Source organism: Agelaius tricolor, unplaced genomic scaffold (genome assembly GCF_023055355.1).
Source record: "Agelaius tricolor isolate 1412-34295 unplaced genomic scaffold, bAgeTri1.0.p SCAF_81, whole genome shotgun sequence".
Taxonomy (NCBI): domain Eukaryota; kingdom Metazoa; phylum Chordata; class Aves; order Passeriformes; family Icteridae; genus Agelaius; species Agelaius tricolor.
The window spans coordinates 652,830-724,365 of NW_027269341.1; the positions used below are offsets into that span (position 1 = coordinate 652,830).

Consider the following 71,536-nt stretch of genomic DNA (forward strand, 5'->3'; position numbering starts at 1 on the left):
TTGTTTTCTCTCCTTCCCTGACCTTCTCTCTGTTTCCTGGAGACTTTCCTCCTGCAGGTGTTTCCCTGTGCCCGATCTCTCCACACCAGCACTCACAGACCCCAAATCTCTGTGCACTCCCTGTGCCCCTACAGCCTGTTTGCAGGGCATGGGCTGGGGCCAGGTTCTGTTTGCAGCTTGGAGAAAGGACAGCTCAGACTGAATCTCATGGGTCCAGCAAAGGTGATGCTGGTCCGGCCATGGGCAGAGGAGTGGCTGAAAGCACATTAGGGATCTCCTGTGAACCTATTGATCACTAAAAGTAACAGTTCAGATGTCTCAGGCACTTGTCAAAATCCATAATCATCCTTTAATAGTTATCCCTCCTCCCTGCCATTCTCCAATAGTAGGAAACTGAATACAAACTCTTGGGAAATTTCCTCATTTTTATCAAAATCCTTGTCTTGGGAATATTCTGTGATTGATCAGAACCCCTCTGTACATCAGAGCTTCATGAGCATTTCACCTCCCCTGCACCAGAAATACTCAGAGTGGTACTCACAGGGTCTGCAGGCATTGGGATGTTGCAGCTTTAGGAGATCACTGCAGGAGCTGCAGCTGCATTGTCCTGCAGCCAGAGGTTCCTGTGACAAGGGCTGGCAGTGATTGTGCCCCAGGCACTTCTCAGCCCCTTCCCAGCCCTGAGTGCTTGAAGCTCTCTGTGCCTCTGTGCTGTGCCCGGGCTGGCTGCAGGCAGTGCCCCAGCCCTGCTGGGCTGTGCACAGGAGCTGCTCCTGGCCAGAGCTGTCTCTCTGCAGCTCTGCTGCCCTTGCCAGGAGCTGCCTCTGGGCCAGGAGCCCGGCCCAGCTCAGCAGCACAGACACAGCACCAGGACTTGAATGAGCCCCTGGGGCTTTGTGCTGAGGCCCTGAACATCAGTCCCTGAGGGGGAGCTGAAGAAATCTCTCCAGAACTCTGAGTCAGAATCCAACTCCAAAGTTTCTTTGACTTTTAATGGGTCCCACTGAGGGACAGGACTGAGAAAGTGTCCCCAGGCCCCAGGCAGATCAGAGAACTGGAGGCAGTGATGGCAGGTGGGGACAAAGAGAAGCCAAGTCTTGGTGCCCTGGGGCACAGCAGGGTCTGTGCCACCAAGGGCTGGGAGGAGACACCTTGTCCTGAGGCCCTGGGGCCTCCTGGCACAGCCCCAGCCAGGCTGGGCACTGCCAGCCCCTTGTCCTGCCCTCAGCATCCCCCCCTAGCCCACATCCCAGTGGCCTCAAGGATCTGCTGGAAGGAGTCCCAGGGGAGCCTTGCTCAGGAATGGCCCTGGGGACTCCTGAATGCTCCCTGCAGGGACTGCAGGTTTTTCAAAGGACTTTGGGTTTTGCTTTTGCCTTGGAGTGTCTGAGAGGTCTGTGCAATCATGGCCCCAATTATCTGCTTTAAGGAGTCCCTTGAGGGCTTTGTACTGATACTCAGTGGGGCTCATTAATACTTTGAGATACTCAAGATTTTTAAGGTACTTTGTGTGGAGGCTGGAGAACTGGCCAAGGAAAAGCCTGCTGTACTCCCCTGGAGGACCAACCCCTAAGCCATAACCTCTGGTTAGGGAGAGCAAAAAGATCTCCCCCAAAATCCTTTGTTGCTCTATGTTGATCCCTTACAACCCATTGGTCCTTCCCCTTTGCTCTGCCCCCGTGCCCTGATCCCATTCACTCTAGTGTTCTGTCCTGCCCTTCGAGATCCCAATATAAAGCCCTGCTTTCCCTGCCTGAGTGGCTTTTTGTCCCTGGACCCTTTTGAGGATGAAGCTCAGGAAAGGTTCTCCTTGGAACCCCACATGAAGACCCCGTCTCTCCTCCTGCGTCGCCGGGATCACAGAAGAGCTGAAATCCCTCGGCATGAGCACAGACATTGCCTGTGCCCTGAGGTGTCTTCTTCAAGAAGTTTCTTCGGGAAGGTTGCAGCACTCTGAGCACCACCTGCCACAACCTGTGGCGCCCAGCGTGCGGCCTCTGCAAAGAGATCCCTGAAGAAGTGTCTCCTGCAGCCTCCCACTGCAGGACAAAAGTCGCTGTTGGCGCAGCCGCTTTCCCCAGGAGAAGCCCTCACGTTTTAGTGGGGGCTGCCCGAAGGGCGACCGGGACCCTCCGAAGACTGAAGAGGCCAAAGAGCTCCCGGAGTAGCGGAGGCCAATTGAGGGGCTGAGCACCTGCCCAGCAGATTTTCATTGACCCGATGGGCAATGGCCCAAAGAGCAACTGTAAGTTATAGATATATATGTATATATATATATATGAGGGTCTTCTGTTTTTTCATTTTCCTTTTTCTGCTGGGTGTGGGAACAAAGTCTAAGGATGGGCAACAACCTTAATCACCCTAAGCTGAGTCCTCCTCAAAGACACGTCTGTTCCAAGGTTGTGGGTGCCCTTGTTGATTGGAGAATTTGTTTTTCTAAGGGAAATTGGAAAGCTTTTGTTCATTTTCTTTCCAAATACTTTGTGAATGTTACAAGGGAATCGGTTTTATTGCTTGAGTTTTGGATGTGGTTGGGATCAAGTTATTTGTTTTACAAATGGAGGGAAATTTTAAAGTGGGGAAGTTTTATCCTCTTTTCCATTTATCCTTATTTTCATTCTATTTATGATTCAGTTAAAAATTTGGGGGAAAATTCAGGAAAAGTTTTTGGTCCCCAGTTCAAAACCACTTCCCCTTCTTCCTGTCCCCATGTACCCAAAACCCTTCCTCACCTGAGGGGCAATGGGCTGGCAGTCATTGTCACTTGGCCCAGGGTTGCTATCGATCCCCTGACGCCTCCCGATCCCCTCTCTCCCTTTGCCTGGACAGCAAAGCGTCTGCTGCCCTGGACCTTCCCCTCATCCTCCCTCCTGTGCCCCTTTACCCACTTCCCCCTCCTGTTGATTCCCCACTAAACAGTGCCAGCAACGTATCCAGCCCCACCATTTTGTTGCCTCCATTTCCAAGATTTCCTGCCCTTACACCCCAAAGTGGCCACCTCCCCACCTCTCCTCCTCCCTTTTCTGTGCCCTCCATTGCTCTCGTCTCCCCCCTTCCCCCCATGTTGATGGGTGTACCCACACCAGGGCCCCCCCATTGGTCAGGAATCCCCTCCCCATCACGGACCCCATTGCAGTTGTGTATAAACAGGGGAGAAGGACAACATCACCCAGCTCCTGGGACCCCATCCCCTGCAGGGACGCCTCCTCAGCAGAATGTCCCCGGGTTGTCCAGAGCCGTGCCCCTGCCCCAGGTGGGGATGGCGAGCTGGGGGGTGCCCTGCTGCTGCACAGACCTGCAGGGACAGCCCCTGCCAGTGCCCGTCACCAGCGGAGCACACTGCCCCTGGAGCAGGCAGATTGGAGCTGGGAGACATCCTGCCCCGTTTGGGATTTCAGGAGGCAGCACCCACTCGGGGTCACAGGCCCATGGACATGAGCACTGGGTGAAGGAAAGATCTAATGTTAAAAACATCATCCAGGCAATGCTCTTTTGACAAGTTCCGCCCTGAGTTTTCCTTAAGAAGATCTGAAACGTTCAATGTCACCAGCAAAAGCTCCTGCAATGGCTGCAGGCCAGCAGAGCAGGGCTGTCAGCTGTGAAACAAGTGCTGCCACAAACAGCAGCTCCCCCAGGGCAGCAAATCAAGAGCTGGGAAGGAGCTGATCTGAAGGCCAAACCTCCTTAGCTCCTTCTGAAAGAGCAGGAACAGTTCCTCATTCCAGTGAGGTGGAATGCTGGGCACCACAGCTCCAGGTGAGGACTGGACACAAGTTTGCTCCCACTGAGTGCTGTGATGGGTTCTGCAGGAGCTCTGGGCTCCTGTGCTTGCCAGGCACAATGAGGAGAGAAGGAGCCAAGTGCACTGATGTGGGAAATGGGTTTGTAGAAAGTTTTCAGGGCCTAATAGAAGGCCCACACAGTATGAATCTGTTTATAAACCTTGAGACAAGAAATGCTAACTTAAAAATGCCATGGAATAGGACAGATATTGTTGAGAGAGGAATGGAGCTGGAAAAAAGTTTCAAAAGATGGTCTTGCAAATAAGACTTTGGAAAAATAGAGCTATGAAAGATGCATTGTAGAGGGACCCACAAGGGGTAGTTTTAAATAATTGGCTTTAAGGCATCTACAACATGGCATGGCAAAAGACTGATAGACCAAGAAACACTTATAATGTACTGTAATTAGGAAATAGTCAGCTTCTGATTGAATTATAACATCTGTATTGTCTCACCCTTCTCATGAGACTGAAAATGGAATACAAGTTTTTAAAACACCTCTCAGTGTCCCCATCTCTAGGTCAAGAAAAGAGTATTATCCAACACACTGACACACCTTTGCCTCGAGCACAACCCAGCCTGGACCAAACACACTGAAAGGTTTCCCCTTTGGGCCATGACTCGAAACGTCAGGTCTGCTGTTTGACAACTCAGGTTGGTTTGGTGTCAAGGAGTTTCCCTCAGAAATACTGGGTTTGTCTTCCTCTGTGCCTTCCCCTCAGCAGCCTTGGGGATGCTCCTATGTGAAGCCATCTGTCTCACACAGTTTGAGACAACTTAAAACAGGATATTGTGCAATAAGTCATCTCCTCTAAAGTGTTCCCGCAATCCCTTTCCAGCAATAGGAAATTGGTACTAATAGATGAAAGTGGAAAAACCCCAGCAGTTTATTAACAAACAGAATCCCCCCATGACACGCGTTCCAAGAAGGCGCCGGGTTCTCTCTCGGGAAGAACAGGAGCTGTCACGGAGCAGTTCCAGCAGCTGATGGAAGCTCGGTGGCTCGTGCGGCGTCGACTTTCTCCCATGGCAGAGCTCCATGGAACGGTCAGGGCAGGGGAAGCAGCTGGGCTGGAGCCCCTCGCTGTCTTTTCTCCCCGGCGTGGCTCAGCTCACAGACTCTCGGGCTGGGAGCGGGGCCGCTCCGCTTCTGCCGGCACCATGTCCCTGGGCTTGGACAAACAGTTTTCTGCCAGGAGAGCCCTGCACACTGCTCCACAGATCTCCCAGAAAGGCCCAAACCAACTCCAAACACTCTGTCTGCAGCAGCTTTTCACAAAGGGCTGCAGAAATCCAGGACAGCTGCAAGTGAGTGTCGCAAGGCTCTTGTCTTGTTCCTGACAGCAGAATTCTTGATGATCTGATGCAATTTTATTCAAATGTAACAAGAGAGCTGAGATATTTTGTTAAAATATTTCATGAGGAGTAACAAACCTTGGGAGCATGAGGTACAGGACTGACATGCAAAAGCATGCACATATCCTCCAAAGTAGCCAGTTTAATTGTCCATTTTATTACTCTTGTATTTACTCCACACTAATAAGGAAAACCAAGCTTTTCTTGGAGGCAAAACAGGCATGGGATACACTACAGTCCCTCGCAGGCTCACCAGGGCTGGCAGTGACAAAGCAGGCAGTCTGCTTCATTGTGAACCACTACAGAGCTACATCCCAATCTGGTTTAAGTAGTGTGGTATTATTAAGAGCTCCTTTTCTGCATGAGATACAAAAAGGAGATCCCAAATGATCTTCATGCAAGCATGCAGTCCAGAACTGGTCCTGCTATGCTAATGAAGCGTTTGCTTTGGCAATTACACTCTTCCCATTCATCTTTGGATGCAGACACTTCAGGTTCTCCCCTACACCCCTGCAAGGCTGGCAGTTGCTGGTTCCCATTTCCTGTTCTTCCCTAGAGATGGTGCAGTGGCTGCTTTGAAACAAAAAGCCCTGAGATCTGGACAGCTCGAAGAAGCATGAAATGCTAATTAAGTGCTCATATTGGTAATACCCAGGTCTGCACTGCCCAGTGCTCTGAAGCAGCAGCAGCAGCAGGACCATGCATCATTCCTGCTGGTGGATGTTCATGTTTCTGGTGTGCAAGAGCAATGGCTTTGAGGAGGGACAAAAATGCCCCTCTTCAAACAGTGGGTGTGCAAGGAGATGTGAAGTTTCACAGCCTTTTCTAGGATATTTCAGAAAGATCTAAGAGAATATTGGGGCATGGAGTAGGTCCCTAATTTTGTCTCCAGAGAAATCCCCAAAGGGCACATTCACTCTGCTGCTGATGGCAACCCCATAAGCTCATGGACCCGTTTTCCCTGCAACATTCCACCCTGCCTGGGCTTTACTAGGCCAGGACTAGACCCAGAGCAAAGCAAACACATGCAGCCAGGTGACACTGTGTGACATCAGAAGCTGGCCACCATGAGGACTTTGCTGTCAAAAGGTTACAGTTTGCACTGGGCCCAGAAGTGTTTTTCCCTAAGGCAAAGCACATTGAAATGTGAAGTTTAAAAGCTTCAAATGATTATGAAAGGAAACTGCAGAATCATTTCTGGGAGGGCAGCATTGTCAATGACCATGCAGCCCACCAAGAGCTGGAGCTGAATCCAGAATTGCTTCCTCCAGCTGTGCAGGAATTCATTACACTGGCAAGCACTGGTCCATGGGAACAAATGATCCCCAGGCTCTGGGCTGAATGGCACCCAGGCTGCAGTACAGATTGGAGGAACCCTTGGCACTTGTTATTGGCCTCCCAGGGCACTCATCCTTCTGCAAACAAGGTGCAAACAACACAGCTGGACTGCTCTCCTGGGTAAATATACATACAGGTGACTCTGCCAAAGCCATGCATCATTTCCCAGGGAAAGACATGACCTCTTCTTACCTATGGAATTGTGATTGAAGACACCTGTGAGCCAGATCTGTGGGAGATTGCAAAGGAGCAAAGCTTTGGCATTTGGGCACACTTCTCTTGGTTTCTTTGCTCAGGCCTTTGGTGAGCCCAGAACACACCTAGGTAGAAAACCTTTGACTAGACAGGATCTTTTGGATCCATTGTCCCCCAAACAGGTCAACAGGAGACCCTGTTGTAATGCCAAGTAACAAAGAGCAGCACAAATGACACAAAGAAAACATGGCCAAAGAGGAAGAGGAGAGGCCCAAAGAGGAAAGGATGTGGTGAGACACTGGCACATTGAGTGAGCTGCACTCCCATAATCTCTAGGCTAGCAGATCCTGGTCTCACATACGCCTTTTGGTTTATTTAAATTTAATATATTTATTTATTTCCTCTTTTTTCATCATCAAAATAAAATATATACAATTAAAAATATGTCATCAAATTTTAAAGACAGAATCAAAACACATTAATTCAAAACTACATCTAAAGATCAGAACATATGTACAGCTTTAACTATGAAGCCTAAGGCATCCATCCTGTTCTTCAAACACTCTTCATACAGGTGGCAGCTTCTTCCTGAGCTTGGAGGAAAGAGAGCTCTTCTGGACGGGAGGCGAGGACTTTGTGGGTGAGGGAACATCGGAAGTGTCCTGAGAAAACTTCTCGGTAAGACTGTAACCAGTCAGATCTGCAAAATGGAGACACAAAGTTTAACAGAGGCCACCATGCAAACCTAAAGCATCTGAAGCTCCATATTTCATGGGACACATTTCCTGGAAACTTCTAAACAGCTGCACAGGGAAACATGCTCCTGCTGGCAGACACTTGAGGCAGGCCAGGGCAAAACCCTGAGCCACTTGCCCAGAGCTAGCACAGGCACAGCCTGGCCTCTGGGCTGCCCTGGGACAGCAGGGAGCCCAGAGCCCTGTGCTCTCCAGGAATGGCTCAGCTGCACATGCACCCTCCTGCTCCTCTGCCTGCCCCACAGCTCAGCAGCCCTGCAGCTCCAGGGGCACTGGCAGCAGCACAGCTCCTTGCAGGGGCACATGCAGGGCACAGCTGTTCCCTGGCAATGTGCACAGCCTCTCTGCGCTGCCACAAGACCCTTCCTCCCAACAGAGACTGGCCCAGCTCCCCCCTCACCTCTGTGTGAGGCTGAGCCATGGTTCCCTTCACCTTGTCCTCCATCTGGAGCTGCTCCAGGCCCCCCATGCCATGACCAGGAAGGCCAATGGAGAGAGCAGGGGCAGATGCAAACCCTTCCTTTGGATTTGGTCATTTTTGGCACAGCTAAAAAGGCAAATCCAGAGGTGTCCAACTCAGCGCTTCCTCAGCTTTCTGGAGAACATCTCGCCCTCACCAGCCCAGCATTTTGGAGAGGTTTTCCCGCACGTGTGCAGGCTTGCTGGCAGCACATTTCTTCAGCTGGGTGCCCATCACCTTGTAGAGGGCAGAGGCGAGCTTGGTGGCCACGGTGCGGACATTGGCGCTCCGCACGGGCAGCGCCTTGTTCTCCAGGAAGGACCAGAGCACGGGCAGGGCGTCGCGCTGGACGACTGCAGGGCTCCTGGCATGGACCCACTGCACAAGCACTGCCGGGACAGAGACACAGCTCCTTAGCCACAACCTCAATGCAAACAAGCATCTACCTCTGCTTTTGCTTCTGGCAAGCCTCTCTGGCCAAGATCAGCAAAACGGCACACAGAGCCCCTTGATCCAGAAACGGGCAAAGCAGCTGATCATCCTGGAAACAGAACCACCAACCCCTCAGGACTAATTGCTCCAACCAGAGCCTTGTCCCTGTGGCAGACTTTGCACCTTTACTAAATTATTTCACAATCTCTTTCTGCATGAACAATGAATGAAATGTCCAACTGCCTTTTATTTCCATTAAGAAGTTGTCTAACCCCACCCTGAAGATTTGGAACTGCACCACAGAAAGGAAATTGAGAGATTTCTAATAAAAGGGATGATTCCATTTTTGTACCTTTGATGTCAAGTGCCAAATGCCTAATCTGGCTCTTCCCTTGGCTCAGTGGCACACAGCAAAGGGCAGGATTAGAACCCACCTCAAAACTCCAGCCCACCAGAGATGGCTGCTGCCTGACAGCTGGATGAGAAACATCAGGGGCCAGCTGGTGTCTTTGGCAGAATGCTTTTGGGGCTTCCTACAAAGAGCTGTTTCAAACCTCAGGGTGTCTTAGAGAATTACCCAGACCCCATTGCTGTGGCATTTGGGCATCTCCACATTTTAATGCCACTTCCCCTCTCAATGTTAATGGCATTTTTTCTTATAATGTCCACTGGAATAGGGGCACAGAGAGAGAAAAATGCTACACAGGGGACTGAAATGTAGCCAAAACATGAGTGTTTTCTCATATTGTCTCTGAAATCTCTCTGCCCGTTTTCTGAACTGAACTGTATCAAACACAGACAAAAAGTTACTACCAACAGGCTTCTTGCATGGCAGATTTGGCTGAGAGATCAAAACCTGAAATGCTCTGGAGACCATTCTTATTTTCTGATCAGACAAAATGTTATTTAGCAGCCATTTAATATTCTGTGGTGGAAGAGACTTCATTTTCTCAATGCTGTTAATCCACCAGCAGTCATCAACATTGAAAGAGCTCCTGCAAGTACCCAAAACCAATTCTGCTAAGCAGGAAAGGGTTATGGTACCCATTTTAAAGTGGGAATTCATTTGAGTTTAAATGCAATTAAAGACATTGGTGACTACTGAACATGAGGAACAGCTGTCTGTTCCTACTAAATCTCAGAGAGAACATCTGCTCTTTCTAAAGTACTCCTAATTTATGGTTAATTCCTTTATTTGAAAAAGAGATCAAAAGAACTGCTAAACTAAATTCCCTATTGCTGGAGATCTACTTTATTCAAATGCTCTTTAAAGGGCCTTTGACATTCTCAATTGCTGAACATGCCCTTTTGAGATTCCTAATGAAGACACAAAGTGTATTAAACCTTGCATTCAAAGATGCTGGCATCATTAGCAGTGGATTTAGACCCAGGTAAAGCAAGGCTATCAATTGTCTTCTCTTCTATATATTGAGATTATCCTTTTTCCATTCCTTGGCTGTTGCTGACATAGCAAACTCCTCTGAGGAATCAATTATCAGCTGCATTTGTAGCATTTTGGACAGTGCTGGCACAGGCAGACACTGTTTGCACACCCTGAAAGGCTCAGTCCAAGGCCACTTGGACAGCACAGGCAGGGAGCCTCAGCCCTCTGCTTCTGTCCCTGTGCCCCAGAGGCTGCCTTGCACTAAACCTGTGCCTCTGATGCCTCTGTTGAGTTTTGACCTAAGCTGTGACCCCCAGGCTCTGCACGGTTCAGCCTCAAAACTTTCCAAGAGAAAAACAAGAATTCCGTGAGGACAAAACAGATGCCCTGAAAGAGCATTTGCCACCATTTCCCCTCAAAGATCACAGATGTCCCTGAGCTTCCCAGAGAGGAGCCAGCTGGGGTATTTGTAGCCCCTCCCTTTGCTGGAGGTGGTTCTGAGATGCCCCAGTGAGAGCTCAGCCCCGAGGCCGAGCGCTGCCCCCATCTCAGATGCTGCCCAGCTCTGCAGCAGCCAGGGCAAACCTGCCAAATCCACCTGCCTGGGCTATTGGGCAGCAGGGACAAGCTCAGCACCTCCTGATGTGGAGGAGCTGCTCTGCTGTCTGTTCACAGGCATTCCCTGTCAATACTCCCTGGGCAGAGCTCTTGGCTTAGAAGGGGAGGCCATACCTGTGATACGCTCGGTGACATCCAGCAGAGCTTGGCCACTCAGGTGATTCCATTGGTAGCTGAACTCTTTCAGCAGTGACACTTGATCTACAAGGGAAACACACGGTTCTGCTCACTTTTCTCAGGTCATAGGAGAAAGGACAGTGGGGAGGCAAAGGGCAGGGCCAACCCCATTTTATAAAATCAAGTACATTTCTGCTGGGTTTTGAATCCTTTTCTTCATTCCTTCCAGCCTACTTGGCAGGGTTTTAAATTCCAAAAGAAAAGCTCTCCTTTCACATTTGTAAATGCAAACTTGTCTGCTGTAGCAGGAACTGTGTTAAAACATCTCACATCAGGGACCTCAAGAGTTCAGTCACATGGAAGCAGTGAAAAGGTTTTGCATCCCAGAGCAAAAAGGAAGAAGCCCATACTTGGGTCACAGAAAGGCACTGAGTCAGGCAGTTCCTGAGTTCACAGAGCAACTGGGGAGGAGAAAGTGCAAACTCCCCTTGAAGACCTGCCTCTTCAACACTCCTTTTTCCAGGCATATTTCCCCAGTGCAGCATTCTCAGAGCTGACATAAATCTGTGTGGCAGAGGAATTTAGAGCAGCCCTTGCCTATGTAGTTAATTGCTGTGGCCATCTTGCCCCATGCAAAACAACATGTGGAGCAAGGCATCATTGACAGCTGGGTTTATACCTGTTTGTTCTAAAGAAATGAACTTGGAAAATCATAAGTTCCCCTTTGAAAATAGAAGACAAAGAAGAAAAGTGGAAAATAGGCAGCTGATGCCTCTAATGTAGAGCCTTGCAGGTGGCTGCTCTGCAGAAGCTCTGATGGGTCAGTGTCCCTTCATGCCAACAGCAAAGCTGTTCATTTGGGAAATCAGACAGGGCCTAAGCAAACTCCAAACCCTCTTTGCCTCTGAACTGCAGCAAAGCTGTAGCCCAGGACTTGCTCTTCAGACAAGCAGCACAGAGCCAAGGGCTCCTGGGACTGTTGGGAAATGCTGATCACACTCCAGCCTGTTGGGGATGGTGCATAAGGACTGCAGCTGCACAGCTTCTGGTGGGTGTCAGCTGCAGTGTTCCACAGACAAGAGCAGCTGTCAAGGCACTCAGCGCTCTCTTGTGCAGGAGAGACAGAGACGAAGTTGAGGAGAGTCCCTGCCAGGGCTCAGCCTTACCCAAATGAGCAATGGATTCTTCCAGTGCTTTCACAGCTGCCCCACGAACCCTGGCATCCTTTGAATTCAGGTTCTTTGTTATTCCTTCCACCAAACCAATGATCACCGGGTTCAGGGCATCTTTCAGGGCTCCTGTGATTTCAGCCAGCACGTCCAGCGCCCTCTGCTTCACTTTCTTGTGGCTGTCAGATATTCTCAGGACAAAATAATCAAAAATCTGTGAAGAGAACAAGCAACGTGAAAGCTGGATTCACATGTCCTTGTTTGAAGAGTGGCTGTAGCAGTCAGCAATGTCAAAGATGAAAGTGATCCTTTCTCTCAGGCCAGCACTCGCTTGCACAATTGCACTGTTTTCCTGTGGGCCACTCACTGGAATGGTGGCACAACCTCATGCTGGTTGAAAGATTTTCTTCTGTTTTTAGGAGGTTTGGCTGGGGACAGAATAGTTCCTATGGCATTTCTCTCCATCTCTAAATCATTAAATCAATTCCATTTATTAATGCTAAAGAGTACCTTTGCTTTGAATGGAAGCAGATGTTTACAATGCCTGGTTTTCTATACAGTTGCCTCAAGTACTGAGGGCAGTTATGATTTTGCCAAAACTATGGCTGGAGGAGATAGAAGTTTTCTTTTGTTTGTCTCAGAGCCTGTGTCTGGAGAAGACCAGGGCTCTGATCAACTCTTCCAGCATCCAGACCATTTCTCTAAGTAACAGGTGGACTTCTGAAATGTCATGTGCTGTACAGCTCTCATTAGAGCAGGTTCAGTCCCTTAACAGCCTCATTGTCAGGCACCTTTTCCTGGAAAAAGGGAAAAAGCAGCTGCTGGGAGGAGAAGGCAGAGATGAGTCCTTCACTGTTTTCCTCCTTTTCCAAAGAGTAAAAAAGACCCCCAAGAAGGGTGAGCACTGTCTTTACCAAGAGGAATAGGAACAAGGGTGGAAATGAGTAGCCAGAGCTGTGCCTGTGTAAGACAAGATGGAGTTTACAGAAGTATTCTTTAAAAAAAAACAACTGGGTTTAAATCAACCAAGCCTGATACCTCTCTTCCCTATGCAAACCCATTTTTGGTCTAGAGAACAATTGCCTTGCTTTCAGGGGCTGGATTCCCTTCACTTCACCCAACTGAGAGCAGGAGAGAGCAGCAGTTACAATAGCAGAAAATTCTGCCATCATCTGATGAACAGCATCAATAGGCACCTGCCAGACAAATACAGCTGGACTGAAATAACTTGTCCTGAAGCCTGGACCTGAATTACATTTGTCTGGGTAAGAGGGACCAGCATGTCCCAAACAGCCAGGACAGAGTGCCAAGACACACTGAATTAACTTTGCTGCTACAGGCTTAGGAAAGGAGCTAAAGGAAAGGAGCAGTGAAGATACCCTACATACTTGGACAATGTTAGTGGAGATGAGCTGAGGGTTTGTTCTGCACAGGTCTTGGAGGAGTTCCACTCCTTCCATCCTTGTCTGAAACCCCTTGGCTTCCAGGAGATGGTAAAGCTTCTGGAGCAGCTCCATTTCTTCCACAGCTGGAGGTGACGTGACCTGGGCTTTTGCACGGTGTAGGAGGTGCCCATCAGAGGGAGATTTCACCCTGGAAAATAAAACCAAATGAGGACCTGGTGGTGATAATTATCATAGCATGGCATCCCTGTCGAGGAAATAATTAGCATTGCCTCCATGATTCCAGAAGGCTGAGGCTGATCAATCACTTTATTATACTGTACTATACTATACTATACTATACTATACTATACTATACTATACTGTACTGAAACTCATCACCCTTACAGACAGTCAGATACAGACAGACCAGATTAGTCAATTGAATCCAATTGACTAATTAAGTGGCCAATTAAGAAACTACCCTTTGGTAAACAAATCTCCATAACACATTCCACATGTTCACAACAAGAGGTGCAGCAAGTGCAGATAAGAATTGTTTCTCATTCTTTTCTCTGATCTTCTCACAGCCTTCCCCAGGACAATGCCTGGGAAAGTTGTGCCTGCTGCTCTCTGTGGAGAGAGCTGCAGCCACAGACAATACCTTCAGTTAATTGTGAGCAAAACATCTTGAGCAGCTTTCCCAATTATGTGATTTCAAGCTGGAAAATCATCAGGCTCTGAAGAACAACATGGACCTCATGACAATCATTATGGCAGACAATCTGCAAGTGACATTCTCAGCACTGCTCACTCAGGAAAACCAAGGATGAGATGCATCTGATCTATCTTCAGATGGCTGCCAGGGCACACAGGTCACATTGCTTTGTGGAGAAAGAGAGACACTACTTCCAAGTTTAAATGCCTCCTCATATGGGATGTGTGTGTCTTACAATAAGGAAACTCATCACTCTGGAGAAGTGTCTCTACAACCAGGCATGACAATCTGGAAAAGCAGCTCAGATGCATCTGAACACATAAACAGGGCCATATTTGAAGGATTCAGAAAATCAGTAACAGAGATAAAAAGAGAAGCCTGACATGCCAGAACTACACTCACATTTCATTTGCTTCCCTAGAGACTAGATGCACAGCTTAACAACCCCACTGGGAACAATTCTCCTGATCAACCTGTCTCTTCCATGAGCACAGGAAGATGCTAGCTGTGCTACTGAGGCATGTGGTCACTTTCCTGCCACTGCTGAGCAGGACAGAGCTAAATAAATCCCCTCTGTTGTCAGAGGAGAACAGGTACAAGTAGCTCTGCCAGTGGCATGAAGAGACAGCAAGGAGCAAATTCCTGTCTTAAATGCTGATTGCAGCACAGGGGGAAATAAACCAAACATGCTGTCCATCAAGCACGTTACATGAAGGACAGGAATATCAAGACAAAAAGTCCACATTCAGACACCTGTTGACTGAAGTTGTTCAGAAATTGCCTTGCTCCTTACTACTCAAACTTGGTACTGTTTGAGGGGAAGAAAACCATGATTCAGCCAGGCCAAACCTCATGGATGAGAACTGCATCTTTGTGGAATGGCATCTTGCATCCAGACTTAGATTTCTCATCAAAACACCCATCTGAAAAAGACTCCACTCAGATGGAAAAAAAGCCCTGGTTGAATTTACTTGTCCCAAGTCAGGCAGCAGAAACTTGGCCCTCTCCCAGCCTCCACAACACTGCCCTTGCCACTGCACTGCATCGTCTGAGCTGCAACCAATGGGTGTCTTTTTGTCTCTCCATTTTTGTGGAAACCCCTCCAGAGAAGTTGTGTTCAGCACAATGCAGAAGTCGACGTTTTTTATCCTAGAGCATTTGTAGGGAAAGGAAACAATCTGTGGCACTGGTCATGTCTTCCAGGAAGATTTTCCTGAGGAAGAGACATGTAAAGCTTGTCATGTGCTTTGTCTCATCTGACAAAAGTGCTCAGTACCGTTTGCTAGAAGACAATGTGGCCTGGGGCTTCTTTGAGCCATCGTTCCTCTCCTTCACCGGCTCCTTGACAGATGGGCCTTCAGCCTTCTGGTTTGCCATGCCCTACAAAGACATAGAGAAACCCCATCCATCTTTAGAATATAAAACAGGAAATTCCCTCTTGAAAACACAAGTTAGAACCAGGATCACTGCTACCAAGGCTTAGGGAAACATTTCCTAACTTACAGATGGAAACAGAGCAGAGATTGAGTGATGCCAACTCTTTGTTTTCAATAGCCCAAGGCAGGTTATGGGTGCTACCAGACTGAGCAGCAGTCTAAAATCCCAAATTCCTTTGTCTTGAGCATAAATGGGAATAATGCAAAGTGGCAGGCAATGAGTGTTTGTGAAGGAAGCAGCCGAACAAACTGGACTCTTTGGGGGTTGGCCCATTGTGTTGGAAGTTGATTTGGTTCAACACTCACTCTCCCTGTGCCTGCACAAAGGCAGGCTCCCTTCTGAAATGTCAATAAAAAAAATAAAATCCCCCCCATCAAACAAACAAAGGATTTTCCACTGGATGCTGCTGAATTCACCAAGCTCCTTCCAGCTCCACAGGGCTTGACAGCAGGGCAGCATTCCCAAAAGACAGACAGTCATTGTAGTAACTAGGATTGACTTGGACATCTTTTGTAAATTTGGAAATTTTCTTGGCGCTACTACTTCCAGTGTCCTTTGCAAAGACTCTGTTATCTTCAGAAGCACAATTCTCACTTAATTGCTTTACAGGGGGCAGAGTAGGGAGAGCATGGTGGGGGTTACTCTTAAATGTAAACCCATTTTCTCCTCTTTCCCTTCCCTCTTTGTGACCAATATTGAAAATATTCAAAACCCCACTTTGTCCCTAATAATATCAGTTCCTTTGTGGCCTGCTGATGAACAGGCTGAGGATCAACAGCTCATTCCCAGGAGCAAAATGATTCAGCAGAAGATGAATGAGCTAAAGACAGATTGGGTATGTTTGATCTCATATTAGCAGTGGCAATACTTGCACAAAGGAGACATTTCTCCTGCCAAGCACTTACTTCCTTCTTAATTCTTGTCAGAATATCTTCCAGGTCACGGGGGGAAAGAGATTGTTCCAGAAGCATTTTAAATTGTTGATGAGTGAGCAACATCTTCACCATCTCCTGTCCATAATGCCTAAGGAAGGAAGGCAGGAAGGAAATGAAAAAAAAGTGAACAAACACAGGAAGAGTGTTAACAGAAGAGGCTGATACCTTAAACTCATCAGGTGCAATCCCTGCATGAGAAGGCATTACCTACTCAGCAAAGAGGGAGATTTACCTCACTTGACACTGCACAGTGCTGCCAGCTGAACACAAGAGGCTGGAGGAGAATGTGGAGCAACAGAAAAATACCATTTCACTCTGAAACTGGGGGTGTGCTTCTGTGGCATCAAAGGATCCCAGGGAACAAGCAAAACACATCTGCTTTGTTGTCAGAGCCTCTTAGCAGTGTCTTGCTGCCATTGCACAATAATTTGCCTTTCTTTAACTGGCAGGGAAGCCAGGACAAAACACCTCATGCATCCTCTTGATTATTCTATACTATGTGTATGCACAGGGGCAGCTAGTTGCTCTGGTGTTCTTGGCAGCTATTCATGGGAATTTAATCCCCAAAGGAAGGAGATTTAGGTGGTTTGGGTTGATTTTGCCACTAGGAAACCACAGTTTTCTTCAAGAAGAAATGTGGAGCTCACTGAGGCACAGATAACAGCATTCTAGAAATCTGCAGAACAGGTTTAGAAAGACTGAATATGTTGGCTAAAGACCCCTGAAATATTTCTAGGAAAGTCTGAAGTTAATGAGAAATGGATTTTTGGGATCCTTCAGTGATGAACATTAGCCAACACTTTGGCTTTGTGTTGTGCACCTAAGGCCAAACAAGACTGTTGGACTGGCTGATCTGAGCTCTTTTGATCTCAGTAAAGAATCCTTCAAGCCACAGGAAAAAGTTGGCAATGCTCCTTTTTGCTGGCCAACCTCAGGTTTCCCAGTACAGCCATTTGCCCAGGCAGCCCAGAGCAGTGGTCACAGCACCAAGGCTGACAGAGCTCAGGAAGTGTTTGGACAATGCTCTCAAGCACATGGAGTGACTCTTGGGGTCACTGCACATGGCCAGGGGATGGACTCCATGACCCTGATGGGTCCCTTCCAACTCAGCATATTCCATGATTCTACGACCTTTATTCACACCATGAGGTAACTTCATATTCCCTTTAGTTTCCACTCTTGTGTGGTTTCACCTTTATAGCCAGACACAAAAGGGTTTTCCTGTTTTAGGAGGTGAAATGAAGATCATTACCTTGTGTCCTTGTGATAGTCCTGAGCAAGCTTCCCTGCCACATGTGCCAGCCTCTCAGCCCAGGCTGTGCCTGCGAGCTTGGTGACTCCAATTGTCTGCATCAGGGACAGGAGGAGTTGGGCCGCACACTGCCGCACCGGGGCGGGGCGGCTGCTGGGGAGGAGAGAGCAAACCCTGGGCCACAGGGACCAGGAGCAGCAGCAGCACAGGCCTTGGCCAGAGCCTGCTCCCTGCCCGTGCTGGGGGAAGGAGCCTGGGCTCTCCCTGCACCTTCAGACACCTGCAGAAGGTTCTGTCCTCAGGTAAACACAAAGTTAGCATTGTACACAAGGCCTGCCTGCACGGAAGAGGGAGGAATTCAGTCTCCCTGCACTGTCTGATACTCAATTTCTTTCACAGTATTTACTCGGAGAAAGATTCAAGAAATAGATGACATATGAATAATTTAGAGATTAAGGACAATTGATGCTGACCATCAGAGGGCACCCAGTACACAGAGCTGCAGCAGGATTGAGGCTCTTTCCACCCATTTATCCCCAAATCTGCAGACCTTTGGAAAACAACAAATGCAGGGAAAACACATTGTGGGCCGTGAAGTTGCAGAATATCCAGCAATGCAGCCTGTTTCTTCTGTGGGGCTTGGCAACGGATCCATCTGAATGTTTTACCCTATTCCAAAGCTGAGGAAAGGGTGGCAGGCAGTTTAGCCAGGTTGTCCTGTTCTAGGGAGTGTCTCTTGGGAGCTATCAGGCCCAGCACCAACATTTAAGGCAGCATTTGCTTCAACTGTCCCATGGCAGTCAGCCTGTGAAGGTGCCTGTAAAGTGATTCATCATCTCAAGGCTAACATGAAACATCAGTTTGAATAGAAAGTAGAGCTCTAAGGCCAGGACAGTCATACAAGGCTTCTTTGGCAGGAGCTGCACCTGCTGTGCAGGCTGGGCCACACCCAGCAGATTGTCCCCCATGTGCTCCACGCCCCAGCAAGGACCCTCCTCATTTCTCAAGTTAATGGCATCATGAGGAGCCATAGTTTTCCCAGGGCCTCTGTGGTTAGTGCTGTGAAATACCAAACACTGCTCACAGCTGCAATTGCAATTGTCCCTCTTCCCACAAAAGCCCAAGGCTCTATCCTTGGCCTTTGCAGGCACTTTCACTTCCCCACTGATCACCACATCTAGGAAAATCTGACAGGCTGGGAGAACTCCAGGAAGCAGCAGGAAGCTGGGTCAGAGGAGCTTTACTTTGGGTATCAGGAAAAAGGGTTTTTCACCCAGAGGGTGGTTGGGCACTGGAACAGGCTCCCCAGGGCAGTGGTCACAGCACCAAGCCTGACAGGGGTGAAGAAGCATTTGGACAACAATCTCAGGCACTTGGTGTGACCCTTGGGCTGTTCTGGGCAAGGCCAGGAGCTGGACTCGATGGTCCTGATGGGCCTCTTCCAACTCCCCATATTCTACAGTTCTGTGATTCTGAGAACTGATAGGCTGGAGGAGGGCAGAAATAGGTGACAAGAGGAAAGAAGTGAGGTTGGTTGGAGAATCAAGTCACTAAGTTCACAGAAGATGCAGGATGCAGGACCCTTCCCTCCCACCATTCCCATTCTCTGTCTCATCCCTTCTCCCTCCCACGCACACGAAGGTGAAGAACATCACTAAAAGAAGGAGAACCTACTTGACTCCCATGTCCATGAGAGCAGTCATTGCTCGTGCAGGAGTCACATTCTCCACCATGATCCCCAGGGTCTGACTGGCTGCTTTCCGAACAAATTCTGGGGAGTTGGACACCATCTGGAGAAGGACCCGAGCAACCTCATCCACCTCAGAGTCCATGTCCTTCTTCAAGGTCACAAAGAGCTCTCCCAGAGTGACAATGGCAGAGTAGGACACCTTGGAACGGAGGTTGGTCACCTGGGGAAATCATGAGGGGAAACATAAGAATCACTTTGGAAAGAAAACCAGTTGCCTTCAACAGAAGTCCCAGGAAATGACAACACATCCCACTGTGTCCAGAGGAACATACAAGTACAGGGAGAGCAGGAGAGCACAAGCACAGAAAGGCACTTACTCTGGCACCAATTTCTGGCCTCAGACCTGCTCACTGCAGGCCTAAAATAAAAATTTCATTAAGTGTTCTACTTGACCCTTCTAAAATGTCCACAGCTTTGATTTTAGGCCCTTTTACTAGAAAATCAAAGCAAGAGCTGCTTTCAAATCATAAAGGCACAAGTGATAAAGATAAAAGAGTCAGGTGCTCCTGTTCAAAAAAGCAAAAAAGCAACACCAGCAGTTGAAGCACTCAGCCAGGAAACAGAAAACACAGGCTCAGCTCTACAGACTCATTCGCAGTGTTGAATTACAACTTGGGCAGAGGTTGGGACTCTGGCAAATAACAGCATTAGTGTCTCAGTTTCTGCATTTGCACATTGCATTGTAAAGGCACCACACTCAAAGATGAGTGTCAGATACCCGACCTGCCAGTAAATACAGCTGCATGTGCCCACAGATCCTGCAGATAGCTGAGAGACATTGGAAATCTCAGGTCTAAAACCAGAAATGAAGGCAGACCCTGAGCACACATGGAGATGAACAAGCATATCCCTACTCTACACACTGTGTATGAAGTATGGGGGACAATTCAGAGCAATGTTCTCACCTCGCTGGTAAGTGCCAAGCAAACCTCACGAAGTCTACAAAGCAGGACCTCTGAATGGGACCCAGCCAGGTGTTGGATGCTGAAGAGTCCCTTCTCCTTCAGCTCCCTGAAAGGCAGAAGATTGATTTTTCTCTCCACCAAGGCAGCAGCCTCTGAAATGACCAGGCTGGCAGCTCAGTTGAACAATGGGAGGAGCTTTTCAAGGAGTATTTAATGAAATCGTGGAACGCGTTGCCCCAGGATGCTGTGGCTGTCAAAAGCATTCACAAACCCAAGAGGCAAAGAGAGGGGTTTCAGAGTGGCCATTTAAGAAGACAGCCTTTCTGAAATCTCTGGCCCATGAGGCCCCTCTGTCACTGCTTCCTAGAAGCTGTGAGACCGGGCCATGCTGCTGTTTCTTGTCCCCTCCCTGTACCTGTCCCTGAGACACAGTGCCACCGGGCTGTTATTGGGGCATTTTCCTTCTTTGTCAGCCCCAGCAGGCATTCAGCAGGGAGAGTCTGCACTGCCACTCTGGAGCTGAGTTTCCACTCCACAATCTCGGCCTCTCTGTCACCCCCTCCACTCCACCTCACACATTCCCCAAAAAAGCAGCAGGATGTCTGCTGGGACTGCCTCAGCCTGCAGGAAGGCCAAGTGGGTCCTGGCCTCTCCTGACCCACAGCACAGCTTTCTTTCATCCCAGCATGGAAATATAAAAACTGTATTATCACATCACACAGAGGGCCAGGAGCTTTTTATTTTGGCTGCAAGTGTCTACAGGCATTGGGGAAGAGGAGAAAAAGAGTGTTTTGCAGCAAGCAACCCGGCTACTCAGGCAGGATGGTAGGAAAAGTGTCTGGAAGCTGCTTTTTAGGACTTTGGTTGTTCTGCTGAAGCCTCTGACAGAGCCGATGTGCAGATCCCAGAGCTGTGGAGCGTTCCTGGGAAATTTGTCCTTGGATATGTCTACGAATGCTCTCCCAGCCATGAACTGCCATCTGTGTCCTGTCCATATGTCACTGCCTTGACTGTTGAGTGTCTGAGGTGCCTCTTGAGGCTGCTATGGACCTCCTTCACCAAGGAATGGATTGTGATACAACATCCCTTTCTGCTTATGTTTGGGCACTGACAGAGCCTGGACCCCTCTGGCTGAGCTTGGGCTCTCGCCAAGCAAGATTGCAAATGAGAGCAGCTCATGGTCCTCAGCTCCTCCCTCCTGCTGTGACAGACAGACATGGCCATGGGGACAGAATGGAGCTGCCCCATCTGCCAGGTCACTAAGAAGGCTGTGAATTTTTCTCTGCCCTGTCACCACCAGTTCTGCCTGGGCTGCATCCTGCAGTGGGCAAAGAGAAATCCAGCGTGCCCACTCTGCAGAAGAATGATAGAAGCTGTCAGGTTTTCTGAGTAGGATGAACAGGACTACATACAATTTGCCATCAGCTCCCCCAAACAATTGCTAGAGTCCAGCAGGGAGAGAGCCTGGCCACCTTGCTGAAAACAGCCCCCAAGACCCTGAGATGGCTGCTCCATCTTCCCCACGGGGAACACTGTCCCCAGCTGAGCAGGGGCCTGCAGGACCAGAGCCTGTGGATGGCCTCCTGCCCAAGGTGTGGGCCGAATTTTTCAAATAACAATGTCATCTACTGGACCAAAGGTGGCCCTGGCTGCACCAGAAGCTGGAGGGAATATGCCAGCACCAGAGATGGCTGGTTAAAGAATTCATAGAGCAGCATCCTGCACGCCCTCTGTGCCTATGGTCAAGTTGCCAAAATCTTGGTGCCAGTACTGCAGCTTGTCCTCTGTAGCAATCTGAATTGCTGCTAGCATAGTCCAGGGTAAAGAAGCAAAAAGGACCTTTGCATCATCTCCACAGATGTTTTATTCAGCTGTGCAGGGAGATGTTCAGGTCCCAGCACCCACGCACAGAGGGTCTCACTTTGTCTCCACAGGGGCCTAGGGGCTGACCCTGATCTCGGGGCAGTACAAAGATAAGGGGGGCAATCAGGGAATAGGGAAGGTGTGGCTCAGGAACACAGGAGCAGACACAGGAACAGGGGAAGGAGCCAATGGGCTCTAACAGCTTTTTGAGGGAAGCTTCTCGTGTCTCCCTAGACCAGGGAATGCCCCCCCAGGGTCTCCACAATTCCCCGTGTTTTATATTATTAGGAAAGCTTCTCTGAAGGATCAACTGAATCAACACAAAATGACAAAAACAATCAAAAGCACTCATAAGACAATTGTTCAAAATGCAAACAATTCTGAGTTCCCAATGTGCCAACAGATTTCTTGGAGTGTCTTAGATCTGGCAGGAGGGATGCAGGGTTTTCTTAGCGCAGTTTATCAGGAAACTGAGTCATTCATACTGACCCTCTGGTCCATGGCCTCCTCACTGTCATTGTGCAGCAAGGAGGCCCAGAGGCTGCTGTGCTCTGGTCCTGTCAGGGATGAGAGCAGCGGCTCTGTGGCCAGCGCCAGCTCCAGCTCCAGCAGCTCACAAGAGGAGGCTCCTTCCAGAAGCTCTGTTGGCTGCAGTGTGGCAGACCAACAGAGCACACTGGAAGCCACCCCCCATTGCAGCCACCCCCCAGCTGCGCCCATCATCCCTGCAGAGCAGGACCTGCCCCAGAGGACCCGCGGCAGGAGCTCAGGACAGTGGCAGGTCCCTGTGCCCAGGGCAGAGTCACAGAACCTCTGCTCCTGGCTGGCACAGGGGCTGCTTACCCTGGTGTCCCACGGAGAGGAGGGACCCCGGGCCCCAAACTCTGCCCAGCCCTGCAAAAGGCCACCTTGCCAGCAGTGCTAGCAGTGCTAGCGAGGTTCCTGCAGCCATTCAGTCAAATAAGAGGGAACAAATGTCTCTTTATCTGACACAGTCTCTGCACACAGCTTTCTCCCCCTCCTCCTGGTGCCTTTCCCTGACTCCAGGAAGAGCTGCAGGAAATGCTGTGTGAGCCATAATAATGGAAGAGTTACTGATAAAAACACTGGGGTGATGCTTTCAGAGGAGTCATGAATGGAAGATTGACCAACCTTCCAGCCAATGGTATGCCAAAAGTTTCCATTCTTTAAATAATTGACTGCAATAAATTAGTAAAAAGAAAGATACGGAAACAAATTAAATCTCCCACAGCTGCTGGCTTTCCTCAGGCTCCATGGCCTATGTATTGCTAGACTTACTTCATTTAGGCAGAATATTAACTGCCCTGACTTGTTGGAGACTGACCACAAGGTCTCATCTGTGGTGAGCAGTCACTAAAATTAGCTCAGCAGAGGCATCTTCAGCTGTCCAAGTGTAGCAGAAATACATATTCTCTGCTTCATGACTGTGTGGCAACAGCTGCTGGTGTGGATTCGTCAGCGTTGCTTCATGGATTGCTCCTGGGAAGGAACTGTGTGCACAGGCACAGAATGATGGCTTCGATCTCCTCTAATTACTCCAATCGGATGATGGCCAGAACTTTTAGGCAAAAAGCATCATGACAGAATAATTTACAATATTCTCCAAACTACTCCTGTGGTTTTGATTTTCTTACTGATTAGGTTCAGTGTCTGGCCTCAAGAAATCAGTCCAGAAATAACAGGCAAACCTCAGCTTGCAAGTTAGAGTGCAAGTCTTTAATCTGCCATTTTTGCAGTATCTACAAACAACTTTTCAACATATTTGCAAAAAGAATCTCTTAGTTCTTGCTATACCTATCCAGAACCTGACTCTCTCCTTGTTTCATTTTGATTTGAGATCCAAGCATGATTTTTTTCTGGACAGGGAAGTAAGAACCAGCTGCAAATACAGACTACAAGTGTGAATCTATACTGCAGGAACTGAGCTGTAGCTTGGAATTAAAGGCAAGGAGTGATGCCATGGTAAATGTGAATATTTAGTGCTGACACAGGAGCCTTCTGCAATGCTCCACCAACCCATGGTTCACCTTGCTACAAACTCTCTTTCTGATGTTACAAAGAGTGTTGAAGAGCTGACGATAAGTAAAAAAAATAGCCAGAATGTTAATTTTTGTTATTATGGTGAACAATGACTATCTAATAATTCAGACCTCATAGAAGTGAGTATTCAGATTTCCACTTAGTTCATGCTAGCAATTTTAATTTGAAATCAACAGGTTTATCCAAATCAAGTTATCCATAGGAATTAATTTGCTCTATGATCTAACTAAAAATGCCTCATTGTCTGATAAATTTAGTAGAATTTTGCAAAGTCAACAGTCCACAGATTTTCATTTCTTGTTTAGTGGCTATTCTGCAGGAAAGCTTTTACAGACTAATCAGTTTGGATGTAATTAAATCTAGCCATTTTGGTATTAGAACAAAACCATATGACTGCACAGCCTTTTAAAAAATATTTTAAAATAAATTTTCAAATCAACAGTCTGAATAGGACTCAGAATAAAAACTCTACCAAACTTCAACTCCATTGGAAGATTCCCTTGTCACCCTGTGAATCAACTCTGCATTCAGAAGATTAAAAGTCCCAATTATGGTGGTATTTTTTGGTATGGTTAGGAATTGGGGAAGGGTCTTCTTCCTTCTCAACTCCATGCTGCAGTGCCTTTGGGATGTGGCCTGCTGGCCGTTGTTTGTGCAGCCCTGGTATTTCTACATGAGGCAGAAAGTGCAATTGCATTTCCAGCCAAAAGCCCATGAGGAGTGGGGCAGCCGGAGCTGTGCCAGACACAGGCCAGCAGCTGTGCCGCGAGAGGGTTTTGGTTCCTGCCCGGTGCAGCTGGTGCATCTCTTCCGTGACTGCCTCCCCTTCCCAGGTGCCCGGGGATAGCAGGTGCAGGGTTCTGCAAGGGCTATGGAACAGGGTGGGGATGTCTGCTGGCAACAGAGTGCAGCGGAGAGCAAACAGCCCAGGATGTTCCTGGAGTGTGTGACAGAGAACTTGTGACACAGCTGGTGACTGAGCCAGTGAGGGAAGGCACTGCTGGACCTGCTGTTTGTGAAGAGAGAAGGGCTGGTGGGTGACAGGAGGGTTGGAGGCGGCCTTGGGCTCAGTGCTCACAAAATGCTTGTGTTTGATTCCCAGAGAAGGAAGGAGAGACGTTGGGGAAGTGTTTACCTGCAACAAATGGTGAATTTGTTAAGCTTTAACAGGTGGTGCTGAATCATACCTTCCCTCACACCAGTGGTTAATGTGTGCAAGTGGATATCTTAGCCTTGAGAATAAAGACAGTGGGCCTACTGAGGAGGTAGCTGCAATGCATTCAAGGAGAAGAAGGCTCTTAACCATGGAAGGAGAATTTGAGGAATGGGATGTTCACCACATGACCAGCAGAGACCCTCAAGAGACCCCTACTCTAAATGTCAGTAATTTTGGGGAAGTGATTTAAACATGTCAAATACTTTGTGAGAATGTTTAGCCTGTGAGTTTGAGCAAAATAATGAATAAAAGTAATGAAAGGAATGTCTTAGTTCCATGGATACACACACGTGGGTGTGCATGTTTCAGGGAAGTGATTCCCCACGCACCCAGCACTGAAATAAAGTAATGCCTCTTTTCTCACACTGAGCTGGCAGTGTGGATCGGGCCCTGCTCGGTAACTTTCATTTTGGTCATTTCTATTGAAGCATAAAGAATGGTTGAAATGAGATCTTTTCCAGCTGTTTCCATCTTGTTTACCTTTTGGGGGACCAAGGTTCTGTGCTGCAGGTGAGCTGGGTGTGTGCAGAGCAGTGCAGCCCCAGAAACCCCTTGGTTTGCCCAAAGGTTGCCATGCCTTGCTCCCAGGTGTGCCCAGCTCTGGCAGGAGAAGGAGCCCGCAGCGCAGTGGGCACCGTGCCCTGCCCAGCCGGGGCTCTCTGGCACAGAGCAGCAGCAGCGCCAGCGCCGTTCAGCTGCTCCTGCCTTGGCTTCCCTGGGACACAGGAGCCTCTGGAAATCAGCACCGCCAGCCGCGTTCCCAGCTTGGAGCAGCTGCTGCTGGCGGGCAGATGCTGCCAGTTCCACTGCTGCCAAAGGGGAAGAAAGGCAGAGCAGGGGAAGAGATGTACATACACAGCAGCCCTGGGAACATCCAATAAACATGCAGATATATGGGGTGATTGGTTAGGAATTACTTCAGCTGCTATGCCAATAGTGCTTTCTCTCCTGGTTCTGGACAATGCTTTGGGCCATTTTCTTGGTCTGGTTTCCTTTGCTTGGGTCCCATCTGAATGCTCACTTGGGGTACAGGCTGTAGGTGCTTGGGGCACTCTTGGAGTTCCTCTTGGATCCCTTGAACAACAGGGTTTGGCCCATGGGGGGAGTTTGTGCTGCTTTGTGTCAGAGGAGAACTTCCGAGGCCATTTTGTGTTTGCTGTAGGGGAGGTTGGTTACTGCTTTGCATAAATTCACAGACTAACATGCTTTGTGATGCTTTGCTTTGTCATACTTTGCTTTGTGATATCAGGGCATGGTTGCCACATCGTCGTGGTGACATCAGAAGGTTGCCTTGTTGCACGGAAGGCCTCAGTGCCAGAGCAGCCCTAGGGCTTGCTGAGATCAGGAGCATCCTCCTGATTGTGGCCTTTGTCAGTGTGTAGCTGCACACTGACAGGAGTCTTGGCTTTTGTAGTGTTGGGGTAAACTTGAACAACAGTGCTACAATGATTGAGCAACTCGCTGCTGCAGTTTGCACCATGTATGGCACTGTTTATTCCGCCTATTTCATGACTAGCCTGGCAAGTAAGTAGAGGTTTCAACTCTATTTAGGTTAGGGTGTAAGCTAACCTGGCTTTTGCATGTCTTCCTGCTCTTTCTTAGTGGCTGGGTTGATTTTGAAAGAGAAAGAGCATTAGGATGCCAGTGGTTTGGTAAAGCTCCTGTCAGGGCGTTCAGCTAAAAAGGGGGTGCCTGTAGCCACAGGGGCAGCATTTGCAAGGGAACCTGCAGGGCTTCCGTTCCCTCCAGGGAGAGTCTGTGGCAGCAGAGTCTGTCATTTCCTCAGTTTGCTGGATCAAGCAGGACAACTTCCAAAATGCAGACTGGGAGGCCTTCTCAGAAGGCCTTCTAAAGACTTTGTAGTTCTCCCCAGAACTGAGGGAAAGCTTCTTTTATTCTAAATTTTGTAATGAAAGGATTTGACTGTCTATTTTGACCCTTGACTGAGTGCTAAAATAGTGATTCCCTTTGCAGTGAAGTGCAAACTCTAAAGCCGTGAGTGTCTGCTCCTGAGCCCTGGAGCTGCTGCTGTGCTGTTTCACAGTAGAACTGCCACAGCTCAGGGGGATTTTGGGGAAGCTTTTCTGGGTGACTGTTTTCAGCAACTTAATGGGAATTAGTGCATGCAACTTCTGTTTTTTAAAAAAGTACCTGAAAGACAAGAGAACAAGAGCTGCTTTATCTGTTGAACAGAACAGAAGCATGGAGTCTTGAAGAACAATTTGCATTTCCTTGATCACGTTTGTATTCATTTACTGGCTAAACAGGCCGAAGTGTAGGCACAACCAAGATTATTGTCCTGATCTCTTGCTGGCTGTGTGAAAGAAGTATGTCACGTGGAGGGATGTTGATAAAGAAAAATACTCTCTGTTTGGGTTGACTTCTTCTCTTCTGTGGGATTCAGCAGCCCAGGCAGTTTTCTCACAGCCCTTGTTCATTTTCCCTTGCCCACTCCAGATCACATGATCCGTGTATTCAGAGGTGCTGATCCTGAGGTGAGTGAGAAAGGAACATTTCATGTTCCTGGTGCTTAAGAATTGTAGAGCAAGCTGTGAGCTTGGCCTGTGGCAGCAGAGTGTAGAGGGCCAGCTGGGTAGGCTGAAAGAAAATCTATTTCCATGTCTGCAGCAGCAATAACAAAGGCATTGCTGGCTTTTTCCTGATTTTCCATTTCAGAACTTTCAAGGAATGAAAAGCTCATTTTGCAGAGAGAATGTTGCTTCTTGATAGTAGCCAGGGCATAATGTCTAATTCAGAACTATTAGCAATTCTGTTGAATTAGCCCATTTAAATTCAGTCACAGTGACTTAGAATCCCATTGTTCTCAAAGTTTCTGATTTGTCCTTAGTACAGCTGGTTGTAGAAATAGAGCTGAATAGAATAAAGTGCTGAATAGAAATAAGGTTATAAATTATAGGTAACTTTCTGTCCCTCACACTGCTGTCTGTCCACAGATCACAGAACCAACAGCAGTCTCTCCTCTGGCTCCCTCTGCTCATGGAGAGGAGGCCAAAGAGGAGGCAAATGAGGTGGATGAGTGCCAGCCTCCAGCTGTGGTCACACCACAGCCTGACCATTCTGAGCCAGTAAGTGCCAGTTGTGTGTGCTGCTGTCTTTGGTGCAAGGCAGAGCTGCAAGTTTCTGACCAGCCGGCACTTGCTGTTGCTGGCTGAGGATGCTGAGTGCTGGAGTCCTGCCAGGACCTGGTGATTGCCCCCAGCCTCTGACAGCTGGACAATGGGCTTTGATCTGTCATGCTTAGGCAGCAGCTTCCTGGCATTTGGACAGGGGCCAGCCTGGAGCATGAATGCTCCCTGATCCCAGAGCAGGGAGCATGTCAAAGACACTGTGCTCAGCCTTGTCAGATACACAGGGGACACTGTGGCATGGAGGGACCTGTCCCCCTGCACAGACTGGCCAAGTAGCTTCAGGCACAAAAAAATGTTGATCTGACCACACAAGCTCTTTGTGGTGCTTTGTCCCCACAAACTTCTTGGGTGTGCTTACTTGGGACTATTTCAGAGACACGCTGGGGATGTAGAGCTGCTGCTTGAAGTCAGGGATTTTGGTGCCTTTGTTGTCAGGTTGCTCTTCTGCCTCTTCAGGCAGAGCAGCCAGTAGCAGAGCAGATAGGTGCTCTGAGTCTGCCTGTTTCTTGGTCTTTGATAAGCTGCAAGGAGATGACTGTGTTGTCCATGAAGCTGGGGGGGGCCATTCTTGTCTAGTGTGGCAAAAGAAACAAAGTGAGTAGTTCTGAACCCTTCTTCTGAGGCAAAACCCAGACGCTGCATGTGTCTGTTGATACCTTCTATTGTGTAGTTTGCTTTGAAAACTGCATTGGAGCCTGGAGTGGGAGCAAAGCTGCAAGTCCTTGACTGCTGTCTTGTAATGCTAAATCCAGGATGTACACCTTGCAATGATGCCTGCTGTATCTGAAGTGAAATGGGCACCTTTGTGGCTGGGGAGCTGTGTGGGCCAAAAGGACGCAGGGCTGGCGGCCTTGAGCCGCTGAAGATGAGGCAGCGTGTGGCCAGGGGGCCAAGAAGGGCCAGGGCACGGTGGCCGTGTCAGCAGCAGGGGGGCAGCAGGAGCAGGGCAGCGAGCGTGGCCTGTGCTGGGCAGCGCTGCGGCCACCGCTGCAGTGCTGGGTGCAGCTGTGGGCCCTGGGAAGCAGAAAGTCCTTGAGGGGCTGCAGTGCGTGCACAGAAGGACAGGGGAGCTGGGCAAGGGGGTGCAGCACAAGGCCAGCGAGGAGGTGCTGAGGGAGCTTTAGCCTGGACAATGGGGGCTCATGAGGGACCTTCAGGCAGACTTCCATAGATCCCTGCCTTAGATCCATAGATCCAATGCTCAGCACAAGGGCTGTTTCCCTGCCAAACATCCCTTCACTGCATCCAAGTGCTTTAGACACTGGAGTAGGTAACACTTTCATATTTTGTTTGTTTATTTGTTTGTTTGTTTGCTAGAAGGAGAAGCCTTGTGTAATTTCTCCTTCTCCAGGGAGCAAGGGAGCTTTTGCTCAATCTTTCCTGCCCTTTTCCAGCACTGTCAGAAACACATCACTTTCAGGTTAACGGCTCCCGTGTCTTTTGGCAGCCCAGGGAATCAGTGTGTGTTGTATTTGGGAATTGAGCAGGAAATCAATGCCCTTGCATTCCAGCTGGTGCTCAGAGATTAGAGGAGCTGGGAGGGGCTGGGCTGCATTTCTGATTCCAGCCACTTTAGCACCATCAGTGTGCTCGAGTCCAAGAGAAGAACTTGCCCGAGCACAGATGCACAAAGAGTGCAGTTCCCAGTGCAACGCTCTGGGTCTGATTGCATTCCATAAGGACCCACACGCTCCAGATTCCCCAAGAGTGTGGGTTACTGAAGCAACAGGAGAGCAAGTTCAGGATGGCTGCAGATCGGGGCACTGCTACCGAGTGTTGATGTGTGTAGCGACAGAAAGGACAGTATTGATTCAGGGTGACCCCCACGTGGTGAATAATGTGCTTTGACTCTATGATTTAGAAGGTTAAACAAATGCTTTCTTAAGCTACGTTATATCACACTAGTACTATATTAAAACTATACTAAAGAGATACTATACTAAAAAGCTACTAAAGAAAAACTTGTGACTGTCTCCAGACAGTCACGACACAGCTTTTATCTAATTGGCTAATCAAGCTAAACAACTATCACTAAAATCCAATTAACAAATCACTTTCAGTAAACAATCACTAGAACACATTCTACATGTACTAAACAACAAGAACAGCAAGAAGAGATAATAATTGTTTTCTCTTCTTCTCTAAGTTTCTCACTACCTCCCCTTAAAAAAAACCTAGGAGAGAGAATTATATCTCTCTGTGTTCAAAGAATGTAAATACCACAGTACAGTAAAGAGAGAATATAAAAGTGAGATCTGTCTGTCTATCTATCTATTTGAATCTTCCTGGCTCTGCTCCAAAGCAGTGGAAGATGCAAAGCTCACCTAAAGGCATCCCTTCAGGAGAGGAGTAGAGACAAGTTCCATTGACTGATCCTGAGCAGGCAGAGATGTTTCCCCCTCCAGAGATGGTTGTTTTTTCCCCTCATGTTTTCCTACTCCAGCCTTTTCTGACCTGAAGCCTTCTTTTTATCCTTTAAATTTTTGCATGTCCTAAGGGAGTGGAACTATCCCATGCTGTAGTTGGGGTCTGGTGACTTTGCCCATACATGCATTACATGACACATGGTTTCCTTCGCTGGCATCCCCAGGGCTGTGTAAGTGCATTTGTTAATGGGGCCTTATGAGAAACTCTGTTACTGCTGGTCAGAATTCTCAGTTGACAAAAGAGGGAGAAGAAACACCTTGGTCCTCCTCCATATACTGAGATGGCCATAGAGGTTCTCTGACTTCCATCAGAGATCTTTGCATGCATCCTTATCTCCTGAATGACCCCATTTTCTAACAAGAGTGTAGATGTCAGGAAGGAGGAATGCTGGTGCAGGCCTGAAGGGAATGTGAACTCCAGAAGTGTCTCTCACAAGGAGTGAGCTCACCCAGGAAGCCACCTGCAGGGCCAGGATGGAGCTGTGGGACAGGGCGGGGTGTCAGTCACTACTGAAAGACAAAGAGGACATGGCAGAAGCAGAGGGAGGCCCTCACCAGACCCTTGAGAAATGCCACACCTTCCCTGTCAGCTGCCTGAGAGGCTGTTGGAGCTTCAGCCCCAGATGGCCCCTGATTGTAGGGCCAGGGTCACTTTGGAATCTGTGCCTCCCCACGGGCAGAGAAGGACCCAGCAGAGCAGCAGCACAGTGCTTTGGGAGCGTGTGAGCCCAGCAGTCTTTGAGTCTTGGCCCACAAAGGTCGTACGGGAAGGTGAAACCCATCTTGTCTTGCTTTCTGTGCAGGTGCTTCTAGAGAAAGAGCAGGAGCAGACTGCCTTATCTGAGATGCCATGCCAGATTCAGGGAGAGCTGTTCCCTGCCCGAGAGCAGGAAGAGCAGCTCAGGCAGCAGGTGGAAGAGCCACAGGAGAATGGCCAGGTAAGCCTGACTGGCCAGGGGACAGAGGGAAGGGCAGGAAGAGGGGCATAAACCAGAGCTCCTGGGACTGAGGAGGCCAGGAAGTCCCACAGGCACTGAAAGGACAGAGCCTTGGAATCTGCAGAGACCAGCACCGGGACAGGATGGTTACAGTGGAAGCAGAGCTGGGGAGGGAAGCAGAAAGAAGGGGCTGAATAAATGTGATTTTGAGGCTAAAAGAGGGAAAAGCTGATCTTGATGGCAGCTCTCAGTCACTTGCTCTGCTTTTGTGTGTACAGAACATCAAGGCAGAGCCACAAGCAGAGCTGCCTGAAGCTCAGAGTGACATCATGGCAGCAAAGAGGAGGAATGAAGACATCCAAGAGGAGAAGAATCTCCCTATGCAGAGGGGCAATCAACAAAAACAGGTGAATGAAGGAATGGCAGCCACTCCATTCATGAAAGAGAGTCCTTTCCGTTGTTGTTTACAGAAAATTGATGAACAGGTGCAGGCACAGCTGCAGGAAACTGAGGCTAGGATCAAGGCAAGGAAGAAGAGGCTAGACGAAAAAATTAAAATCACCAAAGAGAAAATTAATCGCCTCCTTCAGGAACAAAAGGCTCTAGAAAAGCAAGTGAGTGAACCAGCAATAGCCACTGCAGTCACCCAAGGGGTGGTTTCTGCCCTCCTTGCCTTTCCAGTGCAGAGCAGCAGGGGGTGGGTGATGCCTCTGAGGCCATCCTGATGAGGCCTCTGTCAGAGCTGCTCTGAAGGGCACTTCCTGGTCTGCTGAATCTCAGCTGATGCTCTAGACAGTGGCATTACTCCCTTGGCCATTTAGCCAGCACTCATCCGAATGAACTCCTGCTGGCTTCTTCCAGGTGACCTTGTTTCTTGAGGTGTTTTTGCAGGTGAACATGGTCACTCACATAGATCTGGAATACGAGCTACAAGCTGTCTGTATCCCTTGTGAATCTGCTCCTGTCCTTTTCTTTACTTTCTTCCCAGTCGATGACTCCTGGCTGACGGGGACAAGCTGTAGTCTCTGACTGCTTTGTTCTGTTTGACTTGAGGTGGAAGTGTTGCCATCCTACCTGGCAGCCTGCAGAGAGTTCCAGCAAATGATGGGCAACCAAGAGCCCCGAGGCTGGCATGAGGCCCAGGAACTGAACCCTCCAGAGATGCTGCAGGATGAGCACGTCCCGAGGAAGGTGCAGAAAAAGAGAATTTCATGGCAGGAGGTAGAACATTAGAATGAGGAGCTGCAAATGTATCTGCAGACCTAGGAGGGGGAAAGGAGTCTTTGGGAGGAAGTGGAGTGGTCGTTGCTGCAGTCATCCTTTAGAACAAGAAACTGGCTATGACCTCGAGTAAAACCAGCCTTTGGTTTTGACCATTTGGTTTCACAAGTGGACATCCAAAGCAATCCAGTTGAAGAGCTCTGCATGTGGCTGACAGCAGCTTCCTAAGGGCTTGCATTTCAAATGGCAATCTCTCTTGCATTTCAGGGCAATCTCTGCCACACCTTCCTGACATAAACTCATTTCTTGTCTCAGACCTACACCGACTCTGACACTGAAGCTGCTGCAGAAGCAGCAGTGCTGTCCCAAGGAGCCTTTGCTCTCCAGCTGAAGAAGTGGGGCCTGAGCACTTGGTTCACCTCCCGTGCTGACCCAGCTGCTGCTCAGCAACAGGAGATGGCGGGTGACTCCCTGGAGCAACTGAGTACGTCTGGTATCTTTCTTATCTGAGGGACAGTGTATTGTGTGCACGTGTCAGCATAGCTGTACCAAAGGGTTCTCCTCGGTTTAGTGTCACAGAAGTGCTGGCGTTGCTCCGAGGCAGCAAGAGAGAGCTCTGGGTGTTCCTGCTGCCTCTGAGGGCAGCTTAGACTGGCTGGAGTTTGCCTGGGCTTCCCTCTCTGCCGAAGGCAGAAGCAGGGATTGTTCCTGGATCAGCAGAAGGCTGTGACTGCTTGAGTCCTAGCCACTGGCAGAAGCTCTGCTGAGATCAGTCTCTAGGAGAACACATCAAGCCCTTTGTGATTCTGCAGCACAACCCAATGAATCTGCTTCTTGCCCTTAACAGCTGCCAGTGCTGTGCTCTCAGAGAAGATCTGGTAGGGTTGAGAAGAGAGCCCAGTGGATTCTGTGTCTACCATCACCTGTTGGGACAAAAAGGGCACTGATCTGCGCCTCGGTGTGGCTGATCTCAAAGCCCATCGTGTTGTGTCCTGAATGGGGGCAACAGCTTGTACAGGGCTCAGGCTCCCTCTGGCTTCTTCCAGTCAGTGCCTGTCAGTGCTCATGCTTGGGCTTTGCCAGCCTTGTTGTGGTCGCTGCCCTGCCCCTGAGGGCTGGTGGGAGTGCAGAGGCTGGAGCCTTCCTTAGCTGGGAGGGTCCCACTGCTGCCCGGCTGCTGCAGCGCGGAGCTGCCTGAGGCAGCAGCCCCTTCTCTGGGCCGGCTGCTGCGTCGCACGGCCTGGACTCACAAGAGGGTCAGCATCTCCTCTGGGCAGCTCTCTGTGTCACAGGGCGCCTGAGGAGCACTGCTGTCCTCTGTGCCCATGCCCGCCGTGCCGAGTTGGGAGGATGGGGACGTGTGCGGTGCCGAGAGGGCGAGTGCAATGGGAGCGACTGATCCGCGCTGTCGGGGTGGAGAGAAGCGGCGTGGTTCTTCACGCGGGGCACGGGCAAGGGCGTCTTTGAGCTCAGCCTGCTCATAAAGGGTGAGGGCCCTGATGCTGAAAGCCCCGTCGGGATTGCTTCTAGCATGAGCTGCTCTGGTTTACAAATGCAGAGGCATTCTTCTGGCAAACTGCTGCAAGCTGGAAAAGATGGGAACACTTGGCAATAATTCCTCCTGTTCTGAACTTGACATCTGTTCAGAGGAATTGATTCTAGATGTCCAGGTGCATTTAATCTTAGCAAGTAGGAAACCTTTTCTAAATCTCACAGTGTTTATTCCCAAGAAAACAAAGGCACTGTTAGTTCCAGCTCTCCTTAATGTTTCTAGATGACAAACTTACTTGCCTTGGTAGGTGTTCTCTTCTGATCTCAGTCTCTGAATGTATCTCCCTGTGCTTCCCTGTGTGTCTGCTGTCAAGAGGTCTCTCACTTCAAAGGATGCTAGAAATCAGTCTCTGTGCCAGCCACTTGTGCTGTGGACCTGCTGTTCTTTTCTTGTTGTTCCAGTTCCTGTTCCTGTTGTTGTTAGCCAGCTGTCCACAAAGGGAGGGCTCAGAGCCCCAGACAGTGGGGCTGCCTTTTGTATCTCCTAGAAGCTGGGATCTCTGCTTTAAAGTGAACATCTTGCATTTTGTTTCCCTCAGGGAGAATGGCGAAGATGGAAAATCCTATTATAAAATACATTGAACTGGAAAATATTGGCAGTGGGTGAGTCCAAGCAATGTTAATTTTACCAAACTATGCATCAGGTGTTTTGCTGGTGGAATAGGTATCAAGTGTGAAGTCAGACAAGCTGCAAATGTGTTCAGGCACTGGGCTTAGATTGTCAGTGCTGATCAGAATTTCTAAGTGTGCTCAGAAGGCATTGTCAAAGACATCTCCATGCTTCCAGTGTCCTGCAGGTCTTAGGCATTTACAGCACAGATCTCCTGCGTGGGCTGGCTTTCACTGCAAGATCTAAATGGCTTCTCCTTTCTCTGCTTCTCTTTTGTTTCTAGAACTTTTGGAGATGTTTGTAAAGCACTCGACACTGCCACAGGAGGAGAGGTAAATGTCAACAGCACCTGCAGACTCTGCTGCACTCGAGGGCTTTCCCTTCTGGTGTGAGCTGTGGCTGGAGCTTTGGGCAGAGCTGTGCTGAAAAGGCACAAGAAGCACAGACTGGTGCCAGCCCGCAAAATGCATTTGGGACTTTGTCCTCCTCAGCTGCCGGAAGGAAGGCACGGAGGGCAGCGGTTCCTTTCAGAGAAGGACGTGCTCACTCGCTCTCCATTGCTGAAACAAAGGTGGTGCCTTCGAGCACCTCACTGCTCTTTGGGGCTACAGCTTCAGAGTCCTGAATTCTCATTTCTGGCTGCCAGCAAATACATCTGAAAGTTACTGGTGGTTCCTTAGCCACCTGCTGCACTTGGGAACTGCACACAGGGAGAGATCTGCAAGGCGTCCCTGAAAGCCCTAAGCCCTGCCCATAGCCCAAGATGTATCCACAGAGTTTTAAGGCATGGATTGCTTCTTCTGAGTCGCAAACAAAGCAGCAGAGAGTGTGGTCAGAGCTTTGTGGGTGATAACTGAGACACTGCTGTTACCAAGTGGTCAAGGCAAAATGTCAGTGGCCCCACGTGTCCTGTAAGTGGCTCCCAAGGGAGCAGAGAAATGGGCTGTTGGAACGTCAGTTCCTAATTACTGCAGTGCCTAATCACAAGGCAGTTTGGCACAGCTCAGCTGTGTCATTGCAAAATCACTCGCTCCATGTGTCTTGTGGTCTCGTGCCACCAACCTCTCAAGTTACTGATTTTCAATGTCATTTTAGGTGGCCATAAAGAAAATACATCTTCAAGGACTGAGGAAGAAGGAACTAAAAGTCAATGAACTCATGGTCATGAAGGTGAATAGGAATCCCAACCTGGTCAATTGTTTAGACAGGTGAGTTGTGCTTTTGTCCCATGAATGTTTGTTCACATATTGCAAACATGCAAGGTAAAATCCCACTTTGGTCACTGGCAGAAAATAGAGCTGTAATTATTGGCTAATTATAACTGCTCTTTTCATCTCCAGTGGATGGGAAGAGATTGCATTTTGTCTGCATGAGTCTTCGCTGGCACATGGTATTGGAAAATTGTTCAAAAACCCGGATGAGTCGTGTCTTACTAAATCAATGATCTCTATATTCACAGCCACCACTTTGTTTTGGAGCTTGATTTTTTTCAAGTGTCTTCTTAGGTCCAGGTAAACTAACAAGGATTTCCCTTGGATTGTTGCCACTGTTTTCCTTTGCTATGCATGCCAGGAAGACTAGGTGCTTTTTTCCAGAAACACCATGCGCGACAGGTTTTTTATCTGGGCTGTTACTAAACTGCACATTTTGCTTGCTGCCCATCTAAGACATCTCCTTTTTCACAGCTGTGCCTTTCTCCTTGAGACTGCACAGATGGCAAACAAAGCACAGCCAAGAGGGAATGTCTATTCCTTTATTTTGTCTTTGTCTCAAAGGGACCTGAAAAGAAGAATCAACCTGTCTTTTCCACACAGCAACCTAGCCATGTACATTCATCTCCACGCCCTTGTTTCCTTCTTTCAGCTACCTTGTGGGTGAGGAGCTCTGGCTGGTTATGGAGTACATGGATGGAGGCACTCTGAGCAATGTCATCAGCAAGACCTACCTGTCTGAAGATGAGATGGCAGCCATCAGTCGGGAGGTCAGCAATCCCATCCGTGTTTCCAAGGGCTTGGGCAGGATTGTCTGGGAAACAGGGGCTCAGAGCTGGAGTGATTTCCTGTGCCAAGCTTTGTTTCTGTGTTGCTGCTATTCTATGGGCAAGTAAAAGCATCTCAAGTGAAAGGCCTGCCAGTGCCCCTGCACTCCCTGTACTCAGTGCCAGTACTCTTATCTCCTGCTGTTGTATTCTCGCTCTGTCTCTTGTATTTGTATTTGCTGTTCTCCACCTTGCCTCTCTAAATGTTTGCCTGGAGTCTGTCTTCACTGCATTCCTTGCCTGTAAAAGCAAAGGTGCTGGTGGCAGGATTTGAAATGATCAGCAAAGAAAAAAGACTCATGTCTCACAGTCCTCCGCTGAAAAGGATAGTAGTGCAGCCAAAATGCTCTTTGCTCCCGGAAAGTGACTGGTGGGATACTTCCAAGCCTGTGCTGAGGCCAGCAAGAAAATCTTTGTCATGCAGCCTCCCACCCAAAAGTGATCCGCTTCACACCAAAGGGAGGGACTTTTCCTTTCAAAACCCCTCCTTTGTCCTCTGCATGGAAAAAGCACGTTCACTGCAGCAGGAGTCATCCTGGCTGGTTTGCAGGGCACAGCCTACAACAGCAGGTGCTGTTGCTCTTTCAAAAGCTGACGTGCCTTTCCTTAGAAAGGTCCTGCTCTGCAAGTGTTGGAGCAGCAAGCTCTTCCTCTCAGTGGCCATTACTGTTCTGCCATTACTCCCCATTCCCCTGGAGAGGGAATCTTTTAGATTCTTTGTTTCCTTTCTTGTGTGATGAAATCACATCACTCATTTTTGCCCTCCTGTTTCTGTTTTCTCGCTCAGTGCCTGCAAGGACTGCATTTTCTGCACTCAAACCGCGTCATCCACCAAGATGTGAAGAGCTGCAACATCCTTCTCAAAACCGACGGCTCTGTCAAGCTGGGTCAGTATATTCTTGGTCAGGTGCAGCGTTCCAGGGACGTGGGTGTGGGGCTGCTTGGAGTGACTGCCAGCTCCCCAGAAATGGTGCTGGTGGCAGTGCAGGGACCCCTGCTGCGAGCTGAAGGCACCGTTGCAACGTGCACAGAGGTATAAGGAACCACAAGCAGTCAAGAGTGGCGTTGCTCTGTGTGTGTCCCTTCCAGACAGAGGGAGCTACAATCTAAAGCTTCAGGGGCATAAAGTCCACTGCTGTGAGCAGCATTAAGAAACCTGGGTTTTTTTGGAAACGGCCAATTTCATACTCCCTTGGCTAAAGCCCCAAGGAAATCAAGCGTGCACAGTTCTCCAGGAGATTCAACAGCACATTCTTAGCCTGAGAGTGGGGAATTCTTTTGCTTGGTTTCCTAATTGGAGCTGGCTTTCATGGTTTGTTGTTTTCTCCACAGCTGACTTTGGCCTCTTTGCTCAGCTCACCCCTGAGCAGGGCAGACGGAGCTGCGTGGCCGGCACTCCTGGGTGGCTGGCGCCTGAAGTGGTGACAGGTCAACCATATGGCCCCAAAGTGGACATATGGTCTTTGGGAATCGTGGGCATCGAAATGGTGGAACGAGAAGTTCCTTACTGGAATGCAACTCCTGTCTTGGTAAGGTGCAAATACTCACTGATCCCACTGTCTTTCTCACCTGTCCCATGTTCTGTGTGCCATTGGACAAAATCCCATTGCCATCTGCTGGCACCACTTCCACCAAGGTCTCCTTCTAAAAATGCCCCTGCAACACATCAGCATCTGCTGTAGCTTTGGTTGTATCAGAAAGGGAAGTGGCAGTTCAGAAACCTAACCAGTTCAGAAACCTGCCATTTTGGCCTCCAGCCATGCCTGACATTTCTCACTTGTTTTTTGAACAATGTTGGAACTCTGTTTCTGAAGGACAAGAATTTTTCAGTGGAGAGGGTAGACATGTGATAAATATCCTGAGAAATGGAGGTTAGACCTTCCCAGTTTCAATTTTATAGAAAACATAAGAAAAAAAGGAAAAAGAAAAGTAAACAAAAAAGAAAAAGAGAAAAAACCTACTACCAAAGCAATGCCCAAGCAGTTCTGCTTGCTTTCTCATTTTTGAAACACAGCTCTTCTCTTCCATTCTGTAGCATCTTTTCCAAATGCTGTGGGTCTTCGAAACTTTCAGGCTTTCAAGTCATCTGTACATGGTTCAGTCATGTGTGTGGGTGGCCTGGATAAGTTTAGGATGTGTTTTTCTCCGACTGCAGTTAGAATTGTTTGCCAAACCCTTGGCTGTTTCTTGGTACTTTAACAAGTTGATGAGCTTGCAGGCAGGTGCCTGGGCTGGGATCCAACGTGGGCAGTTGACACCGGTGCTGTGTTTCTTTACCACAGGAGCAGGGCCATCCCTGGCCTGCACAGTTCTAATGACAGGGAGGACTCCAGCTCCCCACCATGGCCAGTGGCTGAGCTCAGCTGAGAGTCAGGATAAAACCCTCTTTGTCACCTCTGGTGATGTGGGAAAAGGAAAGAAAGCCGCATAAATTATTTGTACACAAGGGGAGTGCATTGCCATTTCTGGATTTGAAATTCTCCTTTGGGTTAAAGAGGATAATAGCAAAGTCTCTTTGGTCACCATCTATTTCAGTGCCACAAGCACAGAGTTATCGTTACAGTGGTGGGCATTTTTATGGAGACTCCAAGGCCTCTTGCCATTCATATTTTTGTCTATTTGAGATGGATTCTGCAAGTTGAGGTTTGGAACTTGGAACTTGGAACTTGATAGTTCCAAGTTGGTGTCCTATGTTTCTAAATACCATCTTGCAAAAGCAGAATGAGCTCTGTCCCTCTGACTTGTCAGCATGTTAGAGCTTGGTTCCACACGAACCACACTGGATAACGATCAGCCAATGTCTTGCCAATCTACACTGTAATTCCTTGGCCTGAGGAGTATCAGAAAGACCTGCTGAGCTCCATGGACACTGTCAGCTGCATGGAAGTGAGCATCCTTGGCCTTGCTGAAGAAACTGGAGCTCAGCTTAGGTTAGATGCTCTTGAGCAGGAGAAAGGCTGGGATCGTCAGGTGTTTCCAGAGGCCTGCGTGCCCAGAGGGACTGAGCTCTGGGGAGCAGCTGGATGTTTCTGCACATCATGGAAAGGGATTGCCAGACAGCTCAAGCCTCACCACAGGCAAACACTCCCCAGCTCTTCTCAGGCAACATTTGCTTTGGGTTTCAAGTTGTTCCCACTTGTCTGTCTGTGAAGATGCCCCTAAAACCACAAGGCAAGCCTCTCAGAACTGGTGTTACATTTCCAGAAATGAAGAAAAGAAGCCCAAACACAAGAAAGTTGCTAAGGCACCGGTTTTTAGAGAGGAACTTACCCCACTGTGCAGTTTCTTCTCACTGGGAAACATGCTTCAAACTGGGGCATGAGGGTGTAAAGGCCACAGAGTCTCTTCTGCTTCTTGTGCAGTGCTGCTGAAACACTCAGTGATCGTGTTTCTCTCCTAGCCCAAGCCATATTCTGCACGTCACCAAGCCAGAGCCTGGTGATGTGGAGAGCCTGCCAAAACCTCCCATTTGTTTCCTGGCACTTTCTGGGATGGGCCTACCATTAATGCATTGACTTGAGTAGCCAAATGAGTAGAGGGTGACCGTAGGGATGGAACCTCTCCTTCTGATTTGACCATGAAAAGTTTTTCTTTTCCATGTAAGGAAAGCAGAAATTTTCAGGCTGCTGAGAGACAGAGCTGCAGGTGGCTCCTGTGTGTCCAAGCAGGTGTTTTCATCCCAGTACATTTGTGCATGCATCTTAATGTGTCTGTGTTGAAGATGAGATTCCAAATGTTTGTTTCCTTACCTGAGGAGCACCTGGTGGATTTCCTTTCTTTCCTTCCAATTCCCATTGTTTTCAAGAACAAAGCAAAAAGCTTGATTAGTTTTGTTTTATGGCAGCTGCTCTTAAGGGACCAAGAAGCACTGCAGAGATACTTTTCCATGTACTAACCCTTGGATATAGTAGAGTTAGTATAGCAAAGTCCTTCTTCCAAAAAGCCTCTCAAGCTGGTATGAATCTTCAGGGAAGGAAATGTGCTTGTGGTGACGTAGTTCCCACTAACTAGGTCAGTCAATGAAATCAGCTGCCAAGGCAAGATCTGTGGGATGTTGGAAAAGCTGTGGCTGCATCGGAGTTTGGGTTTTTGGTTGGTAAAGGAAAGTCATCTCTGGGTCTCTGCCAGGGCAGAAACTGCCACTGCAGAGTGGAGCTTAATCAATGGGACCCAAGAGAGCAGTTACAGATAGGAAAGAAGCAGGTGTAGCCTAGTGTCTCCTTTTTCCCCAGCCTCAACTCCTGATAGCCACAGGAGGAAGACAAAAGCTGCAGCAGCCCAACCTATTCTCATCTTGCCTGCGTGACTTCCTGAGCTGCTGCCTGCAGAGAGACGAGGCGCGGCGCTGGTCTGCCAAGGAGCTCCTGCAGGTAAAATGTGAAGGGGCTGCAGGTGAAACAGGGTCTGAGGGCCGGGCTCCTCCTCCACTCAAGTCCAAGGCATCAGATGAGCCCCCTTCCTCCTCACCTCCACTCTTGGTGCTCTTCAAATGAAAACAGTGAGGAATCCTAGACTGGGCTGGGCTGGCAGGGCCCTGTAAAGGTCCTGTGGTGCAAGTGTCCTGCAATGAGCAGGGACATCTTTAAAGAGATCAGGTTGCTCAGAGCCCTTTGCCACTGGAGCCGGAATGGTTGCAGGGATGGGGCACCTACAAGCTCTTGGGGCAAGCTGTGCCAGGGTGGCACCATGCTCTGAGTAAACAAGTTCTTCCTTAGACCTACTCTGATTTGATGCCCTTTGTGTTTAAAAATATTTGTCCATATCCTATTGTAACCGACCCTGTTAAAGATGTCCCCCACTTTCTTCAAAGCTACTCTGAAGTCTTGGAAAGTGGCAATAAAGTCTCCCTGGGGCCTATTCTTCACAAAACTGAATAACTCCACCTCTTCTCTGCATTTCCTGAGCAGAGAGGTGCTCTGTCCTCTGACTGTTTCTGTTGCCCTCTTTTCTAATTTGGTGGAGTGTTCAGTTTTATCTAATGGCAAAAGAATTGAAGCAGAGCAATGCAGGGTACAGAGACATGAAATGGTGGTGGAGGAACCCAAGGAAGCCAGTCCCAGCTGAGCAGTCAGAGATTTGGCTGTGGCAGGAGGGGCTGTGGGGGCTCACTGTGAGCCTCTGAGGGGCCCTGGTTTGTGCCCCCCAGCCCACCCTTGGAGGTTTCTGGCACGCAAACAGGGACAGCTGGGAGGGACTTGTCCCAGCCCCATCTGCTGCCTGGCACACTCAAGCAGACGGGAACTGCGCCAGGGTTACTGCCAGGTTGTGTGGCAGAGAGGGAACTGCAGGACCCAGTGCCACTGGGCTGGCCCTGCTGGGAAGGAAGGTGCCATCCAGCACACGAGGGGCAGGGCATGGAAAGGTAGACATTGCTTTCTGTCCCTGTGGGAATTAGCACAGTGCCTGTCTTTCAAAGACAGGGACCTATGTGAGTTATTGGAGTTTCCTGAAAGGAAGATAACCCAGGGACAGAAAGCACCATTTCTAGAGCACTGGCAGGGCAAAGATCCCAACAAGATAAACAAACCTGAATAAATGGATGAGTGGGATTCTGGGCCAGGTTTGCCTGTGATGGCAGGGTCCTGCACATGACTGCTGGTAGCAGATGGTGCCATTGCTCCTCTTTCTGGGTCTTTTTAGGACCCAGAGCAATCCCAATTGAGCCTGTGAAGTACTGAGCTTGGAAAGTAATGGTTCACTCTTCACTGTTCTTTGTCTTTTTGTTGTTTGTTGTTTGTTTGTTTGTTTTGGTTTGTTTTTTAATTTGTTCGTTTTCTTTTTTTTGTTTTTGTATTTGTTTTTGGGTTTTGGGGTTTTTTTGTGAACAGCATCCATTTGTAACATCAGCTGAGGCTACATCCACCCTGAGACCACTCATCATCTCAATGAAGAGGAGGATGGAGAAGCAAACAGTGCTATAATCATATCAGGACCATGTTCTCCATAGCCATCTTAGAGTAGGATTTAGAGTAGGACTGTAGAGTAGGATTTAGAGTAGGAGTATGTGGAGAAAAGACAAAAGACTGCACAATTCAATGTGAATCAAGGACAAGCCATTTATTGTGCTTCTAAACATAGTTTATAATTAGTTCCTATCCTATAGGTTTCTATAGACATGCATTGTTTGGTTGGTTGCTGCACTTTGTCCAGCATCTCTTGACTGGTAGCTCTATTTTGTCCTGAGGCAAGCACGCATCTTTTCCTTAATCTAATTGGTAGATGCTGTAAGGGTCATTTTATTTGGGTTGCTACCCCTTTGTCTGTCAGCAACTCTTCTGCTTCACCTTTTTATCCACAAAGTTGAATGCAGCTTTATTAAAAACCTGAGCTAGTTCTAGAAGGTTAGTTAGTTTAGTTAGCTCCAGAGGTTAGGCTGGTTCATTTAGTGCCTGTCCATTTTTCTGCAAATACCACCCTACAGGATTATAGAGTAGGATTGTAAAGAAATAAAGTTTCTGAAACTTTAACTCATCTGGAAGAATCCTTTCTTTCTCACCCTGTGAACAAGTGAGCATTTCCTTCTGAGTTGTCAGCTGTCTATTAAAGGTGCAAATGGCTTCTTTGGTGTTGTGAAAAGTACATATTACAGGATAGGCTCTTCACAGATATTGAAATGAACATATATATATATAAAAATTAATATACTATATGTGTTATGTTATCTTAGTCAGTAGTACTGTATTTTTTTCAGTAGTGTGGTATGTTGCGGTGTGATGTCATGGTTTGCCTCAGATACCCCAGGTTCCTCCCTGATAATTCCCTGCCAGGTGTGTCAATCATCCCTCCTTTCCACACCCTGACCCCTGCTGAGCACTGTCTGTCAATCCTGGCATTCCAGAAGGGCGGCGAGTGATTGGCAGAATTCAAAAGATGCCCTCCCCTCCTGGAAGGACATTGGGCCATCCAGGTGTCCTCTGTCCCTTGAGACTTCCCCGCCCCGTACCTGGCTGGTGGTCCCCCGTGTTCCTTCCCTCGCCCTCTCCCCCGGCTAAAAGGGCGAGCAAACCATGCGGTTGGGAGTTCTCCTGGAGCTGTTGATGGATTCAGAGGCCTGTGGGCCAGGAATAAAGCTCTGGATCGAAACCCTCCATCAGAACCAACTCCTTTCCTTCACCTCGCCTTAAAGCTTCTCCACCAAAGGTAAACCTGAACTCCTGCATGCCTGGACTTGCCTCCAAGCGCCCAGCTGCAGCATCCAGCCAGCCAAAAGTGTCTCTGGGGTAAAATTCCACAGTTGCTGCTATTTGGTCAAGCAGCAAAGGCCAGACAAGCTCATGTACATCCCGTCCGGCTATATTCACAGAATCACAGAATTTCTAGGTTGGAAGAGACCTTCAAGATCATCGAGTCCAACCCATGTTCTAACACCTCAACTAGATCATGGCACCAAGTCCACATCCAGTCTTTTTTTAAACACATCGAGGGATGGTGACTCCACCACCTCCCTCTGTGGATGATTCCAGTATTTGATCACTCTTTCTGTGAAAAACTTCCTCCTTAATTCTAGCCTGTATCTCCCTTGGTGCAGCTTGAGACTGTGTCCTCTTGTTCTGTCTGTTGTTGCCCGGAGAAAGAGACCGACCCCCAGCTCACCACAGTCACCCTTCAGGACGCTGAAGAGAGTGATGAGGTCACCTCTGAGTCTCCTTTTCTCCAGGCTGAACAACCCCAGCTGCCTCAGTCGTTCTTCATATGGCTTGTGTTCCAAGCCCCTCAGCAGCCTCGTTGCTCTCCTTTGGACACGCTCAAGCATCTCAACGTCCCTCCTAAACTGAGGGGCCCAGAACTGGACGCAATACTCAAGGTGTGGCCTCACCAGTGCCGAGTACAGGGGAAGAATGACCTCCCTGCTCCTGCTGGCCACACTATTCCTGATACTAGCCAGGATGCCATTGGCCTTCTTGGCCACCTGGGCACACTGCTGGCTCATGTTCAGCCGACTGTCAACCAGCACTCCCAGGTCCCTTTCCTCCTGAGCACTGTCCAGCCACACCATCCCCAGCCTATAATGTTGCAGGGGGTTATTGTGGCCAAAGTGCAGGACTCGGACTTTTTGAACTTCATCCCATTGGATTCTGTCCATCCATCCAACCATTCCAAGTCCCTCTGCAAAGCCCTCCGTCCCTCTGACAGATCGACACATGCTCCCAGCTTAGTGTCATCTGCAAATTTGCTAATGAAAGACTCTAAGCCCTCATCCATGGTGTCAATAGAAATATTAAACAGAACTGGCCCCAGCACAGAGCCCTGAGGGACACCACTGGTGACTGGCCGCCAGCTGGATGCAGCACCATTCACCACCACTCTCTGGGCCCGGCCATCCAGCCAGTTCCTAACCCAGCAAAGAGTGCTCCTGTCCAAGCCACGGGCTGCCAGCTTGTCTAGGAGTGTGCTGTGGGAGACAGTGCCAAAGGCCTTGCTGAAATCCAAATAAACAACATCTACTGCCTTCCCTGCATCCACTAGGCGGGTTACCTGGTCATAAAAGGTGACCAGGTTGGTCAAACATCACCTACCCCTCCTAAAGCCATGCTGACTGGGTCTGATACCCTGGCCATGCTGTAAATTCTGTGTGATGGCACTTAATAGAAACTGTTCCATTATCTTGCCAGGTACTGAGGTCAGGCTGACTGGTCTATAATTACCAGGATCCTCCTCTGCACCCTTGTTGTGAATGGGTGTCACATTGGGCAGCTTCCAGTCATCCGGAACCTCACCAGTGAGCCAGGACTGTTGGTAAATGATGGAGACTGGCTTGGCAAGCTCATTTGCCAGCTCTCTCATTACCCTGGGCTGGATCCCGTCTGGTCCCATAGATTTATGACCATCCAAGCATTTCAGTGGTTCTTTGACTGCCTCTTCTTGGATAATGGGGGGACCATTCTGCTCCCTGACACCATCAACCATTCCAGGCGGGCCGGTGTCTTGAGGGCAAGTCATCTTCCCACTAAAAACTGAGGCAAAGTAGGCATTAAGCACTTCTGCCTTCTCCTCATCTGCAGATGCTAAGTTCCCTCCCTTGTCCAATAAAGAACAAAGGCTGGTCTTACCCTTCCTTCTAGCATTAAGGTATTTGTAAAAACAGTTTTTATTATCCTTTACAGAAGTTGCCATTCTAAGTTCAAAATGAGCTTTGGCCTCCCTATTTTTTTTTCTGCATGCTCCAACAGCCTTCTTGAATACTTCCTTAGAGACCTGACCCTCCTTCCAATGCTGATACATCCTCTTTTTATTCCTAAGTACCTCCAAATAAAAAAATATTGGTAATTATTTCAGTGGTAAATATAGTTTTAGGTTATAACATTATGTAAAATAGAAGCTATGTGATGTAAGATACTTTTTTAACTAGCTCAAGAAAGGGATGGAATAATCAAGAAATTCTTTGCCCAGAGATAACAGCAACAGGAGACCTAAAGCCCCAAGAGAAGAATTCTTGCGTCCTTATTGGAAAAGACCAACTTTCTTCCACCTCCTTCCCGACTTTGAGGAGCCAACTGGATTAAGGGGGAGAACTTGACAATAACCAGAGAACACCCTTTGTTTGAAAAGAATTCATGCATCATGTATGAGATATATGAATATGCAACAGGCTATTGCTTTTAAGGGCTAATCCTTTGTTAGCCTGCGTGCTTTCCGGGCATAATTGCCCAGGAGGCACCAGGACTGTCTGTATGTCTTTGTTTTTATTGTCCTTTACTGTTCTAACTCTGATTGTCCGAATTCTTATTACTCTAACTTTTATTACTATCTTAATAACCATTTTATTGCTATTAAACTTTTAAAATTTTAAAACAAGTGATTGGTGTTTTTTGCAGTGTGCTTTGAAAGTTGGGAAGACTCTTCATTCATCATCTCCAGAGCACACTGCCCTTGGCCAGCACACTGGCCCATTTTGGTTCATGTGTGACCCTTCTAGTTGAGGCAGAAAGGACAATGGCATTTGAAGACAAAACCAAAGGAAGAATGAGGCAGCCCAAACATCTTGTGCAGATGCAGGCCTTCAGCTGTGACTGGAGAGCGTTGGGGTTCCTGCCACTTGGATTTGTATCCCTAGGTGCAATGTCTTTGGCGGGAGGAGAGCCTTGCTCAAGTGAGAAAGCAGAAAGATCAGAGAGGGTGCTCGGGAAGGTCTCCTGTGGTGCGGAGCTGTCAGCGCCTGTGAGGTGAGAGCGGGCCCGGCCTTGCCCGGGGTGGAGCCCCAGCAGAGCCCCGGCAGAGGCCGGAGCAGCCTGAGCCCTGGCAGAGGCCGGCTGGAAGGAGGCCCTTGGAGCTGCAAGAGGCAGCAGCCGGGCCCTGGGTGCCTGTTCCTGGGAGCGGGCGAATCCTCCGCTCTCAGAGCCCAGGTGGCAGCTGGCTGCTCCCGAGGGGAAGCGCAGCCGTGCTGGGCACAGCCCAGCCTGGAGGCATTGGCCGTCCGGAGTGTGCCCAGGAGCAGGGAAAGGCCAAGGGCAGCCGAGGGCCGCTGGGCTGGCTGAGGATTCCTCCTCTCCTGCCGGCTGCCCTGCAACTCCTGGCAAAGGTCAGCAGTGTGTGCAGCACTCTGGGCACCGGGGCAGGGAGCCGGGCTGCTCGGCAGGCTGGAGCACAGGGCAGCCTCCTTCAGACCCGGCACTTGTGCCAGGGGAAGCGAGGCCAGCGTGAGGCAGGGACAGCTTGGCAGGGCACATCTGCAGGAGCCAGCGCCTCACGCAGCTCTGGCAGGAAGCGCCTGCAATCCTGCAGTTCTGCACTGAGCCAGAGCAAAGGGCTGAGATGCACAGTGTTTGGCAGAAATATTCAGGCCCCCCAGGCCAGCCTGCTTTGTGCTCTCTGGTGCACAGCAAGCGCTGTGCAATGCAGCTCTGAGCTGCTGGGAGAGAGGCAGTCAGGGATGTGCCTGAGGTGAGTCAAGGGCTTAGCTGAAAATGTAATTAGGGTAATTGAAAAGTGCAGATGAGTCAAGGGGCCAGCTGGGAATAGAATTGGGATAGTAGAAAATTGCATATTTTAGTTAAGATTTTAAAATGAGGTAAGAAGCTAAGTTAGTAATACAGCTAGCAGAAATCACGCACCTTAGTTGAAGAGTACCAAATATATTAGGAACATAAAGCTAGGAGTGACAGGGATAGAGGAAGCAATTGTGAAGGAGCAGAGACCATAGAAATACCTTGCCTTGAGAATAATTGAACAGTTAGAAGAGGCTTGGACCATGACCAGCAGGTCAAAAGGTCTTGCCAACTGGCCATGGGAGAAGAGTTCACCATGAGGAAGACAGCTTTCTTCCTCCCATACAACCACTCCCTCATTTCAAACTCCCACCAACCCAGTTAAGGGAGTACAATTGCGCAGCTGTAATAGATATTCAGCTGATAAAAATATGAAGCAGGCAGGTAATAATTATGTATTATGGGTCCTTAGAAACCTAATGTAAAACCTTTTCTGTAGAAATAGAGAGCAGGAGTCTGCAACTCCTTGCACGTGTCTTTGGAAACATGTTCACATGTATCCAGCACTGCAATAAATACCCTTCTTTTCTACTATAATTAGTTGAAGAGTCATCTGTCCGTGCTTCAAGGGTTATGCTGGAGTAGTGAACTGATTTGGAAGGGAGCAGAAGAGTTTCAGCAGGCAATTTTTGGAAGAGATGGAAGGCTCTTGTGACTGAAGGGAAAGCTATTTGGAATGGAGTAATAATCCCAAAGTCCATACAATTGTATCTTTGTGTCTGAATTTAAATCAGAATTATTAGAGATAGCTTCATGCAATTTGTCTAAAAATTTATCAAAGTCTTCATTCTTCTTTGGTGAATTTGTGTAAAAGACATGTTGTGTAACCCATCTGGAAGTGCAAGGATAGCATTATATGTTAGTTGTTGGCTCATCTGCAGGACTTGATCAATGCTCCTAGCCTGGGCAGTCCAGTAGCCCAGGGCCCCTTGCCAAGTAACTGCTGTGCTGTTAAACCATACAGAGGATCACCCTGCACTCTAGGTGCTTCCTGAGCACACTTTTCCTCCCAGCTTTTAGGACACATCACCTGCTGATGGGGTGGCATTATAAGTCTTATTAGGGTATGCACATCAGCTGGAATTAATGTGTTAGATGTAAAAATATACTGCAGAAGTGACTGTGCAAGTTGGGATTTTCAACCAAATTGTGAAATTGCAACTCTCAACTTTTCTAAAATCTTCCAAGTGAAAGGTTCTCAAACTCTACCTGCAGCATTAGTTACTACAGGAAAAGCCTGTCCATCATTTGAGAGAAAAGGCCCTTCTACAATAGTTTCTGGAATTACTTTTTTCTACCTTAGTTTCTGAGCTGCTTCTATTTCAGGGTCACATTCCAACTCTAATTCCACATTCTTTACAGCGTGAGATGCAGGATTTTGTTTAACCGGCTCGAATGCTGGCTCAGAGACAGAATGGAGGAGTTTTTGCAAGACAAGGGCCATATTCAGCCGATGCACAATCCAGCCTGCTTGTAATAATGGACAATGGACACGTTCACAAAGAATGAATTATGGACATACTCAGAAATAGGGTCGGTATATTCTTGAAAAAGATACAAGAAGAAGAGTCATCAGGACTCAGCAAGTTTGTCAGCGAGCTTGGGAAAGTGAGCCATGGGTGGGCCAGACAACCAAAGCAAGACGCGTGAAAAATTAGATGATCCAATCAGCATTCTGTTTTAGACGTGTGAACAGCTAGGATAAACCAATCATGTATTAGCTAGAGACACGTGGACAGTAGACATTTATTATAAAAAGTCTTTTTAGGAATAATAACTTTAGCTTCACTGGATCATATTGGTTATGTTGTGATGTCCGTGAACCTCTGCACCATGCACTTAAGGGTGTGATGGTGTTCCCCAGGAAATGTACACATTTGGGGAGGTGCCCTTGGAAGAGAGGGGCTTGATTCCCAAGGAAACTGCTTCCCCGGGAGCCCCCAGTGAGATCGGTGCAAGTGTCTCCATTTGACTCCCTGTGTCTCCTTCAGTCCTTGGGGCCCCTTGCACTTTGCAGAGGGGCATGCAAAGGGAGAAGGCTGTGAAGAAATACGAATGATGTTCTCTTGATGCAGAGTGTGATTTTATACCCTCTCTCCTATGGTGCAGATGCTCTTCATTTCTACTGTGTTGATTATTCTTATCAATACATATTTTAACTTGCTCTGGCATTCTTCCCATAGAAAAGCTTTCCTTGGGTATTTGATTTACGTCTGCAAATGTTGATACGTAACTTCAGGTATCTGAATTTAGCCCATTTCTCCTCTCGCTTTCATTTCAGAAAATGTCAGAATTACAGATGTACACACTAAAGTATCCAAGATTTCTGTGCAACAGAAAGATGAGAAACAGTAGTACAGCCCAATCTACATTACCTTGAGCAGTTACCAAAGCCAGTAGGTATTTAGAAAAGTGTGCCTTCTTTCAGCAATATTACAAATACATTGTTATATACAAATTATAATATTATAATCTTGGCTCTACACAAATATTAAAATGGATTCTATATGTGTGATGTTAAAGTTGTGATCTTTATAACTTTGTTATAAAGATATAGTTTTTATTTCTGTTGTTAAATAAGCTTAGAGAGCTCCCAAGGCCTTGAACATACTTGAGACTGATTTTGCAATAAACTATCTTTTAAAACTCTGGTTGGAAAGCAGAAGGTAGGAACAGCAGTCATCTGTTGTGTTTGACTTTATTGTTATTTGAGATTGTAGTAAATACTGAGCACGAGCTGGGATGCAGATTGTAATTGCTCATCTTTCCAAAGATAGATATGGATACTATTAAACTGTGCCCTGTTTATTGTTCCTGACTGACTAATTTACTGCAGTAGTTTTATAGTGCATTTTTTTTTGTTGTAATGTCTAAATGTAGTGGGAGAATATATATTTGACTTGGGGTAGTTTGGCTTTTGTTTTTCGAATAATAAAACCACTCTCTTCAGCCTGGTGAAGAAGAAATCTGCTTCTGTCCTTGTATACAGCTATGGGTTTGTTTACACAGCTTCTCCTTCCCTTCTCTGCCTAAGCTTTCTCACCTGCAGTTTTCAGTAGAAAAGCAACAAACCTTTGAAAGGCTAAACCTCAATATAACTGTGACCCTCAATCAATACTTCCTTCTTCCAGTTCTTAAGATCTCTTTGTCCTGGGCACTCAGTATGGCCTTTTTCCTCAAAGTTCTTTGGCTGTCTTGAATGCTTACAGCATAACAGGTAATCCCTGATCTATTTTCAACTCTCTGCTCAGATGCAGACTGCTGGAAGGGAGGTAGGACTGGTACTGGAGACCTGGCAGCTTGTCCAGGAAGCAAAATTTTTGAAAGAATGGTAATGTGGAGAAGCATGCAAGTCCGGGTGGTGAACTCATAGATGCAAGCACTTGCAGTTTCCTGTCAGGATTTTACAGTTCAAGGGTATGGTCTCTTCTTATTTCTGTCCCTTAATGCTCAATCCTTGCCACACTTCTTCAACTTCTTTTGCATTGTCATCTTCCGTGTTTTCTTCCTCTCTTCTTCTTTCTGTGACTTTCTGTGCAGGATGGATAACCTGTCATACACTGTCAGCTTGCTCAGTGACCGAGCAGTGAGTGATATGATGGTGTGGAAATTGGAGGTGCACAGTAGGCAAACGTGTCATGCTTCTGTGTGCCCTCTGCAGGCAGACCTGCTTCCCAAACCTTCAGTCAGACTTGGAAAAAAGGCTTGTCACCACTGCTTTGTTGTGGTTTATGCATTGATGAAGAAACACTTCCATCTCAGCCTGCTTAAGCCACTGCAGAGCAGGAATTGTTGCTTTGGGAGCAGATGTGCTGGCAGGGTCCTTACAGCTCCACAAGATGTGCCTCTTCTGGAACAGATTTCTGCACCTTGGTGCAATAAAATCTATGCTTTAAATTGCACCAGGGCAAGTCATGCACTCATGTAGATGTGTTTTCAGACATAGATATTTCTATATATGCCTAGTGAATGGCCTCCTGGGGAGCAGGGACAAATGAGGAAGGGGGCTGATAAAACATGCTTCTGCTTCAAGAAAAACCCCTGTCTTCCCTTTCCAGAGAAAGATATAAACTTTTTCTTGATTGGCCTAAAGGGGATAAACAAGTCCCTCCATGTCCTGATCTTTTACTAGTCTCAAATTATTTAGAAAAGTCGTAATTTTTTTTTTTTTTTTTGGGGGGGGTTGGTGGTGTTCGGGTCTGCACTTCAGACCTGTTCTCCCGGCAGCCAGGGACCTACAGCTGCTGTGGGTGGGGCAGGTGCTCAGGTAATTACCAACAGGTGCTTGGTAATTGCTAACAGCAGTTGAGGTGAGAAGTTGGCTTGTGCCTGGCTGAGGGCTTGAGGACTGTGGGGAGAGAAGGGATAGGGAGTGGAGTGGAAAATATTAGTTACACAAGCAAATCTGAGGTGTAGGTGGCATTTAACTGGATTAGGTACTGCATTTCATGGACTTGATCACAATTTATGAAGAACTGAACATTGAACTATGAGATAGGACTATTTAGTTGCTATTCTAAATGCTGCATTTACTAATATGTAATGTAATTTCTTTGTATTTTGCTCAGAAGCTGTCTCAAAAACATTAAAGTCCAAATAAAGTCTTCATAAACACAAGTTAATAGCTTACTTTTTGTTAAAAACAGAAGCTGAAAGGGCCAATGGCTCTTGCATTCAGTAATTCACACATTTTAAAAGAAGTGGCTCTCTCCTGTTCCTGTGGCTAGCTTGTCTCTTCAGGCTAGGAACCATTTCTGGGAGCATTTCCTTGCTGCTCCTATATCTCTATCCCCTTGGAATCTGATGCTAATACTATATTTTTCTAAAATTAGAAAATTTGAAATTTCTGTAGGCCCTTTCATTTTGTCATTTGCACATGTCACTTGAGGGGAAAATAAGTCTGATAAGGTTTTTTCCTTGTAGGCCTCTCAAATTGCAGCCCATTGCATTTAGCTGCAAAATTCTTAGTCATGCTAACAGGATGCCTGAAATGGACACTGGTAGAGAGTAAAAGAAATTGCCTGGTACAGATGCTATCAACTATTTTTAGTTCCTGACAGTCCAGTATTTCCCTTACCCAAGGACTGTTCATATTTCTTTCTCTTTTTCTTGCAGCTCTCAGTTCTGTGATGACTGAGAAACAAAAATACAAAGTAAGGGTATCCAGAGTAGATGGACTTTATGAGAATTAGGGGGCAATTTGACCATACACTGATCTGTATGATTGCCTTCTTCTGTGAAAGATTGTAGTGGTGTTGTAATATATGTTGGGAAATAATTCATGCTCTAAAAGCATGTATTTCATCAAGATTGTGAAATCCAAACAAGTTTCTTACCACAAGCAGCCCAGAGGCAGACGTCTATTCTGATTCCGAAATTCCTGAAGGCAGCAGGAGAACAATCAGCACTTAGCTTATGAATAGAGCACCCAGCACAATGATCACCATTATCCCAGTCATGGGAAGACACCTCAGAGCGATCATTGCCCTGTTGATAACATCGATCAAGATGGCCAAAGTCGCCAGAAAGGTCCATGTGAATACCCGACTTCCCTGATCCATCAGCGCTGGCTATCAACAAGGAAATGGCGATGGTCCAGCTCTGCACAGGGAAAGAACCAACTATGAATATGCAGAGTTACAAAAGAAACTGGGACTCCTTCGCCTCGGGCATAATAAACTGTACAAAGCATCCCTGCAAGAAGTGGCTCTCATGAACAATGAACGGGGCAGGGTCCGATGCGATAGAGGTGGGATCCAGGTTCACCCAGCGCCCACCCCGGGCTCGACGCTGTCTCTTTGGCTGTGGTGGTTTTGAGGACCGTATTTTGGTCACAGAAAAAGATAAATAAATCTTTTCTCATTTTTGATAATTTGGATTTTGATTGATCGTTTAATAGAGTGTGATTGCAATCATTTCTGCTGGTCAGTATTTTTAGTGTTAACACAGCTACCCAGGGAGCCAGACAGGTTTTATGACTCTCTTTGGAACTGAAAGAAAAAGAGAAGAAAATGTGTCTGTGGTATTTTCCTACAGCAGTTCCACATGCTATTGGTGGCATGTAACAACTGGATTTCACCCCTAGTAACTACTTGTGGTGCAGTCTTAAGCGTGCTAGTTGTGAGAGCTGCTTCTGTAGAAAGGTGATTTCTACTACTGCTGTGTTAATTCTTCCTATAAAATTTAAACAACCCAACAATTTCCTAGTTGCTTCTAGTAGTTTACACAAGTGCTTGTATTTGTACCCCTGGTCTTGGATCTTTTAATTCTGCACTCAAAATACCCAAAAGGTACCAGAGCTGTATGTACCCAAGCAAGGGTGTGTTTGGATAGTGGTCTGGGACAGAGAGTATTCTCCTCTGGAGTTAAAGCTGGCCAAGTTTCAGCTTTTTATTGGCAGGCATTTTTAACTGAAAAAAATAACAGCTTCGAGTTTTGAAATCCCCATAGTAGATAATGTAAACATAGAGCATAATTTACAAGCTCACTTTGGGAACTGGTTGTAATTAAGTGTTGCCTCCTGAGGTGTCTCATGTTGCGGGTGTCTTAAAGAAGAAGAGAAATAGGAATTTACGAGACAGGAAAGAGAACTCCAGAACTTTTCACTACACCAGGTCCAGTGCCTGTTGTGAACAATGCAGCCAGGACCATGGAACCGAGCAGTCTGAAGAAACTGCTGTACAGCAACAGCTTAACTTCAATGTGCTTGAGCCAGTGCTGCTGGCAGCATTATCTCTGCATCCTGGGACACTTCCCGGTTCCTGTGCCTTGGCACTGCTTCCACATGGGCTGGGGATGGAGTTTGGGTCTATGAACTGGCTGGTGGTGAGGAACAGGTTCATTTTTGTCAGATGAGGTGATGGTGTGCACGTCTCCCTGGCTTAGTGCCCTTTGTGAGCTTCTTACTTCAGCCAGAATTTGTGGAGTGTTTAAAGCTTGCTGCTTTTTTGGGGGGGTGGGATTTTTTGGGTACTATTAAGAGAAATGAGTTGTTGATGTCCCTGAAATGTTCCATTTTCATCCTTATGCAAGAAAGTGAGGAATAGATTCTTCATCCCTTGCAGTAATAATTTGCTTTATTACTGCACTGAAGTGAGATAGGATTAATGTAGGTTACAGGTAGTAACAGAATATGAAATAAGACAACAAAAAGCACAAGAGCAAAAGATAAAAATAGTCTCAGGAATTAACCTAGTACTTTGAGAATCTATGAATTTTCAAAATGCTTGCAATGATGCCTAAATCTATTTTTCCTTTCAGATAAAGAATGTGTTTTCAAGTATTTTGCATACAGGATTCACTGGGGATGTACAAACTTGAAGAATTTCAAGTGTGCGGCTTCAGGAATGAAGTAATAAACTTTTGACTCAGGTTCTCAACCTGAATAAACTGTTGAGTACCCCACAGTAATTGCAAGTTATATATTTATATATATATATATATATATATATATATATATATATAGTTGCAAGCTAATAACAGTGCAATAAAAACACAATTGCCCTTTTCCCCCCTTAGCATTTTCTCCCTGGCCCTGTAACATTTTTTTTGTGCCTTGTTCCTTAGTTTGCTTTCCAAACCATTCCATTTCTTCAGCAGACCTTGAGAACAATCTCATGAGTAGATCTGGAAAATCAGTTTTGAATATAGGAAATTAAATGAGGAATCACACTTCATAAGCTTGGGCTTCTGGATTGAAAACTTCAGATACTTCAAGTAGACATTGCTGAATGCTCATCCTGGTCTGGCAGGCTCCAGTCTCTGAAAGGTGGGCAACTGAAACCTCTGTGTTTGCACAGAAAGGCAAGTTATGGGATAGCTAGTGAGAGGAATAGTGCATTTGTCTTTACAGACAAGCTGTGGGTCTGCTGGGAGATAAAACTAACAATGGGAAGGGTTCCACTGATTGGTGAATGGAAAAAGAGATTTGCTTTTACAAATAAACTTTAGGTTTGCTGATAAATGAAACTGGACATTGAAAGATGAAAGAAACAATGGGGAAGAAAAACCCCTCCATTCCATAAGAATTAAAAATGAAAAGGAAGGGTTATACATCAGAGGGAAATCTTCAGTATCAGGCATATTGGGGAGTCTGTCCCTCTCAAGTACCTCAGCCAGTGGGGAAAGAGAGAAGGGAAATGGGGCCGGGAAATTGGGATAAAAAGGAGGCTGTGTCCTCCAAAAATTCGAGAGATCCCAGGGGAATGCCCCATGGCCTCTCCCTTTATTCAAATAAAGTAAAAGGACTCCTCTGTCTCCTTTTTTAGACATAAACCTCTGGTGTTTGTGGATTAATTTTCCTAACATGCTGCTGCAGATTTTGGAGACAATTGTGCATAAGAACGGGCACAGGACCAGACTTGGGGCTGGCATCTCTGCATTTCCAGGATGGCCCATGGACAGGGTGAGGTGGTACCCCTGCACTCTGCATCAAGCTGTGATTCTATGGAGACTTCAGCAAGAGAGGGTTTTTTCAGGCTGATTAAACCTTCATCCTTGCTATGCTTGCTGTGACATTTGCATCTCTCTTTTGTAAAACTTCAGAAATCTTAATCATCTTTGGCCCTGTGAAATGTTACAAACATCAGCAAAAGTCATCATAGTTTCCATGCAAAAATACATACATTTTGACATTTGGGAACTGGAAGGAACTAATTTCTATTGCTGATGATTCACAAAGAGGGCAGGTTGGTGCCTTGGGGCCTATGTCTGCTACTGTTGACTGGAAAATACCTTTTGAAGTGGCACCCTATGGCCCTGGATGGCCAGAACGGAGGTCCAGGAGGCGAGACAGGTGTTTACTACTGAGTCTTTGACCTTTTAAGCCAAATAAAAGTTATAAATTCTTAGGCCTATGTATTTATAAAACAGAAGTATAAAGAAGAGATGTTGTAGTGTGTGTGTGTGTGTGACACCTTGAACATACCACATTATACTAACAGACTCTCCAAACATCCATTCTTTTTTATGACTGTTATCCATTAGGAAATGCCATGTAAACCTTATTTCTTTGTTGAGAAGTACCTCACCTACTGACAACAATTAGAATTGCTTACAGGGCCTCAGCTGCAAATGCAAAACATTCAAAACTCAAACTAATTGGTTACATTAGAAAACACACTTTGCTTTTCTCCAGAGGTTGATTGTGAGCAATTTTGTGAGCTATTCATGAAAATACTCTGGGGCTGCTTGCATCAAACACTGGGATCTTGTTAGCAGTGAAAGAGGGAAAGTGCACCATGTGTGGCAAAGTAATTCCCTCACAAAATATGTGCTTGGAGGCTACTTGGGTCAAAAGAATTTCTTTTTAATTCCATGGGCTGAAGAACTGCCCATCATCTGCTTTTTCAGAAAAAGAGGGTTGAGTCTTTGGGCCCTTTCAGAGCCTTGAATGACTAAAGCTGAAGGGATTTCCCCCAAAAAGCAAGGAGTGTTTTGAGGAGCGGGGCCGCACCTGCCTGCAGAACTGACCATGGGCCAAGGGAAGGTGCTGCTGCCCAGAGCCAGCCCGAGGGGTCCCTGAGGATTTGTCACATCCTCTGCCTCCCCTGGCAGTGCTGCCACAGAGCCCAGCAGGAGGGATTCCAGGGATTTGTCAGCACGGGGAGGCAGAGCGTGAGCTCCTACTGATATTTCCATCCAGGGCTGGCACTTTCAGGCCAGCAATGACAAATTCTGCAGCTCTGGCTGCACAGTTGCTGTTGGCACTGCTGTGGCAGCCTCTGCCACCAAGCAAGAGCATCTGCAGGGGCAGGATGGTGCAGAGATGCCTCTCAGAGAACGCAGAGAACACCTTCAAACAGCATCTGGCAGAGTTAATGAAGGGCTGGTAAATCCCTCTGAAGGGGACGGGTCATAAAAACCTCTCTCTGTGAAAAGAAGAGACAATAGGAGTGAAGAGGGAATGAGAAAGGGGAAGGGGAAGGTCAAAAAAGAGGAAAAGGAAAGAGAAAGGGAGAGAGGGAGAGGATAGAGGCCTTGGAAATTCTGATTTGATCTAAAGGACATTTTCTGACAACACAGATGTTTGCTACAATAAATAGTGCTTTCCCACAGGCTTTGGCTTTCTAGCTCTTGATATTAACTGAGCCCAGTGAGTTTTAAAAGAGAGAGGAAAAGAATTAGTCAAAAGTTTTCCTTCAAGACCAAATATCTGCCAGAGACTGAATGCTATGGTTAATGGCTTTTGAACATTGACAGGAATGATCAAAGCATTAAAGTAATTAAACAGGGCTCTCAGTATCCAGCACAAGTTGTACTGGTGAGGAGATTAAACAGAGATTCTCATTGCACTGTGTGTTTTATACTCTTGAAAACAGAGGCTTAGTAACAGTATTTCATGCACACACAATAACATAAAGAATGACAGCTCATGCCTTTTTGTCCTGGTAAGTATTTGCTGCAGCAGCCACCTTTCTTCCAAGTCATGATGTGTTCAATGCCATTTTTCCCTGTTTTCTGTTGAAAACTGTTTCATAACAAAAAAGGATTAGTACCATATGTAGTCTTTTCTTCTTGTCAAGGAACAAGCTGAAATCTCCAGGCAAATATAAAAGGCTACAAGATTTTAGAAGTATGTAAATTACAGTATTAACGAACCTGACTTGAATTCAGTTTTGACTTCTGAAGAATTAAAAATCCAAATGGGAATGACACAGCCTCACCTTTCCTTAGTGATATGTGAAAGGCCAGAACAAGAAGAGGGAATCTGGTGCCTGCTGAAATCAACATGTCCTGAGAAATTCTTGTTGTTATTGAACGAACAGTTTAAATTACAGGAGGGTCTCTTGCCTTGCTGAGCCCTCAGCCCTCTGTGATACACCTCACCTCAATGCAGACTGCAGGTGGTTTGGGGCTTTCTTTTTCTTTCTCCAAAACACCAAGAGATCAAAATTCTTGGTAAAAACAGGACTTCTACTTTCAGTCCAAGCCAAAGAGAAGCTCTGCAGGGCTTCTTCTTAGATACAGATAAAATACTCTGGTGATCTTATCACACACACCCTGTTCTCAAACTTTTGGCACCAGCTTCTACTCTGGAACACCATGACTTCCTTGTAATCTAAAGAGGGAACAAATCAAACCTCAACAGCTGGTCCTACCTTGAAAACCAGTGTTCCTCCCACTAGAAACTTCCTTTCCTGTTGTGACAGATGAGTAATGTGATGATTGACTCTCACAATTAATAGACAAATATCATGTATATAACTTAAGGAAAGTTTTATAGATTTATAGTTATGCTGCACCCCATGCCCTGGTTATCAAGGGAAAACTGGGGTTGGGACATCTGGGAGGGCTGGCTTGTCACTATGGCGACACCTGAGCCCCAATCAGAATTTGAGGAAGAGATCTCCTCCAGTGGACAGCGAAGAAGGGGTTGATGGACAGAACTTTGGGAGGGCTTAAAGGGTTCAAAAGGGAAAGCCTCCAGCGCGAGGGGGCTGAGCACATGGCGAGGAAAATCTTTTGCTGCTGGTGCTGTAACCTTTTTTCTTTATTCAGTCTTCTGTTGTATTTTTGATAAGGTTTAATAAACCTTCCTAAACTATGAAAAGTGAGTAGCTATTTCTCACACTGTGGTCTGCAACCCTCACTCTTTATTACAATAAAATGCTTCTTTTTATTAGGTTTGCATCAGTTCCATACGCTTTTATGAGCTTTTATGCCTTTTTATCTATATATGTTTAAGACCACTATCTGCTTATTGCAACATTCCAGGAATCCCTTTTGACTCTTCTCTCCATATTCCTGCAGAAGGTCAGGTCACTGTGGGTTTTCCACCAATAAAAATCCAGGTTGTTCAGATCCTAGGTGTGACGGGCAGGCACAATTTCCCTGCTGACACAGGGACTGAAGACAAACCCCTCTGTTGTCACTGAAAACAAAAGAAAGGAGGAAGTTTCTGCCCATTGCAAAGTCCCCGTTTGCCCTGAAGGACTCTGCCTCTTCTTTCTCAGCAGCAGCTCAGCAGCCGGACGCCAAGAAGGACAAGAGAGGGGGGGTGGTTGATTTGTGTGACAATTTAACAGCACTTGCACACAAGAGCTGAGTCTGTCAGCAACATCTCTGCAGAGGCAAGTCCTTGCTGAGGATGCAGAGCTGTGTCACTTGTGTTTAGTTTGCATCGAGTTAATGGCACGGTGGCTTTTCATGCTGCAGGTGTGGCCCCTGTGACAGCAGCCTGTTCATCCTTCAGGGGGTTTGCACCCACAGGGACAGTGCTGCTCCTGCCAGCACACCCCAGTTTATCCTCATGCCAAAAAGCCCAGGCAGAACTTACTTCTTAAAGGAACGTTTTCCTTTTGCTCTCAAACCAAAGATTTCGATGTAATGGTATAATAGAAACAAATCTTTTCCCCTGTTGTCTCTTGGGACAGGAGGAAAATCCTATCACATCCAGATAGCAAGGCACTGTTTTCACTTCCACTCTGGAAATGACTTGCAGGAGCAAGTGAATAAAATTCTCTGCTGGAACAGTGAAGTCCTGCCACTCTAAATCAGTGTGGTGCCTGAAGGGTTTTGTAGCAGGTTTGCACCTAAGTTGATGCTCAAGAAGTTTATGAGGTCCAACATAGACCTAAGGTTTGCACAGCAGAGTTTAGGCTGACAGCTAAGGGAGCATAAATTAAATGGTCTTTCCAAGCCAGAAGGCTGATGAGAATTGTTGGTATTTGTGCTCTCCTTCCTTGTTTAAAGGATAGCAACATATTTGATGAGATTTTGGCAGTGCAGCTAAAGATCATGGCCAGATGAAGTCACCTAAGTGGTTGTTGTGCATTTCTAATTGTGGAGGTCAATAATCAGTGTAACTGCTTCTGGTAATCTGGCTCCAGTCTCGCACAGAGCATTGCTGGTTGGTCACTCTTATCTCCACAGCCCAGCAGAGATCCTGTTTTGGATGGCTCTCACTGCTCCCAAGGCCCCAGGGACCAGCCACTGCCTCTCCTCCTTCTGCTTTCCCTTCCAGGATCAGAGATTTCCTGCTGCTTCCTCCACGTCTGAGACAACTGGAGGAGATGAGGGGCTGAGGATGTGGCTTCTGACAGAGAGTTGATAACGCTCAGCTGAGGATTTTATTCTCCTGCCACTAAGCTGTCAGGCTGCTGCTGAAATTCCTCCTGCTTGGAAAGGGCTGGTGTGAGCAGCAGGAATTGTTGCTGGCTGGAACTTTTCCAAGAGCTGGACAAAAGAAGCATTTTGTGGAAGGCCACCAGCTGCCCTTGGTCAGCAGCACAAGGTGTGAGGTGCCCTTTGAAGGCCATCCCTGCACAAGGACAGCCTGGCCTTCTCCAGTGCCCAGAGCACCTTCCAGGCTTTTGGGCTGGCCTCGTCCCTCACCCTGGAGAAGCAGGTTGCTGTTGGAACTCTCCTATCCACAGTTTCTGGCTGGATTGCCGTGTCTTACCACAGACAGCCCTGGAGACACCAGTACAGACTCCATCTGCAATAAAAGGGGACTTTGTTCCAGCTTTTCCCTTGGAGCAGCATGCAGCAAGCCCACCTGGGCCTCGTTCAGCTCTGTGTGGGCTGGTAGTCAGCTTCTGCTGGGAATTTAAAGCTTTTACCCTACTTTCCACAGCAAATAGTGGAGCAAACCCAGCCACACCAACCCCCAAATTTCACTCTAAAAACCACAATTTTCATTTTCCTCTATTCAAACCTTGAAGGAAACAAACTTTATACACATATATGTAATTTCAAAAATATATATATATACACATAGCATACATTGATAACAAAATAAATATACATAAATATAAGAATATACACATGGAAATAAACACATACAAATATCAGCCCACATATGGAAATACACATATAATAAACCATGGCTACGTTCAAGTCTGTGTATCTTTAAACAGCACTCGAAGCAGAGGGACCCCAGCTGCCCCATCTTCAAAGCCTCTCGCTCAGTCTCCTCCTCCCGTGCAGAGCAGCTCTCCTGGACAGCGACAGCAGATGGAACACCTGGCAAGCAAAGGGAACACGGAGTGAGTATGGGGACGTTTCCCTTGGCAGCAGCTGCACTTCCATCAGGGAAGAGGAAATGTCAGAGCCTCCCAGGGGGGTCAGAAAGAGAAAGCAGCCGAGCGGGCCAGGCTGTGGTGAGCGCAGCCGCGGCGGGACTGTCCCGCAGCCCCGGCAGCCCGGCAGAGCCGGCACAGCTCCCGGCCCTGCCGGCACAGCTGCCTTGCCCAAGGACAGCCCCTGTGCCGGCCGGGGCAGCTGCGCTGAGCAGCCCCAGCACGGGCAGGGCCCGCTCCTGCCCCGCCGGGCAGTGCCCACGGCCACAGCCCACGGCACCCTCAGCCCCACCTGCCTCCCCGGGCCTGTGGCCTCACCCGGGCTCTCTCCAGGCTGGCAGCAGCAGGTCCCCGTTCACTGCTCTTGCTGCTGGCCTTCAGCTCCTCCCTGCTGGCTCCCGTCAGTCTCCGGCTGTCCTCAAGGTCTTCATGGCAGCTGTGGCAAAAGTGGAGGCTCTGGAATTGCTTCCAAGGCCTGGCAGAGCTGCAGGCCCGGAGCCCTCTGTGCTCCCTGCTGGCCCCCTCCATCCCCTCAGCCCCGCCATGCTCTCGGTGAAGCCCCAGCCCCCTTCAGTTTCTTCAGCCCCTCACAGTCCTCTCACCCCCCTCAGTCCCTTCTGACCCATCCCGTCCCCTGAGACCCACCACCCTGCCAGCCTGTGCCACTTGCCTGTCACCTCAGTGCCACCAGGGCCCTCGGCTGCCCCACAGCCCTCAGCCCCAGCAGTAGCTCAGGGTCACCGTCCCTTCAGCGCCCCCTGAGCCCCCTCTGTCTCACCGTCCTTCAGCAGCTCCTCAGGGGACAGTGCCTGGGGCCAGTGGCAGCTCCCACCGCTCCAGGGACAGCCGGGGCTGGAAGTGCTGCTCCGCCCGGCCCGGCCGCCAGCTCGGACCCAGCACAGGGACAGGGGACACAGGGGGCACCGGGGCAAAAGCAAGAGGTGAAAAAGGCAGCCGAGGGGGGAAAGAGCTAAAAATGCAGCCTAGGCCTACACAAACAGCAATCTATCCATCAATCTCTCCACCTAAACATTCCTACATTCCTATTCTTCTTACTAGATAACTATACACATTCATAAATGTAACTGCATGCATATGTATATATATATATAAATATTTTACTCTGCACATATAAAAATCTAACTCTGAAAATCTATACATGTAAATATATAATAAAATATAATTATATCTATATTTATATATATATCTATATAACTTATCTATATATTTATATATATATCTATATAACTATATACATATCCACATTTAACTATACAGATCTATCAAGCTATGTCCATATAAATAGAACACTATCATCTATAAATGGAACTATACCCACTAATAAATAGAACCATAGAAATCTATAAACATATCTACAAACAGAGGAGTTCTACCTGCCCAATGGTCACAGGCTCTCCCCTGTCTCTTCCTGCCATGCAGGGCAGCCCTCCTGGAGATGTTGGTCAGATGGCATCTGGGAAGCAAAGGCAACGCTCAGTCAATATTGGCCCTTCTGCACCTTTCCCTTGGGCAGCAATTGTCCTTCGACCAGGGGCTGTCAAAGATGGCCTGAAAGGCAGACTCTCACTTGGCAATTTGAAGCAATCTGCCCTTAAAAGAACAGGGACCATTCCAAGTGTTCAAAAGTGTGTTTCAAAACACTGAAGTATCTTGATAAAGTCTCAGCCCCCGCAGTGCAAAGGGCACCCAGGAGAGCTTGAAACACAGACAGTCCCAGCTGCCACAAGGAAGCCCAGCCTTGTTCTCTCTCTGTGCTGACAGAGAGACCTCAGCCCTCACTGAAATGGCTGAAGCTGAAGGTGCTGGGAGCTGAGTCATGAACCAGCTCCATTACCTGGCATCTACAAACTGCCCTCTGCAGTCAGCAGCAGCTGCTCCAACTCGACCATCAGCTCTGGCAGGAAGGGCTGGGAGGGACAGAGCTCCCTATGAGGCCTGCAGGCTGCACCAGCTTGGCTAAGGAATGGATCCACAGTGCTCCCTCTCTCCTCTTAGGCCTCCCTAATCAGGGGTCATTCCAGCTTTTCCTTCTGATACTGGAGTTACTGTGATTTTTCTATTGGTTGGCCTCTGATGTTGTGCTCCTTGTTTTTCTTGTGGGTCAGGCCCAATACCAGCAGACTGGTATTACATTTAGTCAGTGATTTGGACTTCTACCCTGACTTTTTGCTCTTTTTTCCCCCTGTTCCTTCAAGAGTCGCTCAGCCTGGCCTCCCCTGGCACCCTGCAGCAAATTTATCCACCCACTTCAGCACAAAACTGGGACACCCGGCTTGGTGACACAACTCCCACAAGGTCAGGTTTATTCCCTGCTCTCTTGCCACAGCAGAGGACTCAGTGTCAGAGCCTCTGGAGAAGCGTGGAGGGCAGGGCTCAGGGAGGTTGTGCCAGTGCAGGATTTGAACTCAAGGCACCAGGAAGCACCAACCCTGCTCAGAGCAGCCATCTCACAGCTCTCTAAATCAGTGTGGGCTCTGTCCTCACCTGGCTCCTGGGGCTCCTGGGAACTGTTCCTGCAGCTCTCGGTGCCAGATGAAGCCTCCTCTGCTGCAGCTCTGTTCACAGGCTCCCCTCCTGAAGAATCAGGGGCAGCACCAACATTGTCCTGAGCAGAAAAACAGAAAGAAAGGAACCCAAAGATCACTCGCTATTTTGCTGGGATCATATCAGGGATACAATAACTCTCCTTCTCCACTCCCAAAGGACATGGAGCACAGAGGAGGGAACACTGCCCCCACGGTTCACATGACAAGCCTTTTAAACTCAGGATTCAGGGGGCCAAGGTGAAACTGAAGCTCCTACAAAATGACCTTTGAGACAAAACACGAACACAGCAAACCAGAAGACACCAAGTGAGGGGACGTGCCCCCACGCTCTGAGCCTGCCTTATCCCAGAGCTGTGAGAAATCAGCCAGCACAAAGCCAGGGGCTCTCCTTGCTGCCAGCACGGCTGCCAGCAAGGGCAGAGCTCGCTCCAGCCCTGCCCAGGGCTGTGTGCTGCAAACCCACAGGCAAAGCACACATTTCTGCCTGGGAGTCTCAGCACCCGCAGCCAAGCGCTCACACAACCCATCACAAGGTGCTGCTTCTCAGAGCCCTCTGCTGCTGCCCCACGGGTGTCATCCAGGCAAACATTTATGCACCCTGGGTATTGCCAGGATCTTATTGGTGATCAGTGGCACAAATCTGTACATCGTTAGGGTAGGGAAAAAAAACAACCCAAAAGACAGGAAAAGCCAGACAACCAAGTAGTGTTTCTATTCCACTGAGGAAGTAAATGTCCACCATGAAGCAAATTACCTTTGGACACAAAGATACTCTCACTATGACCAGTTTCAGGATATTCATCTCTTCTGCCATAGCTCATCCATCAGAACCCTAAAGATTCTAAAGATGGTTCAGAGCCTGCAATGTTTCCTTTTCTTATGGAATAAAATGCTTCTCTAAACTGCTATGTGTGACTTTACAGAAGACAAAAGTCATGCCGCTTGAGAATAAGGTATTGGTAAATGCAAAATATCCCACTCCCCCCTTGAGTCATAATCACAAATGTACTGCAGGCAATGGGTCAGCACATCAACAGAAAGAGAGACATTCTTTGGCCAACACGTGTCATAATCTGCAAAAGGACAGAGAGCTGCAGCTGCAGCCCAGCCCCAGCCACGGCTCTGGGAGCGCCTACACGCACGGCAGGGCTCACACAGTGATAGTGGAGCCCTGGAAAATGTTAAAGATAGACTTTGAAAATGTTGGGCTTTGTGTTTTCTCAGATCACTGCATCTGCGTAAGCAGTAGGATAAATGATATAATTGTTGGATGTGATGATTGTTTAGGAAGTAAATATAATTATTGTATAATCATAAGAAGAATCATGAGAAACTATGTTAGAAATTTAAGGGGGAACCATGAGAAGCTATGTTTAGCTGAAATCTGTGCCTACAATAGAACAATATAAGTTTAATAATTAACATTAAAGTTATATAATGATAGAGTATAAAACACATTCGCCTCGAATGTATGGTCGGAATCAGATTTGGGTGGAAACTACCCCGATTCCCAGAGCTCTTAAATAAAAAGCACCGCATATAATCGCTTATGTGATTGTGTGTTTTTGAACGCTAACAACAGCAGCAGCAGCTGCAGCCCAGCCCTTGCTTTGCCTTGGCCTTCCCACCCAAAAGAGGCACAGCCCACATCTGCTGCAGCTGGGACAGAGGCACCTCTGGCATGCCCCTCCCTGCACGGGACACTTGGCCTTCAGTGCCAATTCCCCAAACACTCTTCTCCTCTTTCCCAGCAAGTAAAACCTCTTCTTCATTTCTTCTTCATCCCCTCTTTTAGAAATCTTTCTTAACCAAGAATAATTCAATAACTAAATAATAATGAAATAAGTTCAATTAAAGAAGCCTTTGCTTCTCAACCGTGTCACAAGGTTCAAAAGCTCTCAGTCCAGCCCCTTTGATCCCCATCCAATGGAATTACCCGAGCAGAGGGAGATCTTTCAGACAGGGACCTCCTGATCTCCCGAATCATTTTCTCTACGGCAAGGCCTAGATCTGCTGGTGGCCATTCCTCCTCCCCAGGCGCGTTCTGTGCTGAGCTGGAGGCCGTCCATGCTGCACAAGCTGCACTGCCAGCGGGAGCGCTGGGCCCTGAAGTGCCCGGGCTGGCTGCAAGAATCCAAACACATTGGTCAGGCTCCACAACGTGGCTGTGGGACACAGAGCTCTGGTGCTGCTGTGGATCAAACATCACGGGAAGCACACAGGCAAAGCAGGCAGAGAATCTTTCGGCCTCCTAGGTGCCCCTTGCTAGTAGGCTTGACAGCCTCTGGCCGAGAATGACAGAGCCTTGTGGAAAACGGCTTGAAACGGTCACTTTTCACGACCTTTCAGAAAAACAAGGCTACAGCTCTTTTCCTACCTCGTGCGTCGTAGGCTGGGGGCTGCTGCTCCCTGTGGAGCTGCTGGAAGCTGCAGGGCTGGAGCCCGAGCACCTCCCGCTCGGCCGGAGGCAGCTGCTCCCCGTAGAGCTCCTGCGAGCGGCTGCGGGGCCCCTCCCGCCCGAGCGGCAGAGGCCGCTCCCCGTGGAGCCCGAGGAAGTGGCAGGGCGGGATGCCGAGCACCTCCCGCTCGGCGGGCGGCGGCCGCTCCCCGTAGAGCTCCTGGAAGCGGCTCGGCCCCTCCCGCCGGGCCGGCAGCGGCCGCTCCCTGTGCAGCAGGTGGAAGCCGCAGGGCGGGCGCCGGGCGAGCAGCGGCCGCTCGCCGGGGGGCTGCTGGAGGCGGCCGGGCCGGGGGCTGCGCAGCTCCCGCCCGTCCGGCAGCGTCCGCTCCCTGTGCAGCAGGAGGAAGCCGCTGGGCGGGCGCCCGGCCGGCAGCGGCGGCCGCTCCCTGGGCAGCGGCTGGAAGCGACCGCGCCCGCGCCGCCCGGCCGGCAGCGGCCGCGGCCCGGGGAGCTGCTGGGAGTCGCAGGGCGGGCGCCTGCGGCCCTCCCGGCCCGCCCCCGGCCGCTGCCTGTTGGCCGCGCTCCGGCGCTTGATGCGGAGCAGGAGGTCGGGGCGGTCGCGGCGAAAGCAGGGGTTGCCGTAGTGGAGCCAGGCCCCGGCATCGCCCGGCGCAGCCGAGCCCACCCAGCCCGGCACCTTGCGGAAGCCGTAGCGGTAGAGCTGCCGCACGAAGCTGCGGAACTGCGTGGCCCTGAAGGTGTACGGCACCGGGGCCGGCCCATGGCCACGGCCCCTGTGGGCGTGGCCCGAGCTGAGCAGCTCTCGCTCCAAGAGGCAGCGGTCGATGAGCAGCCCCTGGGCGCGGCTGTCCCAGCGCACGGAGCGGACGCGGGGGCTGTTCACCAGGCGCCAGAGCTTGGCGGGGAAGGTGCCGGCGCTGAGCCCGGCGGGCAGCGGCAGCTCCGCTATGGCGTCCATCGCCGACTGTGGCCACAACGCCCGCAGCGCAACGGCCGCGGCTGCGCCGGCGGCGCGCGGCCTGAGGGGGGCGCTGCGCTCGGGCCCGCGCGCGCCCAGCGCGGCCCCGGCGCGGGCCGGACTTGGCGGGGACGAGCGCGGCAGAGCCGGGGCTGCGGGCACAGCGCGGGCGGGGCGGCTCCGGGGCTGGCCGCGCTCGGCTCGGCAGGGCCAGCTGCCAACCCCCTCTTTCTCTGCCTGCAGGCATCCTTCTGCCTTGGCCTTGCGCTACAACCCCCAACCAGCAAGACAAGGAAGAGAAAACAGCCGCTTCTCTCGCAGTCAGCCTCCTGCAGCTCTTGATGCCTGCGCTTATTCCTGCCCAGGTCCCAGACTTCTCATTTCCCATCCTTGAACTCCATCAGATTCCCCTCAGGCCGGTTCTTTAGCCTGCCGAGGTCCCTCTGAATGGCGCAATCATTTGGGCTCTCAGCTGCTCCTGCCAGCTTTGTTTTGTCTGCAGACTTGCTGAGGGTGAGCTGCTCCTCCAGCCCGGCCATGAATGAAGACATTAAAGAGCATCTGCCCCAGCATCAGCCCCTGGGGCTCAGAGCACCCGTGACTTGCCTCCAGCTCTACTTTGTGCCACTGATGACAGTCCTCATCCATTTTTCAGCCTTCCTCGCTGGGCATTTTGGCAGTTTGTGTTTAAGGATGCTGTAGGAGACTGTCTCAAAGGCTTGGGGAAAGCTGGGGTAGACATCATCCATTGCTCCACCCATATCCATCCGTTTGCCTGTCCTATCACGGGCATCAGGTAGCTTAACCATCACTCCCAATCAACTTCTTCTCCGTTTGTTTGGATCGGTTTCCAGGATTAGTTACTCCATCACCTGTCAGGGGATGGAGGCAAGGCTGACTGACCTGTATTTTCCTCTCCTTCTTACTCTCTTGGAAGAAACCAGTCTATTAGAGCAATTCTGGCAGGTTTTAGCTAGGCAATTCCAGAAAAAATAACCAGTAGGAAAAATGAAACTCTAAATGGAGTCTCTTAAATTCTTCTTTATGTTACCATTCTAGGCCTCCAGAAAGATCTTGTTTTCTTCCTTGTTTTCTTCCCAGTACTGGACAGCTGATTAAAAAAAAACCAACAAGGCAAATGTCTCCTTAATAGAATATAATATACCTATTATTCAGAAGACAATAACTTAGATTTTTCTTTCAGGATTAGACTGAGATGAAAGGACTTGAGAGGTTCCAGAACTTTGATATTTGCTTGTCTCCAACTGTTTGGAAAACTGCTAGAACATGGTGAAGGCACAGTGCTTTTGAAAATGCCATTCTGAAGTCTTGTATGCTTGTATTACATATAAAAGGACCTGCAAGGATTGTAGAAACCTGTAGCTCAGATTCCTTACTTTCCAAATGAGGAAATGCCAGAATTAGTTTGATCTTTGGTTTTTTATGTTGTGTTTCTGATTCCTACATTTTTATATGCATATGTATCTTTTTTTAATAGCAGGGTCACATACTCCATTTTCCTTCCGATCCCAAAATCATCAGTGCTCAGAATAGCCAATAAGCAACTAATCAATATTCTTTTTAATCTCTTTTATTTCATAATAAACTCAGACACCAGTGATCTTTTGGGAATCCAGACTTGTATGCAAAGTTTGCAGGGAAGATTGAGCTCTCAAGCCCTGTGAATTTTCTCTTCTCTCCTTTGCCATTTCCCTTTTCCTTCATCTCTGGCCTGACCTCAGGGCCCTTTCCCCTCGTGTCAGGCCCTCTGTTTGCTGCACTCCAGGGAAGCTCTCAGCTGTGGCTTCCCCAGCGTGGCAGCTCCAGGCTTGGAGCAGCAGAACCCAACTGTGGCTGAGAGCCCAGACCCCCCTGGGCCAGCCGGGCTTTCAGCTGCCAGGGCAGCACGGAGGGAAAGGGGCAAGAGAGAGCTGAGGACGCTGCCAGAGCAGCCCTTGGGCAGTGCAGGGTGAGAGTGGCTTAAAGTGCTGCTGAGCCCCACTGCGGGGGCACAGGAGGCTGCTCTGCCATGGCCGCGGCTGTGCCGCCCATCCCGACAGAAAGGCAGAGCCAGCAGGCTCTGATGGGGGAGAGCAGCTCCATCCCTCCAAAACTTGGTCAGTCCTGCTAAAACCTCTCTTTGTCCTTCTGTCTGAACACTGACACTGCTTTGGAAAACAGAATGGAGGTGACACGAGACAATCGATTATAACTTGGAAACAAATTTCCATGGGTTTTTTGGTTTTGTGAAAAATGCATGTATTTTATGATTGGCTTTTCGCAAATATTAAAATGAATATTATATGTCTTGTGTTAGAAAGTAATGCTGTATTAAGTCTCTTAAGTACTGTGTTAAATATAGTTTTAGGTTATTAAAATTGTTAAAATAGAAACGATGCTATGTAGGATACTTTTTTTAAAGGAAGGGCTCGCAGCGAGATAGCAGCAACAGGACACCTGAATCTTCCAGAGAAAAAGAATTTATGGCCCTCTTATCAGAAGAAACGAACTTCTTCCCGCCTCGAAGGCGCTGTTAGGATTCGGAGGAAGAAGTTGACAATGACCAGACAGAATCCTGTGTTTGAATGGAATTTATGCATCATGTATGAAGCGTATGAATATGCAACAGGCTGTTGCTTTTAAGGGTTAATCCTGTGTTAACGGGTGTCCTTTTTCGGGCTTTTGCTGCCCAGAAAAAGGTACCCAGACATCCGTAACTCTTTGTATTTGTTGTCTCATATTGTCCTAATTCAAATTTCCAAATTATTACTTCTCTAATTGTATGACTATTTTTATAACCATTTTATTACTATTAAACTTTTAAAATTTTAAAAACAAGTGATTGGTGTTTTTCAGAGTTTGTTGTGGTGTTTCCATTTGGTTTGGGTTTTTTGCATGTGTGTGAGGCTTAAATGTGTCCTAAAGTTCTTGTGCATGCATGAGGCTGTAGAGTGGCCTCCACGGGGATCTCCTTGGCTCTGCACAAGCCCAGAGAGCAGCACGGGCACCTCAGGCCGAGCACAAAGGAGCACAGGATGATCTGCAGGGTGCTCTGTGACAACAGGCACTTGGAGCTGTTGTCCAGAGTGTAAGAACTACATCCCCTCTTCTTCAGATTCTCCTAAAAATGCCCACTGATGTTGTTTTGTGTGATGCAGCTCTCTTAAGCCCCTATTACACTGTATCTGCACGAGCATTCACACAGGTGTTTGCTAAAACAATTCTGCTCCAGCTGAAAAGCACTGGGTACCCTGAGCAATAGCAGCAGATAAATGGACATAGAGAGACTTCAGGAGCAGAAGCAGCATTAAATCCATGACAATTGTGGAGATGTGAAAATACAGAAATCCACCAATGGTAGCAAAGCCCACACATCTCCACTGGGTTCTGCAGAATGGCAGCAAATAATGCACAGGTGTGGAGACCATGAACTGGTTGGTGCTGCACTTATTTGTCAGTGAGCAGAGCTGTGGGAGGCAGGGATTAAGGGTGATTTTGGAACAGGAAGAAGAAAGGGACAGACAAATT

At 48.2% G+C, this 71,536-nt stretch overlaps 1 pseudogene; it reads left to right on the forward strand.

Annotated features, from left to right (window-relative positions):
- Window positions 1–22,979: 22,979 nt before the first annotated feature.
- On the forward strand, window positions 22,980–43,335 carry LOC139585494 (serine/threonine-protein kinase PAK 3-like; annotated as a pseudogene).
- Window positions 43,336–71,536: the final 28,201 nt, after the last annotated feature.